This window comes from Gossypium hirsutum, chromosome D10 (genome assembly GCF_007990345.1).
Source record: "Gossypium hirsutum isolate 1008001.06 chromosome D10, Gossypium_hirsutum_v2.1, whole genome shotgun sequence".
NCBI lineage: Eukaryota > Viridiplantae > Streptophyta > Magnoliopsida > Malvales > Malvaceae > Gossypium > Gossypium hirsutum.
The window spans coordinates 17,638,883-17,710,971 of record NC_053446.1 but is presented as its reverse complement, the minus strand read 5'-3'; the positions used below and the strand labels follow the sequence as shown (position 1 = coordinate 17,710,971).

At 33.0% G+C, this 72,089-nt stretch overlaps 3 protein-coding genes and 1 non-coding gene across 4 annotated transcripts; 2 read left to right on the top strand and 2 right to left on the bottom strand.

Annotated features, from left to right (window-relative positions):
• The first annotated feature begins 10,149 nt into the window (after nt 1-10,149).
• LOC121222861 (small nucleolar RNA R71) lies at nt 10,150-10,255 on the top strand. Its single transcript, XR_005920231.1, has one exon. It is a non-coding gene; the product is annotated as a small nucleolar RNA R71 (small nucleolar RNA).
• A 20,802-nt stretch (nt 10,256-31,057) lies between these two features.
• LOC121222042 (uncharacterized) lies at nt 31,058-32,269 on the bottom strand. The gene is made up of 4 exons (XM_041101927.1): nt 32,076-32,269; nt 31,904-31,985; nt 31,451-31,672; nt 31,058-31,390 (listed from the first exon to the last, which is right to left on the bottom strand). Exons 1-4 carry the CDS (start codon nt 32,267-32,269, stop codon nt 31,058-31,060), a joined length of 831 nt encoding a protein of 276 aa, XP_040957861.1.
• Nucleotides 32,270-49,969: 17,700 nt separating this feature from the next.
• On the bottom strand, nt 49,970-53,784 carry LOC107889823 (uncharacterized). Its single transcript, XM_041102140.1, has 4 exons — nt 53,116-53,784; nt 52,528-52,575; nt 52,265-52,337; nt 49,970-50,251 (listed from the first exon to the last, which is right to left on the bottom strand). Exons 1-4 carry the CDS (start codon nt 53,640-53,642, stop codon nt 50,066-50,068), a joined length of 834 nt encoding a protein of 277 aa, XP_040958074.1. The 5' UTR covers nt 53,643-53,784; the 3' UTR covers nt 49,970-50,065.
• A 17,089-nt stretch (nt 53,785-70,873) lies between these two features.
• Nucleotides 70,874-71,687, top strand: LOC121222160 (acyl-coenzyme A thioesterase 13). The gene is made up of 3 exons (XM_041102139.1): nt 70,874-71,072; nt 71,160-71,303; nt 71,381-71,687. Exons 1-3 carry the CDS (start codon nt 70,905-70,907, stop codon nt 71,540-71,542), a joined length of 474 nt encoding a protein of 157 aa, XP_040958073.1. The 5' UTR covers nt 70,874-70,904; the 3' UTR covers nt 71,543-71,687.
• The last annotated feature ends 402 nt before the right edge of the window (nt 71,688-72,089 follow it).

Genomic DNA, 72,089 nt, shown 5'->3' with positions numbered 1-72,089 from the left:
ATTACCCCCGGTAAAATTATGATGATTTTACCCCATGTAAAATTTTCAAGAAAATATATTCAATATTTCATAACTCAACTTGCTCACCATGATCGAATGATTTGTTTTTATTTTTGGGCTTTAAAACCGCTCAAAAACATAAAATCATTCTTCCAATTATTTTTAGTAATCCATACATATTTGTAAATTAATCATTTCTCATTTTCATTTCCACTTTTGAGAAAGCCACATTCATTTCCAAAATAATTCCATTTTTTTATTTCGAATAAAACCATAATCATTTTTCTATATGTTTCTCATTTCTCTATTTCTATTCATTATGTTCATTTTGATTCAATATGCAATTTTTTATGGTTTCAACGAGCTAGCGAAGGGATCGATTGGACATATGTAATTAGGGATCAGATGATTTATAATTAAGTTTTGGTGTTTCGCCTATTAATTATAAACTCATTTAGTCATGAAGTCATTTGACTATAGTATTGTAACTGAGCTCTCTATAATGACATACCATTACGAAAGCAACTATTTAGTGCTTGTCCATTGATCTTGTTATAAGCGTGTTACCCTTAGAGTATATCATTGATCTCTTTGGGGTAATATTCTTTCTCCTAATATGATTCTATTTTATCTTATGGTAACCATTACATCTTCCTTCATAAAAAGTCGATCATTATCAAATAGTGATCAAGTCATTCATTACAAAGACGAACAACCCGTGACCACATTTACTTTTCATCAACCATGTGATTCTAATGAGAGGATATCATTTACCCATATCTAGGGCTATGAATTCCACTACTGTGAATGACGTTACATATTGTAGAAGTCGTACACCCAATGCATCAGCTTTTGGCTCCTTATTTATTCGAACTCTAGCATTTCTTTACACCAAAGTGTATAAGTCACGCATACATAGTTCGTCATCCACTCAGGATTTAAGTATGCCACACTATGACCATCACATATAAATAAATTCATAAATAGATTCAGGATCTATTCTTTTTGGGTCCTGTCCAATGTACTATCAATCACATCTATGTCTCTATCTTTTGGGAGTCATCTGCTCTGATGCCTAAGATAAGACATCTCCCTAATTGGACTTGATAGACGAAATATTAATCTTTCAATCAGTTTTCTCAATTCCAATTAGACTAAGGACATGTTTAGGTTCGTCTACTAATATAAGTTGCTTTTCCATATTACAATCTGACTACGTAATACCGTTTAGTATTAGTTAAACATTAGACAACTAATGAGCAACATTTATTTTCATTTTTCTTTGTGTTAAAAAACCATGTAAGGAAAATATACAAAGTGTTAATGTAATTTATGAATAATTTTATTAACCAACTTATTCGAAAAAATTACAAATGTACTTAGATGAAAATACTACACTTAGGGCATTAGATCCAACAGTCTCCCACTTACCCTGAGAAAGTAGATGAGTCATGTTTCACATTCTTATACCCTTTATATGTTTCCCAAAGAGCTCTTTAACTGTAAGAGTCTTGGCTAAACAAATCCCCAAGGTTTGTCCTCAGATACAATTTTTTGACTACATCTACTATTTTGTCAAACACTCTTGTCTCCCTTAATGTGTTTTGTCCTTATGTGGTTTCTTTTAGGTTTAGCTATATCTACACTATTATAGTGTCATAGTTTTTCCATACCTCATATTCGACCTTCCATTGTAAAGTTAGTAGTGTAACTCTACTTAACACTTATTCACACTATGGACCCACCATTTAGGACAAAAGTACAATATGTCGATTTCCTCGAATCTTGAGACATTTGGAAGTTAGAATCAGTATATCCGATGGGAGTAAGAGCTCCTTCGGAATACACAAGAAAACAAACCTTCGTTCTCCATAAATACTTGAGTATATGCTTAACAGCCTGTCAATGTCTTGATCTTGGATTTGTTTGATATCAACTTACCAACCCCATTATAAAACAGATATTTGGGCGAGTGCATAACACAGCATACATGAGACTTCTTATTGTCAAAGCATAAGGAAGCTTTCTCATGTTCTCTCTTTCTTCTGTTGTCTTAGGAAAGTCTTTTAAAGAGAGATGAAATCCTAATACGGAGGGTTGATTCCCTTTCTTCAAATCGATCATTGCATAACACTCCAATATATTGTCTATGTACGAAGCCTAATATAGTGCTATGACTTTGTTCTTTCGATCCCTAAGGATTCAAATACCGAGAACAAAAATAGCTTCTCCCAAGTCTTTCATGCTAAACTGTTAGGTTAACCATAGTTTAATTGTAAAGCCCCAAATCCGGTTAGATAAATCAGACTCAAATATTGTTTAATTGTAACGCCCCATAGTTTAATTAACCATAGTTTAATTGTAATGCCCTAGTAAAATGTAACTTAATTATGAGAGCTTTGAAATGAATTACCTAAGTATATATACAATGCATGATTACAAGTACAATGTATGGTAGTTCAATTTTAGTGACGCCTATGATAATCTCCCAAGTCTAGCATGAATACCACAAAACACTAATTTACAACCATGTATTTCAAGTTCAAATACGCCACTTAACTTGCTCTTTATGCATAATGGCCCCATCCCACCACTCCTTTGGTGTAGTCCTAGCATCATCCCTCCAAGTGTAGACCCAATTAAACTCATTTGAAATATAAGGCACAAAAATGAGTTTGTGTGTTCTCAGTGAGGCAAAAATAAATTACCTGAATTGTATTTAACATTTCATTTATCCACCTCTTTGTACTTATTCTTGAACTTAACTCTGGCATATATCATTCTATGTTTCTCCTTCTTTATACCATGATGTTGTGCCTTACCCTAACATCATACCTTACATATGTTTTCCTTATGCAATACTCACGTTCATCACTTCACCTTTTCATGTTTTTTCTTTAACTAGTCTCCTTTTAGAAATCCATTTAGGTATATTACTATTGTTTTTACATTCCTATTCTAAACCATCATTTCCCTTAACTATTCATGAAGTTCATAGACACTCATTAATCTTTCATTCCACACCTTTCTAGACATAGCCTTTACTCGCGTTAGTCTTTCAAGCCTAAATGACTCATTCTTTTGTATTCATCACATACTTTGGAGAATACTCACTTAATTACTCTACTTATTCCTTATCAAAGATCTATTCACCCAAAACGTTGGCATTTCGAAAATCATCAACCCTTGGTTTTCGTCTCATCGACACCCTTTACTAGTTGCCCATAGTCACTCAAAATTCCTTCAAAATTACACGATTAAATTTATTTATTGAAAATACGCTTCCATAAGCGAGCTTGTAACTTCTCTATCTACTTTCAATCTTTTATCCTTATTGGAAAACAATCTAGTATTCTAATTTATCGAACCACATTAATTCTAAAGCATATAAATTATACTAATTACTCTTACAAGTTTTATTAGTTGTGCTATATCCATTTATTTTATGGCCCACTACAAGATTCGATTTCTCTTACCTGTACAATCACAACTCAAAAAATACCTTTGATCCATTTTGTTAAGAATTAAATCGAATAACACATAACATTCCTCCCTAACTAATCCCCCACTTTGGGAGTCGTGACCACACTTGAACACTTGTATTTCGCTATTGATTTTCATTATTAGCTCATTCTGTTTGAGATCGATGGTCGACTTAAATGTGGCCAGGAATAGTTTACCAAATAAAATGGGGATGTCCCAATCTTCCTCAAAATCAAGGACTACAAAGTCGACAGGGATTATATATCCTCGTATCTTGACCAATACAGCCTCAAGTACCCCTTTCATATGTACCAAAGATCTATCGGCTAACTGTAACATTATAGAGGTGTTCTTTAACTCCCTGATTCTAAGCTTTTGATAAATTGATAGGGGCATTAAGTTTATATTGGCCCCTAAACTACAAAAAGCCCTACTGAAATACCAATCCCCTATCTCTATTATAATCATAAAACCACTCGGATCTTTTAATTTTGAGGGTATATTTTTCGTAATTAATGCACTACACAAGGCATCAATGCCAACTTGCTCTTCTCTTTCCATTTTCTTATATCGTGCCATTGTTTCCTTTAGGTACTTTTTATATTTTGGGATTTTATCAATATGTTCTAATAGTGGAAAATTGATATTGGGGGATTTTATTAAGTTAGGAAGACTTACAAAATCGTCTTTATCCCTCCTTTGTTTGTCCTCTAGCCTTGGTGGGACTGGTATCTTTGGTGTGTTCAGTTTTGAGTTCTCTGGCTCAACTACCGATTCGGTTACTTCCTCCATGAGCTCGTTCACATTAGTGGTAGCATCTCAATTATTTTCAATTTCTTCTTGCTCCTTTCAATCCTTTTGAGGATTAATTTCTATATCATTTAGGATGCACTTGCTAACTTGCCTTTGCAACAAACTCATCATCTAGCTCTGTTAGTTTTGGATATCATCCAATAGATTACAGTTGTAAGTGCAATCAGATTACGCTTGTTTAATGTTTTCCCTTATTAACTATTGATCTGCCGTAATTCAGTGTAACAAATTAAACTTTTTTTCATACTTAGGGAGCTTGAATACAAGCATTTTCATTAGGTTTTTGTTCATTTTCTTATTTTAGTTTAAATTTAATAAAAAATTATTTTGACTCTTTTATTGACGTCAGGGGCCAAATGAAGCCTAAAAGTGAGCTAACATACTTAGTGAATGTTTAGGAGACCATTCAAAGGCATAGGAACTCAAGGTTGGTCATTGTGTTGCAAAATGGGAAGTTTAATGTTGCAACATAGAGAACATAATACAAGAATTGTCATACTACCTTTGGTGTTGCAACATAGCCATGGGATGTCATGACACACCCCTGAGCCAAAGCATACTGCCTTCGATGTCACGGCACAGATACTGGGTGCCACAAAATCGGCCTTGTACAGGAAACAACTATGAGCCTGAGGTATTTTGGTACTTTGTTTAATTTATAAAAACCCAAAAATTGTTTTTTTATTTTTTGTTGTAATATAATTTATTTAGATTACTAATTTTTGGGTTTTTGGGTTTTTATAAATTAAACAAAAAAATTTTGGGTTTTTATAAATTAAACAAAAAATAAATTATATTACAGGAAACAACAATGGAAATTAAACATGAAAACGTCAGCTAACCTAAAGTTGAGGACGACGGCTACCCAAATTCTTTAAATAGGCCCAATTAGCTTTCTCTATAATTTTAGTTTCAGATTTCTTTGCTTTTAAGCTTTAGGTTTATTTTCAGTTATTTTCTATTCGTGTTCTTTGGATAACTTGCTTTGTAAACATGATCAAATATTTAAGAATTATTTCACTTTATCAATCGAATACAAACAATATTATCAAAACTCTATTCTTGATTTATTCTTTATGCATATCTTTATTAACAAGTTTATTATGGTTATGGATTCCATGAGGAGCTAATCCTTTTATGGGAGATTAGCGAGTGGAGGTGTGATTGACTAATTCTTATATAGTGTTTTCTTAGCGAATCAACTATTTGGGAGTGGAAGAACTTAAACCTAGACTTGACGACCCTAGGAAGTCATTTAGGTGGGAATTAACCCAAAATTGATATGACCTATCTGTGAACACCTTAACCCCGAACCAATCTAGACTGTGAGGTCGAGAGATAAGTAGTTCTTGCCAACTAAATAGTTTAATGGAAGTTCGAGAGATCCTACTAGAGTAATGACTAGTTGATTGAATAGAAATCCAAAATAGAAATTAGTTATGATCACCAAAGCGAGCTAATCACCCATGTCTACATTTGATTAAATTTAGAAATTAATTTCTTGAAGTCTATTTTATTTATGCAATTTTGATTCTTATTTATAAAAACCCAAAAATTGTTTTTTTAATTTTTTTTGTAATATAATTTATTTAGATTACTAAATAATTATATTTGAGTTTAGGTTAACTTTAATTTAGTACTAGCCTCTCTTTGGTACGATCCTTAGAGTACTCACCTACTTAATTGTAACTATATTATAACCTGACTCGTATACTTGGGGATATTGCCTCAATTTCACATATTTAGTTGCAGTATTCACACTCTAAACGTTAGTACGTTTGGAGGGAGTCAACTGTATTTCTCATTCTATTTTGTCCATCTTTTGACCACATACAATATGGTCATTCATCATAGGCCTCTCTTGAACTCTCTACATATGTGGAGGTTGATAAGGATGATTCTGTTGATTTTGCAGATAGTTCCCGTCTCCTTGTTTTTTGCCCCACTTTATATTTGGATGATCTTTCCAATCTTGGTTAGAATAGAGATTTTCCCTCATATTTCCTAAATAGTATATGTCTGCAAGTTAGCCTTCGAGCTTGTGGCCATGGGCACAAGTCGAATCTTTTTTCTGATGGTCTAGTAACTGTAGTTTCGAAGCAATTCAATTTGTCCCACATCTGTTCATACTTATCCTCCTCGTGGACAGCCTTGACTATTGGTGACTTCATGTTGTGTAATATCCCTAAATCGGGTTTAGTAGTTTTAGATATATTTTTTAAGTACCGAGTGCAAAACTAGGAATTTATAGGGTCTCTAGTAATTTTTAATAAAATTTAGGAGGTTAATTTCATCTAAAATCGATTAAACAATAATTTTAAAAATAAAAATATTTTTGGAAAATTAATTTTAAAGTAATTAAATAATTATTAGTGAAAATAATTAATTTGGATCGAAAAAGAATTTTAAATTAATTTTTATTGGAGGTTAATTTGAGTTAAATTTAAATATTAATTAAATTGGAATTAATTGTAAAATAAGGGAAATTTCGGAGTACTTATTTGGAAAATAAACCTTAAAATTTGGAATTTTGGAGGGGAAGTATTAAATGGTAAAACAATGGAAATGTGGGAATGGCCATTAGGCAACTTTCCTAATTTTTAAATTCTGGTGGGTTGTTTCAGCTTTAAACACAATGTATCTAGCCTACTTTTCAAACTATTTACATTATATTAGAGAGCTAAAAAAACCGTTTTCTTTGCATGTTTTTAAAGATCTATCATCAGATAATAGATCCAACTAATTTTCTTCTTAAAATACTCTCTCAATTCACTCGAAATTATTCTTAAAAGTAGCAAAAAATATTCTGAAATTTCTCAAGCTTCTTAAATCAAGATTTTCAATCAATGAATTTAGAGTGAATCAAAGATAATCTTCAATCCTAAACTTGTTTTTATGAAGATTAGAAACATTTTTACATGATTTGAGAGTCAATTAAAGAATTCTGTATCAATGTCATCTTCTTCAAAAGCTTAAGGTGCTTTGATGGTGGATCTTGAATTTTGAGAATAAATCCACAAATCAATAGATGTTCCAACTCAAAATAGATCTATTAAAAGATTTTTGGTCTTATTTATCAAGGTTAAACATGCTTTTTGAGATAATTTGAAGAAATCTAAATTTTATCAACTTCATGAATCGATTTTTCTAGATTTTTGTTAAATTAATTTAAATCTGAAATTGATGCTTAATTTATGTGTATTTGGTTTAATATTGATGTTTGGAAGTGATTAGGAGGGCTGGAGAGGTCGATTTTGTGAGGAATCGAGTTTTCGACTTGATGTTACAAATCTGATAAGGTATCTTTGTGAAATGATTTTGATTAGCATAATTAATTAAAGTTCATGTTTAATATAGCTTTATAAAGGTGGTAATGTCTACTTTACCTCTGTTAAAGCTCTGAATCTTGAAGAGGACTAAGATAATCAGAATTGAAGCTTGGAATTGCCTAGTTGACCACTTGTTGTGATAGAATAAAATTGTGTGGTGAGTGTTTTTAAGGGCAATTTGGTAAATTGACCCTCAATTATGTTTAATTAGTACCTTAATTAATGATTAAAATTAATTAATTATGGATAAATAGTTTCATTTTGCAAGATTGATATTAAATGTGCAAAATTTGAATTTGTATTGAAAAAAAATGGTAAGTGAGTTTTCGGGTATTGTTGTGCTATTTAATCAGATTAATTTTAAGGATGATTTTAAGCATGTGTATTGAATTTTTTTATCATGATATGTTGGTATTATAATTGGTAATTGAATATGGGAAATTTATGAATGAATTGATTGATTTAATTGGATGCTAAATGGCTATGTTACAAGCTATACATAATCATTTTGACTGATTTATCTTGGTGGATCCATTATATATAGTTGGCATATCATAGAATTTATGGGTACTCACCTTTATTTGTGACATTGTGAGCATATGGCTTTAGGTGGGCTGATTTGTTTGGAGTAGATAAGGGAGTTTTGAGCATGAGTCTCCACTCAACGAGTTATTTGAGGTGCTATAAGGGAGCGTGTGCCTTGGCCGCTCAACTCCGTAGACTGTATTTGATATTTGTTGGAGTTTGGAGATCCATTTATCCGATGTATGATCACCCAATTAAACCATGAAAAGTGTATGCCAATATATTTTTGTGTGATTGTTGCTATATCGAATTGATGATTAAAGGCCATGAATAATTTATTTTTGGTATGGAAAATACTTATGGAAATTAAATTGACATGTTTAATTATTTTGGCTGACAATTGGTGAACGATTGGGTGTGAATTAGGCATGAATTGGATGTTAATTTACTTGTTATTTTTATTAACATTCACTGAGCTTTTTAAAGTTCACACCCTCACAATTCATACAGATAATCGACGGGCTTGAGGAGCTGAGGAGCCAAGCAAGAGAGTTCTAAGAGATCTAGGCTTGGTAGAGATTTTATTACACATTTTAGAGATTGTAGTCGGACATTGTGGAACTCCCAAGAATTAGTTGATTTCAGTAGTAATTGGACTTTGGACATTGGACATTTATTTTGGATGGTTTTATAATAAATTTGAGGCATGTTTTATTTTAATTATTGAATGATTTATGGTGTATTGTTGCTTGATAACACGATGATTGATAACATGGCATGTGAAGCATGAAATTTATAGTAATGATTGTTTAATCTAAGCTTCCATTAAGTGGTTTACTAGCGACTAAGGTAAACCACTTGTTTGATTTCTTCGGTGCTTGATGTGCATGAAATTAATTGCTTAATTCTATTTAATTGAGGCTTAATTGATGTCAATAAATTCAACTGAAGTTGTGTCTATATGTATGAAGTTAATCGTAGTTAAAATGGGTTAAATTGGCTATTTAATTATGCAAAATCAAGTTTTAAAAAGAGTTTTTGCAAAAATAGGTGCAGTGATTTTCACACTGGAGTGTGCTTATCCACACGGGCGTGTGAGGTGTTGAACACGGTTGTGCAGATAAGTGACACGAGTGTGTGGAAATTGGAGCTATCACACACAGGCGTGTGCAACCTGCTAAAAGGTTTTTCACTACACGAAAATGGGCATTTGATGACACATGGTCTAGGGGACATGGTCGTGTAGGTTTTTGGGGTTTTAAATTTTTGTCTTTTTAAATTGGTATTCTAATTTGTTTATGTTACAATTTAGTTCCGAAAATTGATTAGTCTAATTAGAGCCCTAGATGATAAGGAAACTTGGTAAAATTTTAGGATTAGTCTCATGATGGGTAGAATTCGATAGAAACAAACTTAATTTGTAACTCGAAATAGGTCCTGATAGTTTGTATTTGTTACAATTTAGTCCATAATAATGAAATTTGAATCAGTCATAGCAAACGAACTTAATTTAAGCTGAAATTTCTAGGCTTGCATAATTGACTAAAAAAGGTCGGTAAACATTTAGATCTAAAATCGAGTTAGTTTTACCATAGGTGGTAAAATAATGAAAATGCCCTTAAGTTAAATTACCTAGGAAAAATTTAAAATTGGCTTATAATTTGCTTCCGCGTTAATAGATAACTAATATTCAGATAAGATTGAGGTGTTATAAGGTCAGGGTGTGTCTTCGGTGGTCGTTAGCTGGAGAGTCCCTTAGGTGGCTAATGTAACGCTTCAAATTCGTGTCGATCCGTCCCGATTGGGTTTGGGGTGTCACATGTTGTCTGTACATCTTTTATTAGACCACATATACGAGTTCATTGCTACGTCTTCAATCAACTAACAGGCTCGTTTGTAAATGTGGTTCATAAGAAATCCTTCGGATGCTCCATCTAACTTAGACCTTAAATTATCATCTAAAGCATGGTAGAAAAAAAACAATTGTAACCACTCTTGCATCCCATGATGGGGACACTTTCTTAATAGCGATTTAAATCACTCCCAAGCCTCGTGTAGGTTTTCACCCTTAATCTGCTAAAAAATTGAGATATCGTGCCTTAGCTGGACAAATTTCTCAATCGAAAATAATTTATGTAAAAATCATCTTGCGAGTTTATTCTATGTGGTGATCGAACCTGGAACCTTTAATTCAAGCCAAGAGTACATGTCCTCACATAATGAGCATGGGAACAACTGAAGATGAATAGCATCATCAGTGACCCCGTTAAACTTAAAGGTATCACAAATTTGAAGAAGCTACTTTAAGTGTTGAATTGGATCCTCCATGTTCCCTCGGAACTACAAGGTGTTTTGGATCATTTGTATTAAGGTTGGATTGATCTTAAAATTATCAGTGCTAATCGCCAATCTATCAATATTGCCTTAGATGGCATTTAAAGTTGGTAGTGCATAGTCGCGTAGTGTCCTCTCCTGTCAAGCCATCAGTAGCTCTCCTTGGATTTGTGCTAGTGGTTTAAGTAGATCGTTGTCCCTCAGTTGACGATTGTGTCTCAAAAATTACTTTGGATCAGGATATGGTTCGATTGGGGTGCTATCGTTTCAAGTCATAAACAATCCTAAAGATTAAAAAAACAAATAAATAAAAATAAATATCATATCTATAGTCTTTAACTTTCCTACTTATACTATTAATTGTTAAGGTATTTTCTAGATTTAATGTTGAAACCTCCTCGGCAATGATGCCAACCACTTGTCTGCCATCAAATGTGTGAATCTTTGACTAAAAATATTACACTAAATATATCTGAAATAAAGCAACTGTGTCCGCAAATATATAGGTCAAATTGTAATATAGTAAAGTGTTACAATGGACCATAGGAACGTATTTCGAGGATCGTACTTAAGGGAGGATGAATTAAATCTATTGAAAACACTTTTACAATAACATGTCTAAATAGTAATAATTAAATACTATATTACAATAACCAATAAATAGAGATAATATCAAAATCTAAATAACTAAAATAAATAAACAGAAATAAAACACAAACAACTAAATGAATTAAATCAATAAGGTGAATTAGCTAATAACTAACCAATTATTACCTCTCAGCCTCTAATTGATTAATTAATTGATGGATACTTGCTTATCTCCCGACCTCACTTTCTCAACCAGGATAAATCATGATTTACTCGACAAACTTATCTCCCAACCTTTTTTAACCTTTGATTGTTTCCTAGGGTTTAAGAATGCGTAATTTATACCAACTAATTCTATAGGAAACCCTTACTACTCTGTTAATCACTCAAGCATAAACTCGTTAATCTTACTCAAGGGAATTAGCTACTCATGATATTCATAATCTCAATCTCAATTGAAATAAACATGTAAATAAACAAAATTAAATCTAAAGAGAAAAGAGATAAAGAAATAATCTTGTCAATGTCGATTGAAGTGCAGAGTAGTAAATCTTTTGATTGGGGTAATGAGAATCGTCACTTGCAAAGAAAAGAACATTTAAGAAAGTAAAGAAAACTAAATCTAAATCCTACTCCTAAACTACTAGGGTTTTTAAATGCACCCAAGACAACTTGGTTACATCAAACTCCAAAGGTTTTATTTATAGAAGTGTTAGCAGCCCAAATTAGGTATTTAGTGCACCCTAAGTCTTTGTATAAGTTTCATTGTGCTAATGAAATTAACCTTGAAGGACTTGGGCTCTACATCAAGCCTATGTCACGCCAAAAACATTGCATGGCACGACCTGACACTAATTTCTTGGGCTTATACCGTTTCATGCTTTAGCGGCTTGAGAAGTTTGTTTGATACTCGTCCCTTGATCCTATGCCCATTAGGCCTGAAATTCAGCATACTGCATACTTAAATTAACAGATTCAAACTACCTAAGGCCTGTGTCAACCTAATAGGCCGCCACGAACACTTGAAAATGTGTTAAAAACACTTATTTTATTAACTTTTACTACCTAACTACTAACTACTAACTACTGAAAATACAATAATTAAGAATAAAAGTGCTAGAAAACAAGTTCCTTAAATATGGAAATATACCAAAATTAATACTACATTTGACGTCAAGTTACCTATTAATTATAAACTCATTTAGTCACAAATTTATTCCACCATATTATCATGATTGAGTTCTCCCTAACAACATACTATTACGAAAGCAACTATTCAATGCTCGTTTAATGACCTTGTAATAAGTGTGTTACCCACATAGTATATCATTGATCTCTTTGAGATAACATTTGTTCTCTCAATATGATCATATTTTATCTCATGATAATCATTACATCTTTCTTCATAATCACTATCAAATAGTGATCAAGTCATTCATCATAAAGACGAAAATCCCGTGGCCACGTTTACTTTTCATCAACCATATAATGTCAATGAGAGGATATCATTTACCCATGTCTCGGGCTATGAGTTCCACTATTGTGAATGACGCTACATACTCTAAAAGTCATACACCTAATGTATAAACCTTTGGTTTATTATCTATTCAAACTCAAACTTTTACTTACATCAAAGTGTACGAGTCACGCATATATAGCCTGTCATTCACTTAAGATTTAGGTATGCCACACTATGATCATCACAAGTGAATAAATTCAAAAACAGACTCAAGATCTATTCTTCTTGGGTCCTGTCCGATGTACTGTCAGTCCAGTCAATCACATCTATGTCTCTATCTTTCAGGAGTCATTTGCTCTGATGCCCAAGACAATGCATCTCCCCAATTGGACTTGATAGATGCCATATTATTCTTTCAATCGGTTTGCTTATTTCTGATTATACTAAGGACATGTTTAGGTTCATCTACTAATACAAGTTGTCTTTTTGTATTACGATTTGACCATGTAATGCCGCTTAGTATCAACTAAACATTAGACAACCAATGAGCAATATTTTCTTTCCATTTTGCTTTACATTCAAAACTCATGTAAGGAAAATAGAGAAAGTATTAATGTAATTTATGAATAATTTTATTAACCAATCTATTCAAAAAAAATTACGAGTGTACTTAGACGAAAATACTACACTTAAGGCTCCAGATCCAACAAGAATGTCACGGATCACAGATAAAAGCCTGTGACTATTCTGAACAAAACGTCTCATGGAAGTCAACTAATAAATGGGGCTTATTTGACCCGTTTGAACTGGCTTGACTCGTGAAACATATGGAGTAGCTCAGCTACTTGAAGCTTTGATGGCCTAGTGAAACACTCCAGTAAAACTAGAGTTGCCAGCGTAATTAATGTAAATCCTAAGGGATAAAGATGTATAAAGTTTAAATCTCTTAGAACTCTTATATTGTAGATAGGCACAAATCTTGACCGTCAATGTAACTCAATCTGTACCATTGGATTTGGGGGAACTCAATTATAAATAGAGGTCTTCCCCATCATTTTATTTACTTAGTTATAAACCTTCAAGGTATTATATATTTTTTACAGCATTTACTCAAACACTTGATATGCGCTATTTTTCTAAGACTTTATGTTCTTTCGTTACTCTCTTGTCTTGGAGTTTACTTTTCCTTTGCTTCGGTGCCTTGGAAAATTTCTATCGAGAATTCTGATCTTTTGAGTGTTAGGCTGAATTTGGCAGATTTAAAACCAAGAAATAGCCTAAGACCCTACTAATTATGAGATTAAAGTTCTAGCCCTGTGACACTAGTAGCAATGATGTCTTAGCAATACACATAAATTGTAAAGACACATTAGTACACAAAAGAACAAAATGAAATTTGCATTAGAATCCTATTAAGACATAACATGAACTTCTAAAGCATTTATATAAATATATTGACACATATATATACAATACAAACTAGAATAATTATGTATATATTTTATAAATTATATAAGTCTGCAACACCTTGAGGACTAAAAAATATCATTTAAGAAACCAAAAAATATATTTTTTAAAAATTAATAAATACGCGACAACTCAAAGTCTCTAGAAAATCATTTAAGAAATCAATTAAATTTTATTATCTTTGTTAATAAAAAATAATATTTCCCAAACATGAAGAGAGAATTGAATATAAATCCCAGTTTGTTGCTCCCTCCACCACAAAATTCAAATATGAGATCGAACACTCAATCTTAAATGAAGAAGAAAACAACTTAAAACTAGAAGAGTAAATAACAAATTCCATTTCTAGAAACCATCAAATGTGCAAAATGACCAAGATGAAAACTATTTACATATTTATCATCAACAAATGTGCAACGTGACCAAGATGAAAAATTGTTGTGCGGAAGCGTGTAAAAGAGTAAAATTATTGTACTAAAAAATCACAATAAGTTCAATTCCCAGGAAAGAGAGGTGGATCACAAGGATTGCTTAAGTACCAGGTCTTTCCTAGACAAAATATCTCTCAATCGTAATTTAATAGCACAACAAATCACTACAATCACACTCACAATTCATACAGAATAATACAATAAAGAACACAAGAATTTAATGAGGTTCAGCAAATTTTGCCTACTTCCTCAGGCACTACCAAATATATTTCACTCCAAAATACAAGTGAGAATTTACAAAGAGGGAGAGAGAAAACAATGCCTTAAGTAGAGAATGACAAATTTGGGATGATGAAGAAGAGAAATGGTTAGGCCTATTTATAGTTGAGGTTCAGGGATCAAAATTGCAATTATCTTATGTCAAATCTCAATCCCACTTTTGGTGCGTTAAATATCAAATTTTGATACCCATATCTTTCTGATACCCATATCTTTGAATTTCTATAAATATGGATGATTTCCAATAATCTCCACCTTGAAGATTTGATTCGAATAATCTTATCTTCACACAATTCTCTCTGCCTTTGTCAATAACACTTGATAGTGCCTTTTTCAACTGTTAAACATGCCCTTTCATAAACTGATCAAATCGCTTGTACCACTGCCTCGAAGATTGTTTCAATCCATAAAGTGACTTTGTCAGTTTGCAAACCCAATTTTCTTTATCAGCAACCTTGAATCCATCTGGCTGAGTCATATAGATTTCCTCTTCCAAATCACCGTGTAAAAATGCGGTCTTCACATCGAGCTAAACTAGTTCAAGGTCATATTGCACAACCAAGGCTAGCAAAATCCGAATAGACGAATGCTTCACAACTGGAGAAAACACTTCATTGTAGTCTATTCCTTCTTTCTGAGTGTAACCCTTTGCTACCAATCTAGCCTTGTATCGAACTTCATTTTTACCAGGAAATCCTTCCTTCTTTGCATATACCCATTTGCATCCAATTGTCTTCTTTCCATTGGGTAGTGTCACCAACTCTCAAGTCCTATTTTTATGAAGAGACTGCATTTCTTCATTCATAGCTTGCTTCCACTTTACACCATCAGGGTTACTTATTGCATCTGTGTAAGTAGAAGGAATATTATCATCTGCAATTGGAAGTGCATAGGCCACCATTCATCAAAGCGAGCAGGCATACGAATCTCTTTTCTTGGCCTTCTATATGCAATTGAATCATGTTGCTGTAGAAGTTCTTGGGTCGAAACTTCTTAATCATTTGTTCCTTCAATATTAGCTGGATCATCATTAACTTTTCAAGCTCCACCTGCTGCAAAGTGCCACTAGTTTTGTTATCCTTTTGTGAATCCTTGTTCTTCATCATGGTTGATTCATCAAAAGTCACATCTCTACTGAAAATAATCTTCCTTGTATCGGGAAACCAGAGACGATATCCTTTTACTCCACCAGTTATACTCATGAATAATGCTTTCTTTGCTATTGGGTCTAACTTAGATTCTTTTACATGATAATATGCAGTGGAACCAAAAACATGTAAAGAATCATAATCAGTAGCAGCTGATGGAAACTGGTTAATTAGATGGCAAGCATATGTAACTGCCTCAGCCCAAAATTTCTTGCCCTATCCAGCATTAGACAACATACATCAAACTTTCTCCAGTATAGTCCAATTCATACGTTCTGCCACCCCATTCTGTTGTGGTGTATCTCGAACAGTGAAGTGTCGTACAATGCCCTCATCTTGACATACTTGTAGAAATGGATCATTCTTGTACTCAGTACCATTGTCTGATCGAAGTCGTTTGACCTTTTGACCAGTCTGGATCTCCACCATCTTCTTTCATTTCAGAAATGCATCCAAAACTTTATTTTTCCTTTTCATTAGATACACCCATACTTTTCTTGAATAATCATCAACAAAAGTAACAAAATAGTGTATACCTCCCAAAGAAGCCACTTTAGTAGGTCCCCACACATCACTGTGAATGTAGTCCAGAATTCTTTTTGTATTGTGAATTGCTGAACCAAATTTTATCCTCATCTGTTTGCCCAGAACATAATGTTCACAGAATTAAAATTTGCAAGAATTTTCACCTTTCAGCAAGCCTTGGTTCACCAAACTCTGCAAAGCTTTTTCAGCAGCATGTCCCAATCGCATATGCCATAACCTGGTAGCCTCTGAATCTGCATCTTTCGCTGATGTTGTTGATGTTGATCCAATAACTGTACTTCCATTTAAATAGTATAGGTTATTCCTTCTTGTGTCTTTCATTACTGTCAATACCCCAGCTACTACCTTTAGTAATCCATCTCTCAAAGTGATTGTGAGCCCCTTAGATTCTAGGACCCCTAATGAGATGAGATTTTTCTTCAAGCTAGGTATGTAGCGAACATCTGTGAAGACTTGAATTGAGCCGTCCTGATTCTTCAATTGGATTGTACCTACAAGTTATTCCTTCTTGTGTCTTTCATTACTGTCAATACCCCAGCTACTACCTTTAGTAATCCATCTCTCAAAGTGATTGTGAGCCCTTTAGATTCTAGGACCCCTAACGAGATGAGATTTTTCTTCAAGCTAGGTATGTAGCGAACATCTGTGAAGACTTGAATTGAGCCGTCCTGATTCTTCAATTGGATTGTACCTACTCCCATTGTCTTACAAGCATTGTCATTGCCCATAAAAACAACTCCACCTTCTAGTTCTTTAAGACTAGAAAACCAGTCTTTATTAGGACACATATGGTAAGTACATCCTGAATCCAAAATCCACTCATCTGTATGACATGCCATTGCCATGCCAACCAAGCTAAAGTCTAACTCATCATCATGCTCCGCTACACATGCATCAAAAATAGGCTTGCCCTTTTGCAACTTAAGACAATGCTTTTTCCAATGCCCTTTCTCACGACAAAAAGCACATTCATCTTTGGCAGGTCTCCATTTGGACTTACTCCTTCTACCAGATTTGTTGCTGTGCGAACGACCTCTTACTGTTAAGACTTCTGTAGTTGTATCTCTGTGATCTTTTTTATCTTTCTTTTGAGTCTCAGATCTATACAACGCACTACAGACTGCATCAAATGTGATTGTATCCTTCCCATGAAGCAATGTGGTGGTAAGATGATCATATTCATCAGGAAGAGAATTCAACAACAGTAATGCATTGTCTTCATCTTCAAATTTCTCATCCAAATTTAGCAAGTCTACTAAAATTTTATTGAATGAGTTCACATGGGCATTTATCGACATACCGGGTGCATACGTGTATCGATAAAGTTTCTTTTTCATATAAAGCCTATTTTCAAGACTTTTTGTTATAAACTTTTCTTCCAGTGTATCCCACAACTTCTTCGCTAATGTCTCCCTCATGATGGAGTACTTCTGCTCTTTGGCCAAACATAGGCGAATTGTTCCACATGCCTATCTATTGATCTTGGCCCACTCCTTGTCATGCATCTTGTTAGGTTTTTCTTCAAGGGTTATATCCAGCTCTTGCTGACATAAGACATCTAGGATCTCACATTGCCACATACCAAAATTATTGGTACCATCAAATTTCTCTACTTAAAATTTTGTATTGGTCACAGTAGTCTTTGCTGATGACGATGCCTTTTCCATTTTTCTCCTCAATCCCAACTATTGTACGTGAACAGTACCGTGAACGATAGTATTCCCCAAGTACGAATCTAGCTATGATACCAATTGTTGTGCGGGAGCGTGTAAAAGAGTAAATTATTGTACTAAAAAATCACACTAAGTTCAATTCCCAAGAAAGAGAGATGAATCACAAGGATCGCTTAAGTACCAGGTCTTTCCTAGCCAGAATATCCCTTAATTGTAATTTAATAGCACAATAAATCACTACAATCACACTCATAATTCATGCAGAATAATACAATAAAGAACACAAGAATTTAACGAGGTTCAGTAAATTTTGCCTACGTCCTCAGGCACTACCAAATATATTTCACTCCAAAATACAAGTGAGAATTTACAAAGAGGGAGAGAGAAAACAATGCCTTAAGTAGAGAATGGCAAATTTGGGATGATGAAGAAGGGAAATGGTTAGGCCTATTTATAGTTGAGGTTCAGGGATCAAAATTGCAATCATCTTATGCCAAATCTCAATCCCACTTTTGGTGCCTTAAATCTCAGATTTTGATACCCATATCTTTCTGATACCAATATCTTTCTGATACCCATATCTTTGACTTTCTATAAATATGGATGATTTCCAATAAAAAGGTTTCATTTCATTTGTACGTTGCATTCAATGTTTTTACATGTTGTTTAGTTCATCAAAAGTTCAAGATTTGGCTAAGGAGCTTGTAAAAGCAAGCATATCTTGTGTAGGAGACCATTCTTTGTGACAGATACAAAAGTCGAGCTTCGTACAATTGAACCATGAATTTCGTCCTCATGAAGTAATGAGACATAAGCTAAATCGTCATTGGCTTGCAAGAAATTAAAACACAATAAACTCAAAATGTTCAAAAACGAATCAAATTACAACTAATCAAAGAAAATGCAAGAAAGAAAGAAAGAAAAAATTAAAACTATGAATAAAGATAGAGCCAAAAGCACAACTATAAGAAGAATTTAAACAAACTGTCAAAATGTATTCATTGAGAATCAAGAAGATTGTAAGTACCAACGAACAATGTATCTCTTTTCTCCCCATTATTACTTTAATTGTGGGGTTTTTTATATGAGTTTGGCTATGTGAGCTATCCACGTTAGTTGGAACTCTAAGACATTGTAATATATAATACTAGTTTTCTTACTCGTGCAATACACGAGTTTACTTAGTGTATAAATTAGTTATAATCCTAAGAGCTATAAAAATTTGTCAAAATTTAAATATAATAATAATTTATTTAATAAGTAAATTTAAATAATTTATATATGAATATGATAATATTGATTATAATTATAAAACAATCAATGCACCTTTAATTAATAGTAGTGTAAATTAGTACTTACATATAGATGTACGGGTTTATTGTATTTAAATTAAAAGATTTATTTAATTAATTCATATTTCTTTATATAAAATATTTACACATACTACGATTTAACTGCATATACTAATATTTATACAAATTTAAATTTAAATTTTTAATAAAAATAGTGAAGAAATTGACATTTATTTATAGGGTAAGTATGTGTAGCACCCGTCACCTGACCCGATCGCTAGATCCAAGCTGTAGGATGCTACATTCATCGCTAGAGCAACGTTAAACAATTTTACTACATTCAACCAATCGAATATGCAAACAACTATCATTCACATTCTAAATATGTATCACAATCATTTTCAAGTCCCACATGAGCTTACGAAAGCTCTTTTGTTAACTCGAACATGAATTAGGACCAAATTGTAAAGTTTATGAAATTCTAGGACCAATATCGTGACTTCACAATCTCTACGGCATGACATTGTCAACTTAGTAAGTCATGTCGCAATGTTACTCACTGTCAGCCCATGTTGCAACGTTGAAAGTTGGTAGCCATGATGTGGCCCCTATTTTTGGCAAAAAACCCATTTGGTTCTAATTCAATAATTTGCAACACAACATAAATGCTTCATACATCCTTTTTACAATAAAAAAAATCCCAATTTCATACCATTTCATGTCAATAAGATCACATAACCATTTCAACCAAGCATTGATTATGTCAACTACCACAAAATCACCAATTGAGTTCCAACTCACATTTACACCTAAACATACCAATTCTAACTTATATATCAACTTATTATACCTTAACTACCCCACTTCTCAATCCTTAACTTAACAAATCATGCAAATTCATGATCACCCACATTAATAACATCAAACATAGCTAAACATGCACCATCTAATTCATTTATCAACATAACATCCAAAATCAAGCATCAACTTAGTCACATGACAAACTAGCAAGTGCAAACACAAACATTACCAAAACCACCTTTTTGGTACATACATTATGTTCACAATTCAAGTGACATATTGATCCTATGTACATGCTACAACACTTTAACTAAAATGAGCACAACTTTACCGAGTTGATGATAGTGTGAGCTTCTCTTTGATCCAACTCGGGAGTTTTGCAAGTTGACAATCTACAAGGGAAGAAAACGACTAGAGTAAGCATATAGAAATTTTAGTAAGTTCAATTGAAAATTATCATGCTTACCTTGTTCTTATATAAGCATAAAAGCAAGCCTTAATATGGCATATTTTTTGCTAGTACAAGGCATTCAAATAACAACAAGGAGAGTTTATAACAATGTCTAAGATAATCAATACTACACGTGACTTAAGCATACCAATTTACAATACTTTCCTATATTCATTACAATGGCATATTCAATCCACAATTCACAAATTCATATCAAACATACATGATTCAATACAAATATCTTTCTTTATCATCAATTATATAAATGCATCCAATTATAATCAAATCCATTCAATGATAATTCAATTTGATTACTAATTCCATTCCATCCTCTTTTCAATTTTCCAATTTAATTTATAATGTTTCGCCCAATGAACCATAGTAAAACGGACTCAAATACACGGGTTAACTACACCATACCAAGTTGCTCACCCGAGCTGAATATATATATGAATCAAGTTACCCATCCGAGCTAAACCTATATCATGCCACATCAGGTTACTTATTTGAGCTAAACCTGTGTCACAAAATACACGAGAAACTACAAAAATGTTGGATCTCATTAAATTCTATGATAATCCTCGTACAAGTGTGCAGAAGACCTTTTGGCATGCCAATCATTACCTAACCTTTTACTAAGTTCACTCAGGCATCAATTTCACATATTTCAATATCATTCTTGTAATTTTCTATATTTCATGTTGTACCTTGTATATGATCACATAATTCAATTACATTCCCTTTACACATTCGAATTTCCAAATTTGAACCCTATACTATTTCATTATAGTCAAATATCACAACATTTGAATTTAATTCATTCTAGTCATATATGCCAAATTTACTAATGTTTCAATTATGTTCAAACTTACATATATAAAACAAAGCAGAACACAACATATAAAACAAAGATAGTAAGTTCCATATGAACTTACCTGCTCAAAAATGTGAAAAGATTGGATACTTCAGGGACTAATCCGTAATTTTAACTTTTACCCTATTAGCTCCACTTTGTTCTAAATCTTGATCTATACAATTATTTTATATAACCAATCAAATACCAAAAATTTTTATATCATTTCATGATATGTATGATCCTATCTAATTCTATTTTTTGATTCCCCTGAAATTTTATATTTTATTCAATTTAGTCCATGAACTCGGGATAATCATAACTTTCAATTTCTAGCTTCAGATTAAGATTTGATTTCATATATTCTCATTAAGAACCTTATAATTTCTAATTTAAACATAATTTCATGACAAGTTTCACATTTATTCAATTTGGTCCCTAATGTAACAAAGTTAACTAACAAGCTAAATAACTTTACGATCTAGTCTTTTTCATAATCTAAGCTTAAAATCTACCAATTTCAAGCCTAATTCTTCAAGAAATCAACAATGAATTTTTTTTTAAAACTTCAACAATTTCACAAATTGATAAACGGGCTAGCTAAATCAAGTTCTCATGACCTCAAATCTATAACAATTATAAGAAAATATCTTAAATTTCATACCTAATCAATTGCTAAAAGTCACAAGGGATTTGAAAGCTTTCATCCAATTTTTTTTCTACGGTGGACGGTGAGAAATAAGAAGAAGATAATGATATCCCACTTATTTTTGGCTTTTATATTAGTTTTTAATTAACCTAAATAGTTAAATTAATTATGATTTCTTAGTATAATTAACCTTTTAATCAAGCTTAATGGAATTTCCCATAATCATCCAGTATCACATAATTAAAAATAATTTAATTACCATTTTAGACCTTTGGCTTATTGCAATTTAAGTCCTCAAGCCTTTTGCCAATTAGAAATCTATAACCATTGGACTTTTACAATTGAGTACCTGAACCTTAATTAACTATTAATTCAAAAAAAAATTGGACCAGAATTTAATATATTTTTATATTAACTCTATAAATATTCATATTTAATATTTACAGACTCGATTTATGAAAATGAGGTTCCAAAATCGCAATTTTTGGTACCATTAAAAGTCATGTCACTAAAGTGTGAGCATGAGAGTATTCTCTAGCCAATATGGTATTAAAATTAACGTTTTAAGGGATTAAAATTAGTTTTTAATGAAAATAGTGAAGAAGTGGGCTATATGCGTCTTCTCTAGTTAATGTGGGGTTAAAATAAACTTTTTAATGGAAATAGTAAAGAAATTGTCACTTATTTATAAGATAAATGTGATATATGATAGTGTTTTCTAGTTAATGTGAGATTAAAATTAACTTCCTAATATTAATTTTTAATGAAAATAGTAAAAAAGTGAGTATAGAAGTATTCTCTAGTTAATATAAGATTAAAATTAACTTTTCTAATGAAAATAGTGAAGAAATGAGCAATGAGAGTATTCTCTAGTCAATGTGGGATTAAAATTAAAATGTAACATCCCAACAACCAAGTTAGAAGAAAGTGAGTTAGTGAAACCAAGAGTGGTCATCTCTCGATTCTGAGGTAAGATTTTGAAAAGTTTGCAAGCAATTTGTTCTATTCTGTGGTTAAGTGTTGTGCTTATGTGTGTGAGGTTCTGGGTTCGAATCCTGTCTTTGGACATTTTGTTTATAAGTTATTTTCGATCTATTGATGACAATAATGAGCCTACTAGTTCAATGGTTAAACTTCTATATACCATTTAGTCTTGTATTCGAATCTTTGTAGAAGCAATATGAAAGCGTTTATTTTTATGCCGCTTGTGAGTTGGTTTTTATTCTTTTAAAGTTAATTAACTTCCCAAAACTCCCTTTGTTCAGGATCATTTTCATTTTCTTCCTGCCATTCCTTTTCGTTTCTTATTTAGGGATTGGCCTTCTTTTGTTCAAATTACCTTTCCTTTTGATATTTTACGTTAAATTGATTATGTGTGGGGCTTGATTTTCCCTCTATATTCCATTCTTAGAGTCATAAGAGTTCATTCTCACTAATATGGTAGTTTTTCTGTCAGTTTTTTAGTTGCGTTGTAAAGGACGATTCTTCTTTGGGTGTTGTTTTAATGTGTCATTTGAATCAGGAGAGGATCAAGCGATGTTTAACGTTACTCCAATGACTAAAGATTTACGTAATTGCTATTTGATTATCGGTAAGACTCTCATTCTGATTTGGGGTCTGTGCGTTGAAGCTCTTCGACGTAGCTTCAGTTTTAAACGTCAGTTTTAGCGATTTGATTGTGAATTAATCATTTGTTTTGGAAATTTATTGTTGTTTTAGGTTTTGAAATCATTTGCATTGCTCTACATTGAAAGCGAATAAGTTGTGTAACGAAAATATGATTTTTATAATTTTCAAAGGCCGAGAACCATGGCTGTCAACGCAACACTGCCATGTGCTAGGCCATGTGGTAGGCTATATGGCAGGCTATTTAAGTCATTGCTTTAGATTTAGGGTCACACGGGCTAGGGACACATATATGTGTCCAGACCGTATAACTCATTGTTTTGTAATTAGGCTCATATGGATTAGAGACACGGACGTGTAACTGGCCTTGTGGGACACTAAGGTGGGCCACATGGACATGTGCCACACGGATGTGTGCTAGGCCATGTAGACCACATGGGCCAGACACCCAGGGCATGTGAGGACACATGGGCATGTGGGCCAAAAATTAAAATTTTTCTCTAGGGCTGTAGACATTGTTCAAATCGAATGTAGGCCTTTCATAGGGTCCGTATGATCTAAAATAAACTATACAACTTGATATTTGATGATATGTTGATGTACAATCCGTTATTTGCACTTATGTCTGATATGATATAAGCTAAGTAAGTATGATCTATTAGCGTATAATGTGTTTTTAATTGGGACGTGGTTAAGGTATGTGATTTATTCAGGTATGGTCCATGCTCTGTTAATTTTGATGATTCATTTTTTGTGTTACTATGTTGGATGAAAACATGTGATACCCGAATATGTGATTGTGTGATACTGGTTCTAATTCATAACCATGCATGTGACTTTATGGCAAATTTGATGCGATTCATTGAGATTTGATAAATTTGTTCTGTAAAGCATAGATTTCCATGCCTTTTGTTCTGTTATTGTACAATAGCATGTTCTACATGTTTATCATTCTGATTCTGTATATGAATGCCATGACACATTGCATGGGGTTTAGGGATGATGTGAAAGGAGGAAGTATCTGGCAGTTTAATTATCTGCATTATTTGGTAGTTTATCCATAATTTTATCTGTCATATTGTCTACAACACAGTGGCTTAACCATATATATCTGATCTAGCAATTTTAATTATAATTTTGGTGGCCTTGTCCATAATTATCTATTGGTGTGATTTGGTTGGATGAGTTCAGGGGAGCTCGATTTTGGTGTGTAGCAAAGTTGGGTAGGATGATTTTTGAAAAATCTGCATTCTAACTTTCTAGAAAATACTGCATTGGCAAAATCAAACATTCTCTGACTGTTTGTACAGTTTTTATGAAAATCTCTGTCATACTTTGATTTGCTCTATTCTGGTTATATGATTTTTACGAAGTTCTCTACGTCACTTTGATTTGTATATTTTGTTCTGTATAATTTCTGTTGAGTTTAGTTATACACTAAGTGCTATAGCTCACCCCTTTGTTTTATCTTTGATTGTTTCGGTAACCCTTTGACTTAGGAACGGACGGCGTATGGGAGTTCGGATTGTTTTCTCCCTTAATGTAGATGGGGTGGTTTTCGTGGTCATTTGTTTTGGAACTTTTAGGTTTGTACTCTGTAAATTGGTTTGAACTTGTGTTGCATTTTGTTAACTCATCGATAACATCTGATTTCAAATGTGAAACCATAAAATCACACAAGTCGACAAAATGGATTTTGGTTTTCAAAATTAAAAAATCTGAAAAGATTTTTCCGCTATAAAATAATTCATACCTCAAATGATTTGTTGTAATTTCTCCAAATTCGATCATAACTTCTGCGCTAGGTTTAGGTTGTTACATTTAGTGGTTTCAGAGTCAAGTTGCAAAACTCGGGCTGTTATTTTTAGGTTCAAATCTCTCTGAAAAGTGTTTTAAGTAAACTGAATTTTTGATTGAATTTGATATTTTGGATTTATGAGAATTGTTTGTTCAGATTTTGATTATTTTTGAGTTAGTCAAAAGAGAATTCGAGACTCCGATGTTGATCCTATAAATATCTTCCTTTAGCTATACTGAACATCCTAGCGAAAATTGTAGCGCCAGGATTACTCTATCTTAGTTGAAGACTGTGGAAATTTTGTGAAAATCTTTGTTAGAACTTTAGGCTTGGGATTTCAATAAACCTAAGCTAACTTATAAAATTTCTGAAACTGTAGATTAGTATAATGAGTACTTGTGATCATGATGTGTGAGAATGTGGTGGATAGAACCGAGCGACTTGAGCCAAGTCTTTTTTTTTTGGGCAATAAGCTTAATATGGAAATTTATGAGTCTGTTAGAACACTCGAATCTGAGGGCGATAGTTAAGGGGCTAGGGACATTGATGTGTCCCAAGATGTGTTTGAGGATTTGCAAAGGGGTCGATGTGACCTAATTTGGATTTGTAGGTCAAGAGTCTTTGATTGAGTGACCTCAGAAAGCTAAGAGAAATGCGGGTACTATTGATTTGAATCTGCGCCCTAGGAAGCGGGCCAGAATAGTCAAGCCTCAACAAGTTGAGGATGTTGTAAACAAAGATCGAGTTCTGATTTGCGAATACTATGGTATCAGATGTGGTTCTGTGAAGCATCAAGTTATGAATTACTCACGATAATCTTTTAGTCAGATACGAGCTTCGACTTGGAAACGAAATCAGAGACAGGGATATATGACTAGGCATTGTGGAAGCTGGGATGTGTCTAAAAATGATGCAGGTATTTTACAATCTGGTTCAATTTATGTGTTTGTGATAAGTGTTCAATTGTGTATTTGAGAATTTGAGTTAGAGAAGTAATTATTGATATTTTGTGATGAGTTCATGTGATATTTTGTGTGATGAATGGAAGGTTGTTAGAAATACGGTTTGATTTTGTATTGTAGGAATTAGAATATTCCATATTTTGTGGTTTAGAGATTGATGAAATTGTGGGTATTTTAAGGACGAAATTCTTTTAAGAGGGAGAGTTGTAACATCCCAAAAATCGGGTTATAAGAAAGTGAGTTAATGAAACCAAGAGTGGGTAACTCTCGATTCTGAGGTAAGATTTTTAAAAGTTTGCAAGCAATTTGTTCTAGTTCATTGGTTAAGTGTTGTGCTTTTGTGTGTGAGGTTCTAGGTTCGAATCTTGTCTCTTGAATTTTTGTCAGTTGATTAAACCCCTATCTCTGGAAATTTTAGTTATAAGTTATTTTCAATCTATTGATGACAAGAATGAGTCTGCTAGTTCAACGGTTAAGCTTCTGCATACCCTTTGGTCTTGTGTTCGAATCTTTGCGGAAGCAATAGGAAAACATTTATTTTTATGATTCTTATAAGTTGGTTTTTGTTCTTTTAAATTTAACTAAATTCCCAAGACTCCCTTTGCTTAGGATCATTTTTATTATCTTTCTATCTTTCCTTTTCATTTCTGTAACCTTCCAAACTCGGCCTAAACATTATAGTCAAATCGGAAAGGCCACACTGGACACCTTAGTGTCGAACTTACCCTAATGATAGTTAAAAACCTTCACGTACTTCTTTTTATAAAACCGTGGTTTCTATTATTAGCTTTGGAAACGTCCATTTACTTAGTCCAACCATGCTTAGATCAAATTAGCAAATTAGGTGAGTTTTTGTAAAACCTTATTGACGGTGTTGCCTTTGAAAAATCATTTTGTTATCTTCTTAGCAGTAGAAATGTACCATTACTAGTCAAATTATTAATTTAGTCATATATCATGCATAGTCCATTTCAACATATTATAAAAACCATGTATCTATACCAAATAGGTGTGCCATGCATGCATGAAAAACCCCAAAATCTCAAATAGTCCTAAACCACAGTTTAAAGAAACTTTACAATCTAAAACAAAATAATAATAATAAAATAACCTAATAATATAATTAAGTTAAAATAATATGACGAAGTAAAGTCCGAAGCCCTTCACACGTCCACATGCAAATTTCGATCCTAAGTTCAATCATTACCTGAGAAGTTGAGATAATGGGATGAGCTTAACAAGCTCAGTGTGAGACTAAACGAGAATTTAGCATTCATACAGGAAATTTCATAGAGGTACCAATCGCACAATCAAACATTAACAATAATAATTTTCAAATGCATATGATCTTGAAAAATGCACATGTGAGACCCTACCCATACCATCCGCTACACGCCACGTGTTCCCCAGAATCCGTCTGCCAAACTCCAACGTATGTTAGCAATGCTCGATGTTGTAAAGCCACCAATAATCAATAATGTAGTGAAACTGCCAAATATATAATGCGATATAATGGCCAATCCCCTCAGTACTCCAAATGCAGTGCACTGATTAAAAATATATACGGACTTAATATGCCGCCAGTACTCCACGAAACTCCTCCATCAACCACAAAATCTCATCCCAATGCACATGCAATATGTCAAACAAATTCATACACAATTACATTTCAATACTTTTCACTTTTATTCGACATGCTCAACATGTCCTCAATAATCACATACTTTCAGTGAAAGAAAATAATGTTCCGATTTTCAAATTACCATTAAGATGGTATCCATCAATATTGTTCAATCACATACTTTATGAATTTCATTGTGCACCAATAGCAACCTCACGTATATATATCATAGTAAACATTTCATGCATTTAAATCATGCATAAAACTAATATCTCAAAACTTCATACAATTCCATCAAACATTCTCATACCATATAATATAACTATGGTTAACAATTTCAATTAAACATTCTTACAGTCAAACTAGCAATTTTGCCAACACATCAATCTTTTAAGGCTCGAAACGTACCTGGTCCGGGCACTCGCAAAACTAATATTTTGACTGCAATGTGGAAACACAAATTTATATACTTTTTCATACCTAATTTTACTTAAAAACATGCATTTTCGATAGAATTTGTCATAAAATAATTAAATTGTATTAAAAATTTGAACATGTTAATTTTTAGTCAATTTTACAATTATTTTTAGTGAATTTTGATTATTTTTTACAGATTCGTACAAAGGGCGAAATTGACTTGGAAGACACCGTTAGAAGAACAAAACCGAGAAGCAATTCAAAGTAACAAGGAAAAATAATTTCTAGCCTAAAACGGTCTGAATATGTGTATTAATTCATAATATAATTATTTTTAATTTATTCCCAATTTAATTTGGGCTAAATAAATTACTTTTAATTAATTATGAAAAAAGGGCCTAGTTGAACCGCACCAGTTGAACCAAATTTGAGCGAACAGAACCAGCCACCAATCGGGCAGCCCAGAATCGTTCAAATGCTGACCCAAATAAGCATTTTAACTGATTAAATGAGGTGAAAAATGGCCCTCGGAAGACTTCCAAATTGCATTTAAACCTCACGTTAAATTAAGACTTTATGGATTTGCCCTAGGCTAATTTTAGCAAAGTTGAAAGTCTCAACTTTGCCATGTAGGATGGCAGGCCATGAGGGGGCTCTTTGGCTGCTAAAATTTTCTATTTTTAGCAGCCACCTTCAGCTATATAAACCCCCATTTTCTTCCCATTCAAAGCATCCCTCATTCACATCTCTTCTCTCACAACTCTTCTCTCCTCTCTCACTTTTTTCTCTCATTTTCCCAGTCAAAGTTAATTGCTCTTGTGTTGATTTCTCCTCTTGGGAAAGGGGTCTTCTTCAGCCATTTTGGAGCAGCAATTGAGTGTTCATAGGAGCCTTGACCGGCGAGGACAACAAAGAAGGAAGAACGGAGCAACCTAGTCAAGCCACGGAAAACTACCGGATTTGATTCTTGTTCCTTATCTCTTTAATTTTTGTTGTTTTTATGATGAACATATCTATGAATATTTATGATATTGGAATGGTTAATTTAATCAGCTTAGCTTGAATTTAATTCATGTTGGGTTGATTGCATTCTGTCCTCTTGATTTGTTAATTTTTATGTTTATGTTGTTATAGGCCTCAGTAAAATGTTTGATTAAGTAAAACCATGATTAAGTTATTCTTGCATTACAATTGTAAGATAACTAAAGAATTAATTATTTAAATGCATTGAAATTGTAATTAATGGACACAGTACTTAATCAGTGCATGTTTAACTCTTCTCAGGTAGCTGAAGATTAGATTAGCATTGTATTTGGCGATACATATGCCTTGCATAACTTGCAAGATTATTGTGATTAAACTGTTTCAAGGTAATGATACTTTGTTACCTCACATAGTCTTTTATATGCTTATTAGGTTGAATTACTCATTTGAATCAACATAGGAATATGCGAGAGATTGTTTAATCTAATAAGTATGTATGTCCAATAACATGTTTATCTTTATAAATTTGTTTTATCGGTCGAATTGACATAGGAATGTGTACAAGAGATGAATGGATTTTTGATTTGTAAATTTGTTCATAAGTTAGCAAATTACCGAGTTACCATGACTTATTATTAACAAGTATAAGCATAATTTTAATGATTCCAAGGTAAGGAAATGTAATTAATCCAACACAATTATATCATCTTGATTAAAATCAACTTTTGAAATCGAGCATTAGAACTTTATTTTATTTTACTTTGTTTTCTAGTTTTTAATCATTTTCCAAATCCAAATATGTTTCTTTCACCAAAGTGTTTAATCTTACTTTCATAAATAATTCTTTTACAGTCCCTGCGGGTAAGATAACTCGACATTTACTTGTTACTTTATTACTTGTTGCGATTGTGTATGTCACGAACTTAGAGTTTTCCCACGCGATCCGTGCGGCCTTAGGCAGTTTCTTTGCTTAAAAACGCCTAAGTCAGCCTAACTCGTAACGATAAAGGATTCAATAGAATTCCCTCAAGGCTTCCACGAAGAACAACAGAAGAACGAAGTAAGAACGAGCTTTGAAGGATGAACAAAAGCAAGAACACTTGAGAGAAAAGTTTGAGTGAATACTCTCAAAATTCTTATTGACAACTGAATGAATTACAATGAGCAAAGAGGTCTCTATTTATAGTTAAGCCTCAAAGTACATCAAGGGCTACAATTAAAAGCTGTATACAATTAAAACTCTAAGACACAATTAGAAGCTGTATATAATTAGAACTCTAAGATTACATAATCATATCTTCTTGGATCACTTTCCATATTTACTAGGCTCTTGAGATGGGCTTTTAATCTCTCCAAGCACCGGGCCAGCTTGGTTGGGCCAAATGACCTCCCTCAAATACGATGGATCACACAAGTTTGTCATGGTTGCATGCACCCATGCGCAACCCCTAACATTCTCTCCCACTTGTTCTAGCGACACCCTTGTCGCATCCTCCTTATGGAACTGGTCAATCTTCCCTTGGAATTTTCACAATGCCTTGGTAGGTTCCCAACTTGCTTCACTATCAGGAAGTCCCTTCCATTGAACTAAGTACTCATGCCGTGGTCGATGGTATTTTTGTCTAATTACCCGATCTGCCTCAATGTTTTCGACTTCACGATCATACGACACCTTTACCCCCATCGGTGCTCTTTTAGACTTGCCTCGATTCGGATCCTCTTGATCCCCATGAAATGGCTTAAGCATACTTACATGGAAGATCGGGTGGACTTTAAGTTTTGCTGGCAACTCAAGCTTGTAGGCCACCTTGCCTACTCTCTTCAAAACTTTGAACGGCCCCTCATACCTTCGCACAAGACCCTTGTGCAAGCCAGTATATCACAAAATCAAGTGTAGTTTAGCGAGGACTGAGTCACCCACTTGAAATTCCATATCCCTTCGTTTTTGATCAACCCACTTCTTGCTACGCTTACTTGCCTTGTGTAAACAAGCTCTAGCCAAGTCATTCTTTTCTTGCCAATCTTTTGCGAATCGATAGGTTGCCGGATTTGGTCCTTTACAATGGGTCATAACAGCATTGGGTGTGAGTGGCTGTTGACCTGTCACTATTTCAAATGGACTTTGATTCGTGTCCCCATTTCGCTGCAAGTTGTATGAAAATTGGGCCACATCCAACAACTTTGGCCAATCCTTTTGTGTGGCACTTATGTTGTGTCGAAGATATGTCTCCAGTTTGCTCATCAGTTTGTGGATGCCTGCTTATGGAGAAGTTCAAATCTGAGCCATTGACTTGAACAACTCCGTCCAGAATCGGCCCGTAAACCACCCATCTCGATCACTGATAATAGACAGTGGCACTCCCTAATATTTCACCACGTGTCTAAGAAACAATCGAGCTGCTTTCTCAGTAGGGCACTCCTTGGTCGCTGGAATAAATGTCGCATACTTTGAAAACCTGTCCACCACAACAAGAATACTCTCAAACCCTTCAGACTTAGGCAAACCAATAATAAAATCCATGGATAAACTCTCCCATGGCCTTTACAGAACTGGCAAGGGTTGAAGCAAACCGGCTGGAGTCTTTAACTCAACCTTGTGTTGTTGGCACACTAGACAAGTTTTCACATAGGTTTCCACATCAGCACCCATGTGAGGCCAGTAATAACGTTCCTCCAAAAGGGCCAAAGTGCGATGCATCCCTGGATGGTCTGCCCATTTCGAGTCATGACACTCCTTCATGACTTCCTTACGGAGTTTCCCATAATGGGGCACATAGAGGTGGTGTCCATGAGTGTATAACAGCTCCCCATCAAGCCAAAATCTTCTTGTTTTTCCCTCCTTGGCAAGCTCAATCAAATTTTTGGCCGTGGGATCATGGGACAATCCCTCTTGAATGCGTTCCAACAAGGAACCGTCAAGTTGACTAATTGATACGAATTCCATCTTTCGACTGAGTGCATCAGCCATAATATTGGCACTTCCTGGTTTATATTCCATTGTAAAATCAAACTCCACTAGTAAAACCTGCCAACGAGCCTGCTTGGGAGACAACTTTTTCTGGGTTAGAAAGTAACTATTGACAACATTATTAGTAAGGACCACGAACCTAGAACCCAATAGATAATATCTCCATGTGCGCAAGCAGTGTACTACCGCAGTCATCTCTTTCTCTTGGACCGTATATCTACGCTCCGTCTCATTAAGCTTTCAACTCTCGAAAGCAATTGGGTGCCCATCTTGCATCAGTACTCCTTCAATAGCATAATCTGATGCATCCGTGCGTACCTCATAAGGCTTTGAAAAATCCATCAAGTTAAGTACGAGTTCACTCATCATTTCTTGCTTCAATTGATTAAAGGCCTTCTCACATTCCGGTTTCCGATCCCATACCATCCCCTTTTTCAACATGTCCATCAAGGGAGTGGTAATTCTAGAGTAGCCTTCGACAAAGCGTCGATAGTAATTTGCCAACCCAAGGAAGGATCTCAACTCTGTTACCTTGGTTGGAGGCTCCCACTCTGAAATGGCTCGAACTTTGCTCTTATCCATTCGGATCTTACCACCTCCCACAATGTGTCCTATGAATGACACCTCTTGTTGGGCAAATGAGCATTTCTCCTCATTGATGAACAGCTCATTTTCCCTCAAAGTTTGGAACACCTCCCTCAAGTGTCTCATGTGCTCTTCAAGAGATTTGCTATATACCACAATATCATCAAGGTAAACAACCACAAAATGATCAAGAAATGGTTGAAATACCTTATTCATTAGGGTACAGAATGTAGCTGGGGCATTCGTGAGTCCGAAAAGCATCACAAGGAACTCATACGATCTGTACCGTGTCACACAAGCTGTCTTTGGTTCATCCCCCTCGGCTATCCGAACTTGATGATACCCCGATCCCAGATCTAACTTGGTAAACCATCTTGCACTACCAAGCTGATCAAACAAATCTGTAATAAGAGGAATAGGGTACATATTCTTCACAATGATCTTGTTTAGAGCTCGATAATTGATGCACATTCTCAAGGACCCATCATGTTTCTTTTGGAACAATATTGGGGCACCGTATGGGGATTTAGATGGTCTAATGAATCTCGCATCCAAAAGTTCCTTCAATTGTTTCTGGAACTCTTCTAATTCTGGCAGTGACATACGATCGGGGGCCCTTGCCGGTGGCACCACATTGGACTCTAGCTCGATTTTGTGGTCCACCTCCCTCTTGGGTGGCAAAATTTTAGGCAACTGAGCAGGCATTACATCTCGAAATGATTGCAACAATCGACCCACTTCTTTCGGGGTCTCACTAGCAGACTCAGCGGTCTCTTCGATCTTCAAGGTGGCTAAATATGAGACTTCATTTCTACGTACACCTTTAGCAAATTGAATTGCTGACAGTGTTTTTCCCTCAAAGCTTCTTTTCCTTGTCACATTTACCATGTATTGATGTTTCGCGTCCGAAATCACCATGTAATTGCTCGAAGGGGAAATAAGAGCATTAATCTGATCAAGGAAGCTTAATCCAACCACAAAATCATAATCATCAAGTGGTATTACCTTAATGAATACCTTCCCAAACCATTTGTTGAGCTGAAGATCCACTCCTTTTGTAACCCCCTTGATTGGAACACTTTCTGAGTTCACTGTTTTGATCCGACTCACTTCATTATCTATCTTGAGGCCCAGTTTACAAGTAGCCTCCTCGGACATGAACAAATCAGAAGCGTCTGTGTCAACGAGTGCATTCAATTTTCTGCCAGCCACGATGATGTCTACAAACATCAAACCATGGCTCATTCTATCTTTGACACCCCCTAGTATCGAACCAAGGTTGTTATCCACCATATCAGACTCCCCCTTTGCTTCCATAGCCGTGAGAGCGGCCTTCTTTGGGCAATTCTTGATCATATGTGGACCATAACAGTGAAAGCAACTTATAGGCCCACTCTTTTTCTTGTCCCAAGGCTACTTACCATTATCGTTCCTAGTGGGCCTTTCTTTATCTCCCCCACTATTACCCTTTTGATTAAATCTGGGCTTAGAAGAATTGGCATTGTCTTTCTTCCCACCAAATTCAGCAAGCGATTCTGCTACGGACATAGCCTTGGTGAGTTCTTGAACTCCTCGGCATTACAGCTCCTACTTCACCCACGGTTTTAATCCGTCCATGAAGGCAAAGAATGCCTCTTTCTCCCCCATATCTAAGATTTGAATCATAAGTTTGCTAAACTCCTGCACATACTCCCTCACCGTGCCTTGTTGCGCAAGCCGATGCAAATTTGCCCGAGCCTCATCCTCGGCATACTCTGGGTAAAACTGTACTTTGAACTCACATCGAAACTCATCCCAAGTTCCGATTTCGGTCCCACCACGTCTCACATCAATGGACCTACGACGCCACCATAACAAAGCAACGTTAGATAAATACATCGCAGCAGTAGTTACCTTAGTGACATCCTCTGTGATGCCTTTGGCACGAAAGTATTGCTCGATTCCCCACAAAAAGTTGTCCACATCTCTTGGGGACCTTGTTCCCTTGAACTCCTTGGGCTTGGGAACATCAATATTGGGCTTGGGTGCGACAGCAGCTAACCCACCATTGCCCAAAGCAGCCTTGTAGATTGTGAGTTCACCCTTGAGCTTCGCAATCTCCCCTTTCAAGATCGCCACCATAGTCTCAATGGCATCATCTCTATCAGTCAATTGTTCCACACTGTCCAACAAATACACTTTGAGCTGCTCCTGCATAGACTGCAATCCATCATGGAGCCTATCATTGACATAATCAATCCTCTCCTTGATATCCCTCACAGAATTCTCGAGAGTGACGACACGATCCTCTAAAGCTGACAATATGTCCCTCGAGTGACTAGCTTTCCTAGCCCTCCCACGGGTCTCCATTCCCTTAACATTTTCAGCAACTTCTTTCGACATCTTTCAACGATAACTTTGAACCTGGCTCGGATACCAACTGTCACGGACTTAGATTTTTCCCACACGATCCGTGCGGCCTTAGGTAGTTTCTTTGCTTAAAAACGCCCAAGTCAGCCTAACTCACAACGATAAAGGATTCAATAGAATTCCCTCAAGGCTTCCACGAAGAACAGTAAAAGAACGAAGTAAGAACGAGCATTGAAAGATGAACAAAAGCAAGAACACTTGAGAGAAAAGTTTGAGTGAATACTCTCAAAATTCTTATTAACAACTGAATGAATTACAATGAGCAAAGAGGTCTCTATTTATAGTTGAGCCTCAAAGTACATCAAGGGCTACAATTAAAAGCTGTATACAATTAAAACTCTAAGACACGATTAGAAGCTGTATATAATTAGAACTCTAAGATTACATAATCATATCTTCTTGGATCACTTTCCATATTTACTAGGCTCTTGAGATGGGCTTTTAATCTCTCCAGGCACCGGGCCAGTTTGGTTGGGCCAAATGACCTCCCTCAAATACGATGGATCACACAAGTTTGTCATGGTTGCATGCTCCCATGCGCAACCCATGACATGTACACTTGCATATTTTCGTCGTTCCACTATGCCAAACCAATCAACAAGCTAATTATCAAATATAACCTAACATTTATCATTATCAAACAAAATTTACAATTTTAAGACCCACACCTTATTTTTCGCTTTCTCGCAACAACACCCTAGTGAATCTTCCAATTTTCCTTAATAAACCTTTATACAATCCTAAACAAAAATTCAATATAAATTAAATCAATTTACCACTTAACCAACTGCCAATTACCCACTAATGGGTTCAAACCAATTGTTGAATTAATAACCTATTTTACAAATTCAACTAGTTCGATTCCTTACCTTGTATCGATGCAAACCGTACGTACGATTGTTCTTCGGCTTTACGGTTGATTTGAGGCGTTTGGATCAGCATCTAACTCCATAATATACTGAAAAATCAGTAGCTAATAATTATTTAATTCTTTCATTTAATCAATCCATAACATTTACCCTACAATTATGTCAAAACAACAATTATTTTTACACTTAACCGCACTTACGCTTCCCGATTTGTGAGATTCGAATGCCCAAACGATCAATAATATTTTTTCCCTAATTGACATGGGTTTAATAGATTATTAGGAGGGTTCAAGAACTCAAATTAAGGCTGGAATTAATTGGGCAATATTCAAGAAACAAAACAGCCCCTTATTCTACACATATGCGCACGCACCACCATTCATGGTGGTCCAAATTGGGGATGAATTTTAAAATGATTTGAAACCTCATTAAAATCTGGAAAAATACATTGAAAAACATTTAAAATCCCTAAATTCCAGATCTAGAAATTTATGTTTTTAATAGACAAGATTAATTAATAAATTGAAGAGAGAGGAGATCTTAAACAATCTAGTCGAGAGAAAAGACAATGGCACTTCTAGGCGATGTTTGGTATCGATCTTGGAGTTCGAAATTTTAGATTAAGGGATAATTTAATTGAGGGAAAATTGCAGCAATATAGCAATGGAGATGGTGCACAATATTGATGCAAATAGAAGATGATGATGATGATAAAAGGGGAGGTGTAGGCAACGACATCAATGGAGGAAAAAGGGAAAAGAAAAAAAATAAAGATGAAGACAGGGAGAGGGGTTAGGGACGGCTAAGGTAGAAGAAAATGGATTAAAAGATTGATTATTTTGATAAAAAAAATTTATTTATACCTAGGTTTACTAAACTTGGATGCCAACACATAAAAAAACAAGGGAATTTGCAAAAAATTAATATATTTTGGAAAAGTTGAGACTTGAACTTAGGATCTCCAACTAACCTTCAAGCTTTTACATTTAATGAATAACCATTGGGTCAATTCCCTATTTTTTATATATTTCTAAAATTTATGGAGCTAAATTTGGGATGTAACGGCTTTACGCTCCTTAAAGAAATTTCTTCCTCGAAATTACCTGTTTCGAAGAAATAAGGATACTGAAGCCAAACTAAGTCCTCCGGCTCCCAAGTAGCCTCTTCGATGCCATGATTTCTCCACAGCACTTTAAATAACGGAATTTTATTTCATCTTAGCACTTTGGTCTGACGTTCTAATATTCAAACCGGATCTTCTTTAAATGATAAATTCGGTCTAACCTCAATCTCCTCAACTGAAACAATATGCGAGGGATCGGATCGATACTATCTCAACATCGAGACATGAAAGACATGGTGAATATGATCTAACTCAGGTGGCAACTCAAGTTGATAACCCACAGAACCAACCCATTTAAGCACTTGATAGGGACCAATTAATCTAGGGCTTAACTTGCCCTTTCGACCAAATCTCAAAACTTTCTTCCATGAAGAGACTTTAAGGAAAATGAAATCCACCACATTGAACTCAATGTCCTTGCACTTCAAATCGGCATATGACTTTTTTCTATCAGAAGCTACCTTCAATCTTTCTTAAATTAATCGAATTTTATCCTCAGTTTCTATAACCAATTCTGGACCAATCAACTTCCTTTCACCCACTTCAATCCAGCATAAAGTCGAGCGACAATTATGACCATAAAGAGCTTCATAAGGTGTCATTTGGATACTTGACTGAAAACTGTTATTATAAGGAAATTCTGCCATTGGTAAATGCTCCTCCCAACTGCCTTGGAAGTCGATTACACAACTCCTCAACATATCTTCCAATATCTGAATGACCTTTTCTGATTGACCATCGGATTGCGGATGGAAAGTCGTACTGAAATCCAATTGAGTACCCAAAGCCTCATCCAACTTCTTCCAGATCGAGACGTGAATCTAGGATCCAGATCTAAAATAATCGACACTGGCACACCATGCAATCTCACTATCTCAGAAACATAAAGCGTAGTTAACTTCTGGAGAAAGTAATCGGTACAAACAAGAACAAAATGGGCAGACTTAGTCAATCTATCAACCACAACCCAAACTGAATCTTTCTTAGTAGGTGTTAAAGGTAACCCACTAACAAAATCTATTGTTACTCTCTCCCACTTCCACTGTGGAATTCGAATCAGTTGGAGCAACCCTGATGGAAACTGATGTTCAGCTTTAACTTGATGGCAAGTCAAACATTTGGATACAAATTTGGTCACTTCACGTTTAAGACCCAGCCTCCAATACACTTCCCTCAAATCATGATACATCTTAGTACTACCAGGATGTATAGCATAAGGGCTGTTATGTGCTTCCTGAAGTACAGACTGTCTCAAATTCTGATCATTAGGCACACAATATATCCCCTTAAAGCATAAAATTCCATCAGAATTAATCCCAAACTCCTCAGTCGAACCATCCTTGACCTATTTAAACTGAGTTATTAGAGTTTCATCCAAACTTTGTTTATCATTGATTTCTTGAAGCCATGTAGGCCTTACTTGCAATTCAGCCAAGATACCTCCATCATCCAAAAGACTCAAGTGAGTGAACATAACCCTTAAATCAAACATTGCCTTTCTGTTCAAGGCATCAGCCATAACATTGGCCTTTCCGAGTTGATACTCAATCATACAATCATAGTTCTTTAACAACTCAATCCACTTCCGTTGCTTCAAATTAGGTTCTTTCTAGGTGAGTAGATATGTGAGACTCTTGTAATCGGTGTAAATAATACACTTCTCACCATACAAGTAGTTTCTCCAAATTTTGAAAGTAAAAGCAACAGCTGCCAACTCCAAATCATGAGTGGGGTAATTACATTCATGTGGCCTAAGTTGTCTTGAGGCATATGCTACAACTTTACCATCTTACATTAGAACACAATGAAGCCCAACATGCGAAGTATCGTTATACACAACATATTCCTTACCAGATTCTGGTTAAATTAAGACGGGAGGTTCTGTCAACACGGACTTCAACTTTTTGAAACTAGCTTGTTGTCCGTCTTCCCACTGAAATGGAGCATTCTTACTCAACAACTTAGTCAATGGGGCTGCTATCAAGGAAAAACCATCGAAAAACCTTCGATAATACCCAACAAGATCTAGAAAACTCTGAATTTCTAAAACATTCTTCGGTTACTCCCAATCTAGGATAACTTCAACCTTACTGGGATCTACGCGAATACCCTTAGCTGATACTACGTGACCCAAAAACATTTCCTTCAACCAAAATCCACACTTATTAAGTTTGGCAAAAAGTTGTTTTTCATGGAGTATCTGTACCACTCTTAAATGCTCATCATGCTCGATTTTTGTCTTGGAGTAAACAAGGATGTTGTCAATGAAAACCACGATGAACTGATCAAGGAAAGGTTGGAAGATACGATTCATAAGATCCATGAAGGCTGTTGGTGCATTAGTCAAACCAAAAGGCATGACAAGGAACTCGTAATGTCCATAACGAGTCCTAAAAGCAGTTTCAGGAATATCTGATTCTTTCACTTTGAGTTTGTAATACCCAGATCTTAAGTCAATTTTGGAAAAGACAGTTGCACCTCTGAACTGATTGAATAGGTCATCAATCCTTGGTAGAGGGTACTTATTCTTGATAGTTAATTTATTCAGTTGCCGATAATCAATGCACAACCGTAAGGTTCCATCTTTCTTCTTTACAAATAAAACTGGTGCACCCCATGGCAAAACACTAGGTCTAATAAAAACCTTATCCAACAGTTCTTCTAAGTGCACTTTCAACTCCTTACGTTCTTTAGGTGCCATGCGGTAGGGAGTGATGCACATCGGTGTCGTTCATGGTAACAACTCAATTCCAAATTCCACTTCCCTCTTCGGAGGTAACCCTAGCAGTTCATCAGGAAACACTTCGGGAAATTCCCTCACTGTACGAGTACCTTCAACTACAGGATCAACGAAGCTTGCATCTCGAACATAAGCTAAAAATGCTTCGCACTCTTTTCGAACCATCTTTGCTGCTACTAAAGTAGAGATAATATTAGACAAATAATTTCGACGTTCCCCTACCATAATAACTTCTTTCCCAGGCTCAGTTACCAAAGTCACCCTCTTCAATGCACAATCTAATCAAACTTAATGCTCAACCAACCAATCCATCCCCAAAATTAAATTGAATTCATTGAAAGGAAGTTCAATCAAATCGACAAGGAATACCTCTCCTTGAACCTCTAAAGGACATCTTTTATAAACTTTATTGACAAGTGTGGAGGATCCTAAAGGACTGACTACACTTACAATGTTTTCGGTTTCCTCTACCCCAATCCCCAATTTTACAGCCTCATTACAAGCAACATATGAATAGGTAGATCCTATGTCAATCAAAGAAAAATAGGGTATCGAGTAAATAATGAAGGTACCTGCTATGATATTAGACGCATCTCTATCCTCTCGGTTCCTAGCCGCATAAACTAGGACAGGTTGTCTCGCCTCAACTCGGTTCGCACCTTGTGCTGGTGCTCTCTGACCTCGATTACCATTCCTATTTTGATTCTGATTATGGCCCCTCTGAGCACCCTGATTACCTCTCTGATTTTGACCCCCAATTGGGCCTTGATTCTGAGCCGAAGCTTACACCTGATACTGATGATGAGAAAAATTCCTAATCTTATACTACATCGAACCATAAACCAAAGAAGCACCCACCCTCCTCCAACACTCACCCGGATGGCACCTCTAACAATACTGGAAAACCTAAATCTGCCCTTCTCTAGGGTCCACTGCTTCCCTATTCTACGATGGCCTAGCCTCTTTAGCTCGCTTAACAAGTCACGAATTTGGGCCAGTAGGGTCGTTTCTCTTTTGGGATGATCTATTAGTTTCCCTTTCCTCTTACACTCCACGAGTTTAATCTCCTCAATAATTTTTGTCTTCTTAACCAAAGCCTCAAACACACACGCTTGGTGTGGAGCTACCTGAACCTTGAGGTCATACCTTAGACCTTCTTGAAAACGGAAACTCTTATCCTGCTTAGACGCCACCATACTAGGTGCATAGCGGCTCAACCTTAGAAATTCTACCTCATACTCAGAAATTGTCTTGTCTCCCTGTTTAAGTTCAATAAATTTCAACCGTCGGGCCTCCACATAATGAGGGCCCACATATTTACCCTGAAAGGCCCCCTAAAAATAAGCCCAATCAATACGCTCTAGTAGCATTCCTCTAACCACTGATTGCCACCACTGATATGCCTCATCCCTTAACAGAGACACGGCACCCTTAAGTTTCTACTCTGTAGTGCATTCCAAATCCTCTAAAATTCATTCAGTGGTTTCCATCCAGTACTCAGCCACAGTAGGAGTAGTTCCAACAATACCCCTAAACAATTTTGCCCCATTAGAGTAGAGCCTTTCAACAATCATCCCACGACTAACACCTCCTATTGAAGCCCCAACAACCCTATTCAAAGCCCTTAATAAAGCTTGCGTTACTGGATCATTCCAAACATGGTCATCATTCATATTCCCATTTTCCATATTCCCACCCTTAGTAGAAGTTTCAATGTTAACCTTATTCTGTTCATTACCCAATTCTGGCCCTAATGATGCAGCTGACTCAACCGGAGCCTTCAGAGGTCGCCCCCTACGACCCCCTCTACCATGAGTTATCATTCCACGTGCATTCATTTTGGTGTTTTATGGATCTACAATTTTACAAGTAGGAGCTTTTAGTACCTTGTTTTAGTCTTTTACGCACTCACATTTTATAATTCTTTTATAAAAGTTTTATGCAATGGTCTCTATAGTCTTAATAGATTTTCAGTATTGTTTCTATGGACTTGGCATCAGACCTACAGACTTCGTTGTTTCCTGTATAAAACATTTTCCAAATCCATTATGGTTTGTTTTTCCCCAAAATTTTCCCTTTTCATGTATGCATGCATGCAGACTAACTTAAGTAGATTTAAAATCTCAGTCCAAGGTTTTGAACCAAGGTTGATACCACTAAATGTAACCTCTCAAACCTAGCCTAAACATTATGGTCGAATCGAGAAGGCCATACTGGACACTATCCTAATGATAGCTAAAAACCTTCAGTACTTCTTTTTATAAAACCGTGGTTTCTATTGTTAGCTTTGGAAAACGTCCATTTACTTAGTCCAACCATGCTTTAGATCAAATTAGCGAATTATGAGAGTTTTTGTAAAACCTTACTGATGGTGTTGCCTTTGAAAAATCATTTTCTTATCTTCTTAGCAGTAAAAATGTACCATTACTAGTCAAATTATTAATTTAGTCATATATCATGCATAGTCCATTTCAACATATTACAAAAATCATGTATCTATACCAAATATATGTGTCATACATGCATGAAAAACCCCAAAATCTCGAACAGTCCCAAACCACAATTTAAAGAAACTTTACAATCCAAAACCAAATAATAATAAAATAACCTAAAAATATAATTAAGTTAAAATAGTATGACGAAGTAAAGTCTGAAGCCCGTCATATGTCAGCATGCCAATTCCGAGCCTAAGTTCGATCATTACCTGAGAAGTTGAGATAATGGGGTAAGCTTAACAAGCTCAGTGTGAGACTAAGCGAGTATTTAGCATCCATACAGGCAATTTCATAGAGGTACCAATAGCACAATAATAATTTTCAAATGCACATGATCGTCAAAAATGCACATGTGAGATCCCCAGAACCCATACCATCTGCTACCACACCACGAGTTCCCCAGAACCCGTATGTCAAACTCCAATGTATGTGAGCAATGCTCGATGTGGTAAAACCACCAATAATCAATAATGCAGTGAAACTGCCAAATATATAATACGATATAATCGCCAATCCCCTCTGTACTCCAAATGCAGTGCACTGACTAAAAATATATGCGGACTTAAAATGCCACCGGTACTCCACGAAACTCTTCCGTCAACCACAAAATCCCATCCCAATGCACATGCAATATGTCATATAAATTCATACACAATCACATTTCAATACTTTTCAATTTTATTTGGCATACTCAACATGTCCTCAATAATCACATACTTTTAGAGAAAGGAAACAATGTTCCAATTTTCAAATTACCATTAAGATGGTATCCATCAATATCGTTCAATTCACATACTTTACGAATTTCATTGTGCACCAATAGCAACCTTAAGTATATATATATCATAGTAAATATTTCAAGCATTTAAATCATGCATAAAACTAATATCTCAACATTTCATACAATTCCATCAAACATTCTCATACCACATAATATAACTATGCATAAAAATCTCAATTACATTCATAAAGTCAAACTAGCAATTTTGCCAACACATCAATCTTTTAAGGCTCGAAACGTACCTGGTTCGGCCACTCGTAAAAATAATATTTTGGCTACTATGCCAAACCAATCAGAAAGCTAATTATCAAATATAACCTAACATTTATCATTATCAAACAAATTTTACAAGTTTAGGTCGCTTTCTCGCAGCACACTAGTGAATCTTTCAATTTTCCTTAATAAACCTTTACACGATCCTAAACCAAAATTTAGTATAAATTAAATCAATTTACCACTTAACAAACTCCCAATTACCCACTTATGGGTTCAAACCAATTGTCGAATTAATAACTATTTTACAAATTCAACTAGTTCGATTCCTTACCTTGTATCGATGCGAACCGTACGTACAATCATTCTTAGGCTTTACGATTGATTCGAGGCGTTTGGATCAGCATCTAATTCCATAATATACCAAAAAATTAGTAGCTAATAATTATTTAATTCTTTCATTTAATCAATCCATAACATTTACCCTACAACTATGTTGAAGCAACAATTAATTTTACACTTAACCGCACTTACACTTCCTGATTTGTGAGATTCGAATGCCCAAACGATCAAGAACTTTTTCCCTAGTTGACATGGGTTTAATAGATGATTAAGAGGGTTCAAGAACTCAAATTAAGGCTGGAATTAATTGGGCAAGATTCAAGAAATAAAACATCCCCCTATTCTTCACATATGCGTACGCACCACCGCCAATGATGGCCAAAATTGGGGTTGAATTTTAAAATGATTTCAAACCTCATTAAAATATGGAAAAATACATTTAAAAACATTTAAAATCCCCTAAATTCCAAATCTAGAAATTTAGGTTTTTAATGGACAAGATTAATTAAGAATTTGTAGAGAGAAGAGACCTTACACAATCTAGTCGAGAGAAACGGCAATAGCACTTCTAGGCGATGTTACTGTGTTGGATGAGAACATGTGATACCCGAATATGTGATTGTGTGATACTGGTTCTGATTCATAACCATGCATGTAACTTTATCGAAAATCTATTGTTATTCATTGAGATTTGATAAATCTATTCTGTAAAGCGTAGATTCTCATGCCTTTTGTTCTGTTATTGTATGACAACATGTTCTACATGCTTATCATTTTGATTCTGTATATGCATGCCATGACACATTTCATGGGGTTTGGGAATGATGTAAAAGGATGAAGTATTTGGCAGTATAATGATCTGCATTATGTAGTGGTTTATCCACAATTCTGTCTAGCAGCTTGTCTGCAACACAGTGACTTAACCACATATATTTGATCTGGCAGTTTTAATTAAAATTCTAGTGGTCGGTCCAAAATTATCTATTAGTGTGATTTGGTTAGATGAGTTCAAGGGAATTATATTTTGGTGTGTAGCAGAGTTGGGTAGATTGATTTCTGAAAAATTTGCATTCTGACTTTCTGGAAAATACCACATTGGCATAACCAAACATTCTTTGATTGTTTGTATGTTTGTTATGAAAATCTTTGTCATATTCTGATTTGTTCTGTTCTTGTTATATGATTGTTACGAAGTTCTCTGCGTCACTCTGATTTGTATATTGTGTTCTGTATAATTTATGTTGAGTTTAGCTATACACTGACCGTTATAGCTCATCCCTTTGTTTTATCTTTGATTGTTCAAGTAACTCTTTGACTAAGGACCGGACGACGAGTGGGAGTTCAGATTGTTTTCCTTCTTAATGTAGATGGGGTGGTTTTCGTTATTATTTGTTTTGGAACTTTTGGGTCTATAATCTATAAATTGGTTTGAAATCGTGTTTTGTTTGAAATGTGAAACCACAAAATTACACAAGTCGACAAAATGGATTTTGGTTTTTAAAATTAAAAATTTCGAAAAGATTTTTTCCCTGTAAAATAATTAATTTCTCAAATGGGTTGATGCAATTTCTCTAGATTCAATCATAACTTTTGGGCCGAGTTTGGGGTGTTACATAAAAATTTTAATGAAATTAGTAAAGAAATTTATAACTTATTTATAAGGTCAGTGTGAGATATGAGAGTGTTCTCTAGTCAATATTGGATTAAAATTAACTTTTAATGAAAATAGTGAAGAAAGTAACACTTATTTATTGAGCAAGTACGAGCATGAGAGTGTTTTCTAGCCAATGTAAGATTAAAATTAACTTTTTAATGAAAATAGTGAAAAAAAACTAACACTTATTTATAAAGCAAATGCGAGCATGGGAGTGTTCTTTAGCCAATGTAGGATTAAAATTAACTTTTTAAGGGAGCAAAATTATTTTTGAATGAAAATAGTGAAGAAGTGAGCTATGAGAGTATTATCTAGTCAATGTACTTATTTATAAGGTAAATGTGAGATATGAGAGTGTTCTTTAGTCAATGTGGGATTGAAATTAAATTTTTAATGAAAATAAAGAAAAAAAATTATATTTATTTATAAGGTATATGTGAGCATGTGAGTATTCTCTAAACAATTAAAATTATCTTTTTAAGGGACTAAAATTAATTTTTAATGAAATAGTGAAAAAGTGAACCATGAGAGTATTTTATAGTCAATGTATGATTAAAATTAACTTTTTAATGAAGATAGTGAAAAAAATATCACTTATTTATAAGGTAAATATGAGATATGGGAGTGTTCTCTAGGCAATGTTGGATTAAAATTAAAATTTTTTATTTCTTAAATTATATCTAAAAACATGTATCTTTTTATTTTACCAATTTATCTAAAATAAAATAAAATAAATGGTAGTTCTAGGCTATTTCGAAACCAATAGAGCTCTTCTGTATTAATAAAATATTATATATAAATAATTTTAAACTATAACCTCTTTCTCATAAATTTCTTCAACGAAAAAAAAAACTCTAGATAATTTATAAAAATAGTGAAGAAATTTACACTTATTTATATTATAAGTGTGAGTTATGAGAGTGTTCTCTATTCAATGAGGGATTAAAAATTGGTTGTATAAACAATTGCCACATGTTAACAAAAAAAGTATGTCATGTGTCAAGAAATTAGGTTGTCCACATCAGCAGGTCCCCTTAGCCTCTATTTATGTCCCTCCTTGTAAGGTAATTTTCGTCTCATACCAAGTAATGTTTTACATTAGGTGTGAGCAAAACTCAATTTGATTCAAGTTAATCAATTTGAGTAAGTCAAGTTATTTGAGTTTTCATATCAACTCAAATAATTATTTCGAGTTAGCCAAATCCATTTAACCAAAACCACGTTACTTTTGAAGTTTAGACATTTTTACATTTCTTGTTTTGATGTAAATATCTTTGGGGTCTCTGTCAATTTTAAAAACGAGCAAATTAATATTATATTTCTTTTTAATTTTAAAAATTTGACCAACTATAGTTTTAAAAGTTATATAATATTAAAATAATTTGGTCAAATTATTTGTTGGATTGTTTTATGGTTCACTAGCTAAATATAGAGGTGCGACCAGGTCGAGCCGAGTTGGATTTGGGTTAATCCCATGCAAGGTATTTAGACCAAGTTTTCTAGTCCGGACCTGACTCGAAAAAGGACATAATTTTTTTCCCAAGCCCAACCCAAAAGGTAAACCTGAGCCCGACCATATTTGATATTTTTAATATATAAAAATAAAATTTTTAAAAAATATAATATACTAAATGCATTAAAAACTGCTAAAATAATTTTTTTCTAATACATTAAAAAATATTTATATAAAAAAACACTACCATAAATGTAATAAATGTTTAATTATATTAAAAATAAATATAATAAATATTTTTTATTAAATATATTTTTTTAAAATTTTATATTTTGGGTTGAATTATTTAGTTGGGTAAGTTTTTTTTTAGGTTTTGGGTAATAAGTTTAATTGTTATTGGGTTAGTGATCTAATATAAACGTAAATATATAATTATTATTTAACATATATAATTAATATAATATTTTTATAACATAATATATTTAGGCTGAGGCCAAAAAATCTTGCTCAAGGTATGACCCACATAGAAAACGAGCATTAAATTTTACCTAAGCCCATTTTTTGGGCAATGTATTTTTGTCCAAACCCTCCCATTTTTCGGACGGACCTTCGGGCCTAAGTGAGTGGCCCAACCTATGAACAGTTCTAGGTGAATATAGAGAAGAGATAGTTGATTGTTAATAATTGTATTAGGTTAAATTATGGTATTAGTAGTTGTGCTATGCGTAAGTTGTGGATTTAGTCCATATACTTTAATTTGGTCAAAGTCAGTCCCTGTACCTTTAGAATTTTAAAATTTTAGTCTTGGCCAAATGGTAATTGTTAAATTCATTAAATTATGCTATTTTTAAAATTTGATACAACAAACATATTATTACACGTGTAATATTATGTTGGCTTGATATTTCCACATATTATTTAAAAATCAGTTAATAGATTTAACGATTGTCATTTTGCATTAAAATTGAAAATCTGAAATTCAAAAAATATCATGGCTAAGAACGATTCGGTTGGAGAACATTGACTAAATCTACAATTTTACACATAATACAAGAATAAAAGTAGAATTTAACCAAATAGATTTAATTGTTACCATTTGGTTAGAAATAAAATTTCAAAAATTAAAAAGTACAAGGACTAAAATTAAACAAATTAAAATTTAAATTCTAAATCCACAACTTACGCAAAGTAGAGGTTTAATAGCATAATTTGACCATCGTATTATACTAAGTGAGCTTGAACAGTTGTATTAATCAAATTAGGCTTAATTTAATAAACAGCCCTCAAACCATACTACTTTTTTAGTTAAGCACCTCAACTTTTTTTGGTCTAAACTACAATTCCGTAACTATTATGGGCCCTTATTATTTATCTATGTTAAAAAAACCTCTTGAGCCAATCAAGTGTTAACACATCACATTTTTAGTAATATAAAAACATTAAATTTAATATTAAATAAAAATTAAATTGTTATTTAATATAAGATTCTCTCTCACATAGATCTTCACCTTTTTCTCTCCCCCTTTATTTGCAACACGAAAAATGAAAAAAGACGAGGGCCAGTGTACATGTAAAAGAATATATATTGGAGGGGGGAAAAGAACACGAAAAACCCTAGATTTAATGGGAAAAAATCTGAAAAAACTGTGGGGGGAGGGGGGAGTAGAAAAGAAAACGAAACAATGAGAAAAGAACGTGAAAGAAAAAGAAAAAAGAACATGGGTGATTTGAAGAATAAGAAGAGAGCCTGAGGGAGAGACCGGAAATAAAAATAATTTAATTTAATCTAATATATATTATTTAAATTAACATATTGGAACGTATATGGTGATATTCAGTTTTACCTAAGTTAAACATCTGCCAATTTTCACATTCTGATAGGTCGAAAACAAATTGAATGATGACATTTGCCTTATTAAATTAAATATAATATTTGAATAAAATGATCAAAATTACAACTAATATATTCAACATTTAATTACATGCACACCCATGAATTAGTTTTTTTATTGTTTATATTTATTTTACGGTTTATATTTAAAATTTGTGATTACCTCTTTTAATAATATTTTTAAAAAAAATTTGAATCTTATTCTCTTCTTGAGGACGCAATGTAATGTCATCGGTTGAGATAAGCTCAATTTTTTATTTAAAAAATAAATTATTTTCTATAATTTATCTAAATATATTTTTAGTATTATACTTTTTCCTGTCCTACTAAACTTGTTATAATTAAAAAAAAAATTCAAACTTTAATCTCTTGTTCTTTAAAATTTATTATAAATAATCTTTAAAAATATATATTATAAAAGCATTCAATGAAGTATTAAGTAAATATATTTTTATAAAATTTAATTAATTAAAATATTTGAATAATTGAGATCAAAATTCAAAATTTGGCCTAAAAATGAAATTTTTACAACGATAGTGAAAGTAAAAAAAGTTAAAAAATAAAAAGCTACTTATATTTTAAATAAAAATTCAATTCAATTAATTGCATTTTTTTTTTGAACTTTTGACTGAATCCAACCAAACTGCAAATTCCATTATAGCAGAGCTTGGCAGATACAATGTAAAAAATGGCTACAAATTTTAATTACCCAATCTGCTACATAAGACTCTAATTGCCAATTACATATCCGCCTACAAATGTGATGATTTAGTATGGCTACTTCACAACAATTTTGCTGTCATGAAATAAATTTTAGATTGCCCTACTAAGTATCCTATATATGGTGCACATTATAGTTCAACAAGATAATCATAAAAAGAAGAAGATAGATTCATCAGTCCATGCACGACGAAAACTAAATAAAAATTAGATGCAGCTATTTAACTAAATCAATATATACATTTGAAGAACGTGGCATATTATATATAAAAAGAGGTAGAGAAAGGTGAGCATTAGTTGAAAGCGCATCGCCTGCCATAGTATAAAGACATCAAATGATTATTTGCAGAATTGGTTTGAAGTGAGTAATGGTGGAAGGTGGATTCAGATTCAAGGAATCTAGGCAACCACACACTGTCTCTTACTTGCTTCAATGTTTGTGTATGCACCAATCTCTGCCCCATGCATGATATCTCTACCTGCCATGCATCCACATTAAGTTGCAATTTGAAACTAAGAATAGAAGAAATTAAAAAGAAAATTTGACCTTTCGACATTATTTTCAAGTCGAAAATTAATAGTCACATGATTATGATTAACTAATCTTACTATTAACAATGATGAAAAAACAATAAGATAAATTGTAATAATATAGTTTTAATTTTTCTTAAATTATATGCATAAAATTATGTTACAGACAAGCATAAAAGTTGTATAATAAGTATAGATAAAAATAGTATAAATAATTAATATTATATGATAATATAATTAATATGATTCCTTAAAAAAATAAAAATAATATACAAAATAATATTTGTATCTAGTATATTAATATAAGTACAAATGGTGGGCAGAAAGATAGAAAAATACAAAAACATACATAATGCAATTGATAGAATAAGATAGAGAAGGTATGGTGGTTGTAGGGACTATAGAAAAGGTAGAGGACAAACAAGCTTACATATAATTGCCCAAAAAAGAATATGGAATTTATTTAAAGGGTCAGTTTCAGCGGGAAATCTTATCATCTATCTATGTCATAGATTTAGCCTCCATTCATTTTGAATATATACATTACAATTTTTATTTTACCTTTCTCGAAGTTTCTATGCATTTTTAATATACTATGCTACAATTCAATTCAGTGAAAACATATAAATAATTATATATTGAAAAAAATAAAATTTAGAAAATATTTGTTTTTTACTATTATTAATAAATGGAAAATAATATCTTATTAAAAATAAATGACATATTTATCCTTGATAATTATATTATAATGAAATTTTGATTTTTTTATAAAGTGGCACCAAACTTAATTTGTCAGTATAGATATAGATAGATAAACATATATATTCTTCATAAATGTATATATATAATAAAACATTTATATGCAAAAATATTATGTTGGTAAATAGAATTATAATATGGATGGTTATTATTTGATATATTTACAGTGATAAAATTTCACAAGTAGATTTAAGAAACCGTCCACTACTCTTAATTGATATTTTAAAAGAGTTAATATTTGGTACTTTATTCTATAAAAAATCTTAAAAATTTATTATGTATATCTCTTTTTTTAAATATTTATATTTTAAATATTTTATTATATTTTTATGGGACACTTGTCAACCTTTAACCTTAATTATGGAGTCCACTGATAGTGTATCAAAATAAAATATTAGGCAAATTGGGTGCATACTTTTTTTTTTCTATAAACAACCTTAAAAAAATTATCATATTTTTTTTAATATTTCACTATATCTTTATAAAATATTTTTCAATAATTTAATACTACTGGTAGAGTCTAAAAATTTCATCAGAACATTATACCAAATATTATTCTTTTAAAAAATAAAAACTAAATAGGAAATGTTTGTAATGAATGTAAAGGAGGTGTGCATACTTCTATCACGCATGCAACAATGGATTTGAAACCGTCAATTCTCATCCCTAAAATCTCATCATCATTTCAACCCTCTCCTCGGACAATCCCTAAAAATCTCAATATTTTCTTGTGTGATGAGATCAAGTTTGGATTATTTGATGTGTTGTGTCAAATTAAAATCCTCAAAAAGTGGGGAGAGACCCATCCAAATCCTTTAGAGTTTTAATTAAGAAAGGAGTAGCTACTATCCTCCAACACCCAGCCACAATAAAAAGAGGTGGTGTCAGAAATGGAGAAGTGAGGCAATCGAATGGTCTATATTTATATCCCCCAAAAACCCTAACTCAATCAAACCCAAAGGGCAAAATGAGTGAATCTGCCACTGCCGGCTGCCATGTGATTTGCTATTATTACCATATTTACATTATTATCATCTGCTTAAAAAACATGACCCACGTAACGCTAGAAACACCTTGTCACTTCAACCAACACAACAATCAACTTTCATGCACTACATTGCATTTGCATGCCTATTTCCTTTGTTGTCGGAATAATAATAATAATAGAAATAAAATAAAATAACAAGGAGCGTATTAATTACCTCAGCTTCGTTGGAGAGACCAAGCTTTCTAACCAGGTACTTTTTAACCATGAAAATCGTCACGTTCTCGTCCCTTTTTTTGATGTTTTCATTTTATTTAAAACAACAAAACAAAACCCAAAAAGAAAAGCAACGTCAGCTTTTTCTCACTCATTTTGCTGAACACCATCATTAGCTAGTTGAAAGATAGGAAAAAGAGAAAAACACACACACACACGACAGTGATACGATCAACTATTCACTGCTAACGTGCACCCACTTACTTCACTCTAATGTATGCCTTTGGTATTTGAGGCAGTGCTTCCCCGTTCCTGCCATTTCATAATGTAAATACCAATTAGCAACTAAATAGTACATTAAAGGCAGATTTAAATGGTAATTGCGCATGTATTATTTACAACAAATATGCGAAAACCATTACATCAACCCTGATTTAAATTAATATACGTGCATTAATTTCTTTCTATGGGATCATCATTATGGAGCAAGGATTTTTGTTCCTTTTATTTCCTTTCATGCCATTACTCAAATGATGTGTTCTTTACATCTATAAACTAACCCACTACCTAAAACAATAGAAAACCAAAAAAAAAAATCCTTTTTTCAGGTTTTGCTAAATGAAGAAAATTAATGTATGTAGGAAATGGAAAATGGTAGTATAGTACTGTGTAGAAAGGGAAGAAACGGAAAAATCTGAGAAAATAGATAAAAGAGGTTAATGATGAATTCAGATGAAGAAAACGAAACGTTGATGAGGGAATATAAGCAAAAAAAAAAAGATGGAGCATGTGAAAGAGAGAGCGTGCGATGTGTATTAATGATGGTCAGATTGAAAAAAGAATAGAGCTCACCGGTTGGTATATGAGTGAAGGGTAAACCACAAGCCAGAGTGGGGTCTGGTTCTTGGTATGTAATGATGGGAGTTATTGGGAACCGGCACTTGCCAGTCATTGAAGCAACCTGAATTCATGTGGCACGGCCACCACCATGCCATGTCATCGTAATCATCATCATCATCACCATAATCATCGCCTCCATCTTGATTTCGCCACACGGCCATCTGCCCATAATTGCCACCTTCATCATCATCTTCATGAGTCTCTGAATCTATTCCTAGACTTAAACCTAGCTCCAACCCTTTAGTACTATTACTACTACTACAACCAGGTGGCTTCTGCTTAGCTTTGAGATGTGAAGAAGCAGCGGCTGAAACTGGAAAAGGAACGGCAATGTTAGGGTTGGGTTGATGTTGCCCGTCATCTTGTTTCTTTGGTGCAATGCTAAACCCTAACCCTAACTCAAGCCATTCATTCTCTTCTGAAGATGGGCAGTTGTGAGTATCCTTACTGGTTCTCTCAGAATGCGAAAGATAGGCCATTTCCACCACCCACTTGTTGAGGATGTGTTTGGCAAATGTTAAAAATGAGGTAGTGTTGGTTTCACCCTTTTAGAAAACGGCAAACTTTGCCTGCAGCAGGTTCTAAGTTCTAACCACACTCACCCCCCAAATATTCACCCTCAAAATCAACCCTCATTTCTCGTATATATTCATTCCATTTATTTATATTTAATAATTTCAGAAAAAAATTATTTATTTTATTATTAACATGATATGTTCCGAGATCAATAATAAAAATATAAACTAACAACACTTCAAATACAGTTCTTATATTATATTTAAGATTGTATACATCAATCAAAACTAACAGTAAAAACTCAAGTAGACATGTCATGGCCGGTGAGATTGGACGTGAGTCGAATTATTTCCAATCCTATTGGTTCGGTTTGTAAAGAATTTATATTATTTTGATTTTTTTCAAATCTAATTAAATTAATTTTAAACATATTATTTAACTATGGATTGCATTATAATAAAATCAATTTACCATAGTTAAATAATATGTTTAACCATATGTTAAATTTAACATATTATTTAACCATATTTGCTCTTAAAATCAATTAGAATTGCATTTGGATTAGAATATTTAATTTCAAAATAAAAGAATAATGATAAATAAGAGAATATTAATACATCAATTTCATGTACTATCAATAAATAATAATATAATATATTATTATTAAATAAAATATAAAATAGTGAAAATTTTATAAATAAATACTAATAATCTTATTTTAATAGGATAAAAATAATTAATAAAAAATAAATACTAAACTTCAAAACCCTAAATCTCAATTATAAATCCAAAAGTTATTAATATATATTTTTAATAATTATAATTAATTAATATTTATTATATTTAAATAAAAATATTAGCATTTATTTATAATTCTTTCATTTAATAATGAGGTGTGCATGCATCAATAATTTATATTTGTAATTACAAATATTTTGGCGAAGGATTTGGTGATTATATTGGGTTGGAACTATATTAAAGTAAAATGACATTAGATGTTGAAAAAGAATTACAAGATTTAAAATTGACTTAAAAGAGAGAGAAAGTGTAGCCGTCGGTCAAGAGGTCATGATGATATATAGTATATAGTTGGATCCCTTGTTGTTGATGTGTTGTCTTAAAACTCCACACGGGGAAGTTACCCTATTCTTAGGGCGAATAGATTGCTCTTTTGTGAGCCCTCCATGCATCTCATGGTTTCATATCTTTCTCATGTCTCTACAGATAAAAGAAGAAACTATGGGTAGGATTGTGATTTTGTTGTTGGTTTCTGGTTTCTACATGTATCAGCACGCAACTCAAGACAAAATAATTACTAGTGTGTGTTTAGTGTAGGTGAAGAAGAAGATTTTGGGCTAAGCGTGGCTTTGCTTCTTGCTTTAGCCTTTAGTACGAATTGTAGCCATTGCATCGACCCATACCACAACCGATCCTACTCAACTTTGTCTTCCCTATAAAATCGGTAGCCCAGAGGCTCACCACTCAATCACCAGGTTTGGACAGGATTTGCTTTTGCTTGCTCTATACTTTCAACTTCTTTTTTCACAATTGTAAAGAGTGTGAAAGCAAGATACTAGCATGTTTAAATCACTATGCTTTCATTTGAGAAACTCAATTTCAGTTCAATCGTTTCTCAAATTATGGCTTCAGTAGTTATTTTAATTAGTCTTGAAAATTCTCCTTACTATAAACAATTGAGTCTGAAGTTGAAATTTAAATAAATTCATTTTTATAATAATAATGTTTTATATATATAAAGATCTTATTGATAAGCTTGTTAAAATCTGAATCAACCGAAACAAAGAGAGTAAATAGAGCTGACAAGTGTTGGACAGTGCTACAGCGAATTGCCAAGTAAGGAAGCTCGAAGAGAACAAAACGCTAAGAAAAGGGGGTAATTGGCAGAAATATGAAAGCATGGGTCAAAGTGGGGGCATATTGGTGCAAATTCAAGGGCTGAGAGGGACCGCAACCATGTTATATATATATGGAGTGTTATGTTCAACCAAGGATGGCCAAACCCACTGCCACCAAACATCGTTCAGCGTGTAATCTTTTGAGTAAAAACCATATGCATACATCAAGTTCCAATATAAGTCCTCCAACATAATCATGGCAACCGGACCTACTACACACCACCAATTATTTTTTTTATGAGCTGCAAAATATGATAAAAAAGGAAATACATTTTCAATGAATTTGGTTTCAAAATTTTATTTAAAATAAATACATTAATCCAAGCTCCCCCTTGCACCTAATATATCAAAGAAACCAACCCTACAAAGACGAGTTTGAAATTAGAAAGAATATGAATTAAGATTATAGTTTTTTTAGTTTTTTTTATATAATGTTTAGGATTATTTATAATTATTTTTTAATCTTTAAATAAGATAAAACATGCTTAAACTCTTATTTTTTTAGGCTGACAATAATGTCAATACTAATAAAAAATAAAATAGGGTTTTATTGGCATTGTTAAAATATTGATAAATTATATAACTTTATACCTAGAAGATAAAATGTAAGGGTTATTTGTGACAGAAACTCTTCCACAATTGTTATAAAACCTCTTGCTTTTTTTTTAATTTAATCCCTATAGTTTTATAATCATTTTTAATTCAAAATAAGAAATACCTTGTATGAACTTTTCATTAGAAAAAAAATAAATACTTTGACCAAGAAGGAATTTCTTCTTTAATATTTAAAGTAAAAAATATTATGTGTTTAATTATAATTTTATAGTTATTGTACATTCTCTATATTATGCGTTTAATTTTTTTTAATAAATCTTTTATTTGTTAAATTTGTTAATGTGACATTTTGAAATAAAAAATACTCACTTCATAGCTATATAACTAAAAAAAGAATGTAATAAACTTGAATTTAATAAAATAAGTTTAAAAGTGTTACAATTGGACTTGAATTTTAAAATCTGAAAAGTAGGACTAAATTCCTAAAAATAAAATTATAGCAACAAAGACTTTACCTAATAAAATGGAAAGATGGAAAATTGAAAGTGATAAAAAAAATATAATGGAAAACACAATTTTTATTTCCATAAGTGTACTTGGTAGGAAAGATGAAAAAATGGAAAGAAAAATTAATATTCTTTCTATCCTTTACTTGGTAGAAGTGAAAAATAAAAGAAAGGAAACTAAAACCATTCGGAAAATGCATAATTTTAAATTAACATACGCATCTCTCATGGTCTTTCCTCTCACCATTTCAACTTATAAAGATTGATTTTTACACGTTAGGTTGGAAAATTGTTATCTCTCTTCTTTTTTTCCTCTCACTTTTTTTCGTACTAAGCACACTCAAAATTTATTTTCTTTTCACTTTTCTACTTCCACATCTCACCCCTCCACTTTTCTACCCAATCAAGCACACCCTAAGGCTTTGCCTGGTAGAGTGGAAAATTTTTTAAAAAGATGGAAATTTGAAGGGATTAAAAACTAGAAAGATGGCAACTGCAATTTTTCTTCTCATAAGTGTGTTTGGTAGAAAATATGAAAAATAGAAAAAATAATAATTTCTTTCCATCCATTACTTGGTAGAGTTGAAAATGAAAAGAAAGAAAATAAAACATTTTAAAAATGCATAATTTTGAACTAACATACACATCTCTCTCACTTTCTCTCCTCTCATCATTCCAATTTGAAAGGATTAGGTTTTTATGCATTAAGATAGAAAATGATCGTCTCTTTTTTTTTTCCTCTTAATTTTCTTCCCTACTAAACACACTCTAAATTTATTTTCTTTCCACTTTTCTATTCCCTCCTATCCATCCACTGTAACACCCTTAACCCCTCTCTGTCGTCAGATTAGGGTCACGGGCATTACTAACCAATCAAAACATTTAATTTCATCGCAAGCAATAGTGCAAGCTAAAAATTAACATCACATGATACAGGAGCAATGTATGCTAATTTAATATTTACATAATCGTGTCTTATACAATTTAATAATGAATCATGCTATATCATACCAATTCAGAGTAAAAGTTACTCTTACAGTCCTTAGTACTAGTTTATGGGAGCATAAAAATAGTCTAAAAATAGGCAGGGACTAATTTGAAATAATTCTAGAAGTTTAGGGTGAAATCTCAAATGCCTAGAAACAGGGGAAACACGGTCGTGTGGCCAGGCTGTGTGGAATGCCCCAGACCGTGTGACTTTCGAAGTTGGGACATATGTCCATGTCTAAGCTCGTGTAACTCACTGACTTGGGTCACATGGCCGTGTGTCAAAACATATGGAAACTACACTTATACTGTTATTCTACACATTTAGGGCACAAGCCCGTGTGTGTTGCCCGTGCGTGGCACACAGCCGTGTGACAGGCCGTGTCCCAGGCTGTGTGTACGTAAATGTACCTTAAAACTCAAGTTTACCAAATTGTGTTTACTTGGACACTAAGCAACCAATTCACCAGCCATTTAACCTATTTAAAACTCGATTAAACATGCCCAAAACAAGCCAAAACAACCATCCTAAGTGCCTAACCAATGTACCCTCAGTGGTACCATATTTTATATCTTCAAACATATCAACAACACATCAACCATTCAAGACTTTCATTCATACCAAATTTGTCAATATTGAACTAACATTTAGCTACTTATGATATCAAGCTTTAAGCTACAAACACATATCAAAAACTTAGGCCAAGCTAACATACCAAATATAGCTTCAACCGGAATTATATATATATATACAAATGACCATTATCGAGCTCGAAAACCAAAATATCGACAAATTATAAACAACTTCAATAAAAGACCTCCTAGGTACATACCATTGTAAAATAGATCATCACCACACTTGAGTCCGGGATTCATTGTTGGACGTTGAATCTGCGGCAAACCGAAAAGTACCTAACATGCGTACGAAAAACAAAACCGCACGTTGAGTAAAAACTCAGTGGTATTTCTATAATCGAACAATAAAACATATTATAAAGGTTATAATGCATTTTAACATGTCAATATATAATTCCTATTATATCATCTAATTATTCAATCTATTTACATATCTTAAACCGAGCTTATAAACTAATATCTATTATCTACCCTTGTTTCAATTTCATTATACTCAATTTCTCATTTTTACAATATAATTTCATCAACCAATCATTAAATCACATATGTAACAACATAATTCATCACTAATTGAACTCAATTGCACAATTATAATAATATATCATATTCAAATCTATTCAATTTAGTCCTTATCACAATAAGTAATTCGAATTAGTTCAATTCAACTTGTTCTAATATTTCCAACTTACCGTATGTCATTACCATGCAGCACAGTTTGTGAATGTAACAATTGAAAAGATCCGAGTTATAGAAATACAAATCGTAATCTCTAATCTATTAATCGACAACCTTGTCTTTTCCCTTATTTTTTGAGGAATTTGAGTCGACGTTAGCTACAGAAATAAATAAACCATACATATAATTTATACACAAACAATTTCACATTTAATTGCTAATTTATAAAAATTTTACACTTTATTCAATTTAGTCCCTAAAGCCTAGCCTAACTTAACTTCCACGTTTAACCCTAAATTTTAATACAAATTTCACTCCAAGCTAAATTTAGCTCCCTATTTTCAATTTTATCCTTTAATTTTGAATTTTTCACAATTTAGTCCCTATTGCTCAAAATCAATAATTAATTCTACAATTTAGTCCTTTTCCACTTTTAACTTAAAAATCTATCAATTTAATCCCAAAAACTTTAATTAACCAACAATGGTAACATCTTCAATCTTTGACAATACTAAAATTTATGACATGGGTCAAGTAGCTCTAAGTACCGGGATTCTGAAAACCTAAGAAATACAAGAAAATGGACTAAATTAACTAACCAATTGGAGTTTGAACCCTTAAAATTTCTTAGGTCGTGCGTGCTCTTCTCCCCCTTAAGATTTCAAATTGTTTGCATGTAAAAGAGAATGAAATCCTTTCTTTCTTTCATTTTGTTATTATTATTATAACATGTATATATATACATTAAATTAACATAATATTATATATATATCACAAATGCCACATTATGACCGTCCACTTAGAAGAGCAAAGGTATAATTGCTACTTTAGTTCCTTTAATTTATTTTAATCTATAATGCAAATTTTAACCCTTACGCGATTCAGTACTTGTACCTTAACAACTCCTAATTTAATGAAAATTATTTATCCAAAATTCAATTTGCCTCTAATATAAATATTTACGAGTCTGGTTTACAAAAATAAGGTCCTGATACCTAAATTTCCAAAATCACCGACTTTAGAACCGATACACTTGTATCTTGTCTAACTTTTCAAATAATTAAAATTATTAGACCAAACCTCAATATAATACCGTAACACCCTTGTAAATATTAATAAATAATATTCACAAATTCTGTCATCAGAAAATAGCATTCCAAAATCATCGTTTCTGACTCCACTGAATTTCGGGTCGTTACATCCACTTTTCTACCCAACCAAGCATACCCTAAATTCTAAATTTATAAAAAGTATAGGGGGTTATGTCATATTTTAACCTATTTCTATGCTTTTTTAATTTTTCTCCAAGAAAAATCGTTGTTGCTCACTATTTCAAGGAGCATAACAATTTCTTAAGCAGTTTTCGACCAAACACTTCCTCCAACCATTATATCAAATTGATATTTGCTCTCTTAATCTAAACCTGCATAGAAATACTGTAATTGAATAATTTTGCTGATTCCATCCCCTAATGCCTTTTGTACAATTATCTTGAATTTGTCCCATGCTTGACCAAGTGTTTCAAAGGGGCTTTGTTTGAATTGCAATAGTTCTGCATTTTTCTTTAACCTTACGGGCATGGGTATGATCCTCTGTAAGAACCATTTCACAAAATCTTCCTATATTGTAATAGTTCCCAGAGGTAAAGCTTCTAACCGTTCTCGGATTTGGCCCCCCAGGGCAAAAGGGATCAATAGCAATTTGATTGCCTCTTCTGAAACTCTAGCATAGCTCACCGTGCTACATATTTCTTCAAACTATCTAAGAAAAGCCATCAGTTCCATGGTTGAGTCATTGTTAAACTATATATTAGTCGATAACTATGTTAATAAAGAGGGATTAATCTCAAATGGAATCGTGCTCATAACAGGTCGAGTAATGTTGGGTTTTAGCCAATTTGTGTCGAATATAGTTTTCCCCATCAAAGTTGTTATAATAGTCTAAATCTATTAACAACAAAATAAATAAAATAAAATAAAATTATTTATAAGTCCTAATGTTTCTACTTATCTTATTGATTGTAAAAATTTTATTTTCAAGATTTAATGTCAAAACCCCCCAGCAACGACACCAACAACTTGATCGCTAACATGTTATTGTTTATAGTTTAAATATAACACCAAAAATATAAGAACTAAGAACGACGATGTCCGCAAGTGCAAAGGTCAAATTGTAATATAGTTGTACAATGAAATATCGAAAATATTTTGAAGATCGTACCCAAAGGAGTATGTAATAAATAATGAAAACGCTTTTTACAATAATAAGTCTAAGTAGTAATAGTTAATTCCTATATTACGATAAATCAGAAAATAAGTTGAAGAAATAAAAATAAATAACTAAAAGAAGTATATAACAGAAAATAAACAAACAAAATAAATCAATAAACCAATCAAGAAGATTAACTCGCTTCAGGGTTTGTAACTAACTTCGGATTAGAGTTTTAGGATGGATTAGTAACCAATTAACTAATTATTACCTCTCAATTTCTAATTAATTAATCGATTGGTTGATACTCGCTTATCTATTGACCTCACTTTCTCAACCAGGATAAATTACGATTTACTCGGTTCAACTTATCTCCCAACCTCGTCTAGCCTATGATAACTTTTTAGTGTTGTCAAACCTAATAGTTTAAAAACACATAATTCATACCAACTAACCCCTCTTGAGAAACCCTAAATACCCTGTTAATCACATCATCATCCACTAGTTAATTTTCTCTAAGGGATTTAGCCACTCATGTTATTCACGATCTCTCTCTCACTTGAAAAACCATGTAAAGAACATGATCAATTCGGAGAAGAAAAAACAATTGAATAATCGTAGATTAAATATCAAACGGGGAATGGAGTAACAAATCTCTCAATTGGAATAAAGAAATAAAACGAATGCAAAGGAAAATATAAACTTAATAATTCAATTAACTAAACAAGATCTTGAATCAAAACTGATTCAAGAAGGAAAAATACAAAAGTTATGAAAAGCCGAAAAGAAAATATATTAAAAATACTTCTAAACTACGAGGGATTTAAAGGCGACTAGGACGACTTAGTTACATAAATCCCATAATGTCTTATTTATAGAGGTGTTGGCAACCCAAATCATTTATTTGGCACACCCTAGGTCTTCAAATAAGTTTGATTATGCAGACGAAAATAACCCTGATAAGCTTGGGCAGCACATCGGCCTTGTGTTGTGCCACACCCCTTGCGTGGCGCGACACAACATGAAACTTCAGCCTAATGTTGTTCTTTTGGTGCTTTGACGTCCCAAAAAGCTTGTGCATCACTTAGTCTTTGCTTCCACGTCAATTGAGTCTTTATATCTTCATCTTACACGCTCAATTGAACCAAATAGCACAACCTAAGGCCCGTGCCAGCCTATTGGTTCACAATACTTACAAAATGTGTTAAAAACACTTATTTCTATTAACTTTTTTATCTTAAGATCTAATTGCTGAAAACTTAAATTAAAATCCTTAATTGCTTAAAAACAAACTTCTTAAGTGTGAAATTGACCCGAATTGGCTACTACATTTGACAGCAGGTCAATAGTCCCAAAGAAGCTCACTTTATAACTTCTCCTAACTAAGGGGGAATTGTTATACCCCTATGTCAAAATATCTCTTTTGCCCTAGGAATGAAACTTAGACTATTACAGATACTTAGGGAACATTGTCACAACACTCTCAAGGATAACCATCACTGTAACACCCCTTACCCGTATTCGATGCCGAAATAGGGTATGAGGCATTACTAAAACACATACACTTGTATACGTATTAAACCGAGTTACAAAATTTCATCCAAATTAAAACTTTTTATATTATTAACGTGCTTTTATAATTCTTTACAACCTATCCTCGAAATATTGTATTCATAATAAATAGAGCCTATAAGACTCGATACAAACTCATTCATATACTCAATTTATCCATTAAATTATTTCAACCTTGAATAATCCACATTATGCCAAAATCAACACTAATAACAATCATAAATCTCTTCATATTAATTTCACATATTACTACATTACATATCTCGAGCATATGCCAAAATTTCGTATACGCAACCATCAACAAACTCATTTCTCCTTTAGTCGACTAGTAAATTAGCCTTAAAATTCATATCAACCATTAAATCTCACAATTTTATAACATCTCATAACCAAATGATTCTAATAACAAGATACTTTATAATCATCCTTATGACTACAGATATTTCACAAAGCATGATTATCATCCAGCATTATCTATGTACCAAAATGACTAATTCGCAAGCAATAACAATTCAATGTTTTATTTCAATTCCATTCAATTCATAACTCTTCGTGTTCACAATTCAAATTAATTTCTCAATCCAATTTGCATTTCAATACCACAATAATTCTTTTAATTCAAATCATATCAATAATAATTCCCATTCAACTCACAAACAATTCAATATTGATATTTATTTTATTTTTTATTACTAACATATTATTCAAAATTTCAACAATTGCTATTAATAAATTCAATACCGATACGAATTTACTATTGAATTCGGCGTCTATCGATTATAAACAAGCATATAGCCAATTATACACGGATCATTCATATATTTTATTCTTTCCTCCTCCTCCTCCTCCTCTCCATTCCACATCCTTAGTGTAGATAACACTCTTAAAAATAACATTCTCTATAGTTTCACTATTCATTCAACTTCAAATAAGCTGTCTAGTCGGGTTACAGTCACTAAATTATTTTTATCTGGAGCTACAGAGCTCCAAATTAAGTTATGTTAATTTTCCTAGGAACTAGACTCACATATATTCTTACCATAAAATTTTCAGAATTTTTGGCTTGGCCAATTAGTACAGTTTATTCATTAAAGTCACCCCTATTTCACTGCTCAACATCTCTGACCTCTCTTAACTAAAAATGAATTATCTCATTGTACAGAATTTGGATGATATTTCTGTTTGTTTCTTTTGAAAACAGACTCATTAAGGATTCTAAGAATATAAATTATAACTCATAATTATTTTTTTACAATTTTTAATTATTTTCCAAAGTTAGAACAGGGGATTCCAAAATCAATCCGACCCTGCCTCACTAAAATTCAAATATCTCAAAATTTATAACTCTTTTTTTTGCTCTGTTTCTTTTATGTAAAAATAGACTCATTAAGCTTTCATTTCATGCTTATTCACTCTCTAATTCAATTTCCACCATTTTTGGTGATTTTTAAAATTTACACAACTGCTGTTGTCTAAACTGTTTTGTTGTAAAATGTATTATTTCATAATTTCACTTTTTCACTATCTCAATTCCATTGAATTAACCACATCTCATTCCAATAGTTCATTTCAATTCATATACAATCCATTCAATTTATCACTATATTCAAAGCAATCCAATTTCTCATTTCCAATTTCAAGTCAATATTCAATTCAAATCCACATATATATATATTCATCATTCAATTACATTTAGTCAAATTTCCCGATGAAATTATCGGAATAAAAACAGATTTCTCGGTGGCCTACACACAGTTTGTACCATCTTTGTGTAATAACAGACTCTCGGTGGCCTGCACATAGTCCGTGCCACCCTTGTATCTTAACAGAATATTGGTGGCCTGCTCACAGTCCGTGCCGCATATGCGACCTATCAGTCTGGTACACGTAGTGGCCTGCAGTTAGTCCGTACCACACGTGACCCAATTACAATCATTCATATCTTTTCTATTCCGAGGTTCAATCGGGAAAATTTTACTTTTCAATATTTTACCAGTTCTTCTCTAACCAATCTTAATTCATAATTTGCATCAAATATTTGTTCCACGTATAGTACATTTCTTAAATAAAATAATAAAATGCTTAAGCATTAATAAAACAATAAATTATCTACATACAAACTTACTATCATATTTTCAAGGTCAATTTCTCGCCTTTCATCGCTTTTAACAACACATTTAACCTATTTAGCACTCATATTAATAAATTTTATCCAAAAATCATACTTAAAAAAATTATATTTTTTTCCCTAAACTTTTGCAAAATTACAATTTTCCTCCTAGGCTCGGAAATTAAACTTTATTCCTTTTTCTTATGTTTTATAACATGCTGAACATTTTTCCCTTCTATAGCAACATCAAATTCTTGCTCTAACATGCACTTATGAATAATAATATTTTTTACCAATTATGACGTTTCACTTGTTTTCACTAAAAAACGCTTAGCAAAAATTGTTTAACACAATTTTAAGCTTCATATTCTACCATAAAACATCAAAATAAACACATTTCACCTATGAGTATTTTTTCAAATATAAACCTTAGGTTAAATTATTACTAGAATAAGGCTTAGAATCACTTATTATGGAGCTTGGAAGCTTGAAAACCCTAACCATGGTTCCCCCTTGCTATTTTCGTTCATCATGGAGAAGATGGATAAATTTTTGGCTATTTTGGCCTTTTTAATTCTTTTAATTACTAAATAACCAAAATGCCCCCAACTTAAAAATATCCTATTTCACTTATCTCTTGTCTATTTTTGTCCAAAAAGTTAAAAAATGGTCTAATTACCATTTAAGGACCTCCAATTTAAAATTCCATAACAATTGGTCCTTTTGGCTAAATTGAGTGCCCAAACATCAAAATTTTTGAACGAAATTTTAAAAAAAATTATTCCGTGAAATTGTAGACCATAAAAATATAATAAAAATAAATTTTTCCTTGTCAAATTTGTGGTCCCGAAACCATTGCTCCAACTTGGCCTAAAATCGGGTTGTTACAACTCTCCCCCTTTAGGGATTTTCACCCCCGAAAATCTTACCAGAAGAAATTATTTTCAACTTTCATGAAACGCTTTCACTAACTTTCCATAATCACTAATCAATTTAACTTCATAAAAAAAAATTTCTGCATAAACCCTAAATTCTTCGGTACACGAATTTCATTTCGGAATAAGAACAACATAAATCAAGTCTCACATAAAGTTTAGAATCAAAAGTCGATCCTCATTGTACTTATTTAGCTTATCACTTATTGACACATTTATGAGTTTCTCAAACTTGCAAAGGAAACATCACTTTAGTTTTTATTTATCTATAATTAGACCATTATCAAATAAAATCAATCGAATAACTAATCTGCACAAAATAAACGAGGATTTTCCATACAAAGCATTTTTAATTACACTTGCCTTCCCACAGGTCAATCAATAATTATTCACAATCTTTCAATAGCTCAAGTCATCAACACTGTCTTAAACTCAAATCTTTCTGTACCATTATATACATTAAACTCTGAAGTCAGGCAACATATGGCAATTCTCGTCAAACAAACAATGTCATGAAATTCTCATTACAGACATAATAGTGATCGTCTTTAAGTCATTAGTCGAACAGTTCTTTTTAATGTGACATTAACCGTCTGAAAACATGAACCATCACTTTATATTCTAGCAATAAAACTCATTCTAGTCCGTTCATTAGTACATCACTGAAAAATTATAATTTCATTACTCAATTCCAATTGAACTCAAAACTAGAGCTTCGGTTAATGTTACCTTCATTTGCTTTATCTTTTGCTAGCATGCCCAGATCATTCAAAATTTACAATTGGGTTAACTTTGTTAACAGAATAGCTTTAATTCAGAATAACATCACCCATTTAAAACAAATATAATAAGTATTTTTCTATATCATGCTTTCAAGAATATCAATTCTTCATTCAAACTACCTGTCTATGCACGAAATTCATTCTCTTAGCTGAGAACATGCTTAAATGCATATAACTTATAGGGAAATAAGAATGAATATCTGAATAATTTCTCAGAGATACCCAGAAGAGAACGATACTTATCAGCTCTGGAATTTCATCATAGCATAGATAATACACTTTTTAAATAGCCATATAAAACATAACAATAACTGGTCATAAACCAACCAGACTACCAGGGCTTTCGTCTGTCATCACGAACCTCACATTATTCCATTCATTAACAAAAATCGATTTGGGAGAAATTTTCAGCAAACATATTTTTAGGCTTCATACTTATTTGAGTCGATTAGCCGAAATTAACCTCTTCCTTAACCATGACATTGCATAATCTATATAACCTTTAAAACATTCAAATATTTCTTCCAAAACTATTTTCACTTTCCAAACTATTCTTACCTCTGTATGCATTATTAATTATTTCTCCACTAAACTCTTTAGTTTACACTTTTGAACTTATTCAACATAATTCTCATAAAATTTTGTCATAAAGCAACACTAGTAAGGGGTGAGATCGTAAAGCCTCTAACTTGGCTCTCATAAATACACATATGTAACTTAACGTTCATTTTCAACATAATATCATCACAATCATATAATTCATTCCAAACAAATTAACACATCTATTTATTATAAATATTTTCTGTCACCTACAATTTCACACAATGAATCTACTTATTCGTGCTCAATATTAATATCTAATTAAATTTCAATACTTGGTTTCCATTTTACTTACCGACGTTTGTCAAATTAGGGAACGTCTTACGGAATTGAGTACTTCATTTTCACATTGTCATAGTATAACTTGGTCTTGCACATCGTCACATCACATATCACACACCGAAGCCATAGCCCAGCTATGGTCTTACACGGAAACACATAATCACATTTCCATATATTGCCATGGTCAAACCATGGTCTTTTCTGTCAATTCATCATATATCATAGAACGAAAGTACTCACTCCTGCGTTCTACTCAATTTGATCTTTCAATTAGATTTTCATACTATTGTAATATTCATGGTTCAATAGTAAAGACATAAAACAAAACATCATATTATCTCTAATTTAACAATTTAACATAAGATTCTACCATATGAACGTACTGATTTCACTTATTCAAACAAATGTACATAAACACACATTCATTCTATTTAAATAAATTCGCATACCATATTCACTTAATTAAATATATTGAACACATAGCATCATATGATCACCAACATACTTGGATGAGCTTATCACAACGTAAAGTTTTTTTTTTCATCTTATGATCATCTCTTTTCATACATGATTACATGCATATTACGAATTTCTATTCTTACCTTTTCAAATTCCAACATAACGTAAGCATATTTCATTTATCTCAATATCATTTCAGCATTATCGAAAATTGCTTGATGGAAAATCATCTGTCTTAACAAAATAATTTCGTTAGAACCCGGAGATATATCACACTATCACGAGTACCAACATGGCATGTATAGCTAAACTCACATATGCTACGTTCGGTCCGAGAACCGACTAAACCGTAGCTCTAATACCACTAAATGTAACACCCCTTACCCGTATTCGATGCCTCATACCCTATTTCGGCATCGAATACGGGTAAGGGGTGTTACAATCATTAAGTTCAATATCATTTAATTATCCCAACTTTCAGTAATTCACTAACTCGCAACAATGTTACATTCGGCCTACACCATAAACTGAACCTAAAATTGGACTCTACTAGGAGGTCGTAATGAGATAAGTAATCACTCCAAACTTTTCTTCGTCTAGAAATATCCCCTCCTCCAAGAAGAATAGGAAAAGCAAAGAGAAAAATTCCAAAACTCTATTCTAGCATCTCCCCAACATTCTCTAGCTATCAAATCAAGCAGCTCTTAAAACTTTACGTAGAGTGAACTGCCCTCAATGTAGTGACTCTTTACATCCCATATGATGTAAATCACCCTCATTGTATCGTTGAAGATACTATAAACAGTTTCTAATTTAGCTAACCATATAAACTATTTTTTCCTGTTTACTGCTTTTACTTTTATATTCGGCAATAGTATTTGAATGTATGGTCCCTAATAAATAAAACAAGTATATTGCTCAATTTCAATATAATTATAGCTTTTCACTGTTTTATTCTCGACTTCTCACATTTAAATATTAAAAAAATTCAAAAGATACATAGCTCAAGTTTAGTAATCTCATTTGAAGTTAAATAACTTCATGGAAAATTATACAAAAAAATATGAACTTTGGATAGTTTTAATGGAAACAATATACGGGTAATTTACAAAAAAAAAAAAAAGATTATATGCTTGAAAGTGAGATTAAAATAAAAGGTGGGGAAGTGTCCAGGAATGATATCTTTCAGAAAAAAAGAAGCAAACATGCACGGCTCCGCTCAAATGGGCTAAGGAATGCAACAAGAACACAAATTTTTTTTATCTTATGGCAGCTCATTGTCAGTAACCGCAACAAAGCCCTAGAGATTTAAAATTCTCTAAGAAGCATTTGAGTGTATGTTGAAGGAAGATGTGATGAAATTCTTCCATGATTTTCATTCCCAAAGGAGTATAAGAAAAAATTTATCACTTTAATCCCAATGTGTGAATCACCCTCTACCATTAGCCTCTTTAGGCTAATTAGTTTGATACGTTGATAGAAACCAGTTCAGTTTTATTACAGGACGTCAAACCATCGACTTTGTTGTCTTTACTAATTGAGTGGAAGAATACATTAAGAATAAAAGTGGAGGTGGGGGGTTTTCAAAGTTGCTTTTGAGAAGACATATGATTGTGACTGTGTAGTAAAGATGGAGTAAATGTTGAATGTGAAGAGGGTTGTTAAGTGATTTTACAAGTAATTTTAGGATCGAGAATTAATATAAAGACAAAATATTTGGCATCCAGAAGAATAAGTTGGGATCTTTGGAAGGGCGTAGCAGAGAAGATGGAAATCTTGAATGTATCAACAAGAGGTAGACTGACTTTGATTAAATCGGTTCTCTCTAGTCTTGTGTTGCATATATGTAGGTGTTTCAAGCCCCATTTTCCTTGGAAGATCATGGTAGGGAGGCTTGGATGTAAGACCGGCGGGCAAGGGCTTAGTCCTCCTAAAAATAAAAAATTGTAATTTAATTCTCTTAAAAATTATTAAATTATAAATTTATATATAATAAAATTATACTTTAAATTTCAAAATTTTTTTAAAAATGTTTAACCTTTTTTAAATGATGATATTATAAATTAATATATTATAAAATTATATTTGAATTTCTCAAAAATTTATAACTTAATTACCACTATGTTAAAAGCACCTTGGCTGCTAAAAGAATTTCTAGCTTTCATTACACTTGATGATTCTACCAATTTGCTTTTATTTTAAAAGTATTACCACTTAATTGCTCATTTTTTTTTAAAAACTAATTCGGTAAAATATATTTAGGATACAATTTATCAAATTAGTACTAAAACACTTCATGCTTATTCAAATTCAACTCAATTTAATTTTTGTCTAAATCCACTCATATTTGAATCCTTTTTAAATTTATTTTTTATAAAAAATTATACTAATTTTAATTTAATAATTTAGTTTTTAAAAAGTTAAACAAAAACAACATATTTTTTAATTGGTACATTGTAGTATTATATATTTAATTTGTATGTTATTTAAATTATATAATATATAAAATAAATAATATATTAATAATTAAAAAATAAGTTGAATCAGATTGAACTTAGGCTCTAAATATTACAATTCAAGTCGGATTCATATTTTAAACGCTCTAAATTTATTTTTTAGATTTTAGTATTTTTTTATTAAACTTTCTTAAATTTTGAAATTGGGCGAGTAACTTACTATAAATTTTTTTAGAAAGTATTATTAGTACAATTAAAAGACAAATATAAATACATATCCAAGAAACCATAACTATTAACCTATAGTCTCATAGATATAATTGAAGATTTTTATTAGTGGGGTTTCACCCACTAGAAAGCTAAACCAATTTTGCAAAAATCAACGGATGGATGCGAGCTTAGAATTGAAAATATAAAATTTGGTTGGTATTATTTAACTTTTAATTAAATCGATAAAATTTATATAAGATGGAATGGCCGGCTGCAGGTACAAAAAGGCAAAAGGGATGCAGCAGCATGAAATGAGTTAGGGAATAGCGAGGAAGAATGGAGTTGGAAAGAGCGAAGAAATATCTGGAGAAAGGTGTGGATGGCAATGCCGATGGCAATGGAGGAATGTTCGAAAACTTCATGATGCAAGGTCTTGGTCTGCTCCTCGACTCCATCGAACGTGGCCGAGTGCTTTGCTCCATGAAAGTCCCCGTTCGACTTCTGGTTGCTTTTCTCTCTCAATTTTTTTTCTTTTAATTTTGAAATTAATGGGGTTGGTTGGTTTAATTGTGTTTTTTTAAATAAAAAAAGAACCCAGGGAATACGTTTCATGGGGGAGCCACAACATCACTGGTGGACCTGATTGGCTCCGCGGTTATACTCACTTATGGACTTACTTCCACTTGTGTTTCTGTGGAGATTACCCTCTCTTTACTGGATGCTGCTTTCGCTAATGTACCCCTCTCTCTCCCTAATTTAGTTTTATTTGTGTGTGTTGTATAAAAGGAAATTATAGATGGAAAAATATGCAGGAGGAAATAGAGATAGAAGGGAGGGCATTGCGCATTGGGAAGACGGTTGCGGTTGTGAATGTCGAATTTCGCAAGAAAAGCACTGCCAAAATATTTGCACAGGCGCGTCATACTAAGTACCTCCATCTCCCACCACCACCACCTGTTCAAACCAAAATGTAAATGCCATGCCCATCTTTCAATCATGATTGTATTTTTCATAACCATTTTAAGGCGCCTCACTTTCTAGTTCTTCGACCCATGCTTGTAATAAGAGACCTTTTCTTGGATTCCTTTGCAATATATACACTACTTGCATGCTCCTCATGTTCACTGCACGCATGCATGTGATATGGTATAATATATATATATATATTGCTTGTTTGAAATGCTCCATTATCATTAATCTTACCATTTGGTCAGCTCCCCAACACTTGAAAAGCTCGAGCTAAGCTCAACTAAATTCATTTTTTCTTTCTCATTCATTATACTTTTGCATATATAATTTTAAATATTTGAAATATTTATTAAAATTAAAAATGTTTGATTAGGCTTTCAAGCAATGTGAATGAAGTATTAAGAAGACCAAATTCAACTCAATAATTATCGAATTGAATTCAAATTCTTTTCAAGTTACACTCAAGTTATTTATAAGCACAAGTGTTTCGTTTATATTTCTATGAACACATACGTCTGCCTTTAAGTTTCCTAATATGCAAAAAAATATGAT

Excerpts from the sequence above, each read along its gene's own strand:
- LOC121222042 (XM_041101927.1), bottom strand. The coding sequence starts at position 32,269 with ATGAAGGAGTGTCATGACTCGAAATGGGCAGACCATCCAGGGATGCAT. Across the intron at positions 31,986-32,075 it reads CTTCAACCCTTGCCAGTTCT|GTTTTCAAAGTATGCGACAT; the intron begins GTAAAGGCCATG and ends TGTGGTGGACAG. Across the intron at positions 31,673-31,903 it reads GATTGTTTCTTAGACACGTG|CGAAATGGGGACACGAATCA; the intron begins GTGAAATATTAG and ends TACAACTTGCAG.
- LOC107889823 (XM_041102140.1), bottom strand. The coding sequence starts at position 53,642 with ATGGCCTATCTTTCGCATTCTGAGAGAACCAGTAAGGATACTCACAAC. Across the intron at positions 52,338-52,527 it reads AAGGCATACATTAGAGTGAA|GGACGAGAACGTGACGATTT; the intron begins GTAAGTGGGTGC and ends CATCAAAAAAAG. Across the intron at positions 50,252-52,264 it reads GTCTCTCCAACGAAGCTGAG|GTAGAGATATCATGCATGGG; the intron begins GTAATTAATACG and ends GATGCATGGCAG.
- LOC121222160 (XM_041102139.1), top strand. The coding sequence starts at position 70,905 with ATGGAGTTGGAAAGAGCGAAGAAATATCTGGAGAAAGGTGTGGATGGC. Across the intron at positions 71,073-71,159 it reads AAGTCCCCGTTCGACTTCTG|AACCCAGGGAATACGTTTCA; the intron begins GTTGCTTTTCTC and ends AAATAAAAAAAG. Across the intron at positions 71,304-71,380 it reads TGGATGCTGCTTTCGCTAAT|GAGGAAATAGAGATAGAAGG; the intron begins GTACCCCTCTCT and ends AAAAATATGCAG.